Genomic DNA, 72,089 nt, shown 5'->3' with positions numbered 1-72,089 from the left:
TTTCTGGTGGTCATTAGACCTCATTCACCCACCCTTAAACAGACGTAAATCAAGACTAGGTAAAAAAAAATAAAATCAGTGGCATTATGATTTGAAGAAGAACTAGTCCTGCTGAGTCTGCATTACTGCGTAATTTGGCAGCAGTGACTGCTTTGCCCGCAGATGAAGAAATTTGTTAACAAGGCTGAGCCTGAGCAGAAGTGCTTATTTTTGGCATAACATAAATCAGACAATGAGTCCTTCCAAACACCATTCACACTTTCCAGTTACTCTGTACTACAAGGTGACATGGGAATTTTCACCATTCATGATAAAACATTCCAGGAAGACAGTAAGAGGGCTGGGACTGGGGGGAGCAGGGGAGGAAAATGTCAATTAATAGCTGAATTGCTGTGAAATAAGTACTTTTAGTGGGTTGGCTTTGACGTAGTGAATAGACTCAGGTGCAGAGATATGGATTTAATTGCAATGCATAGATTAAAGTAGACACAGAGAACAGATTTGCTCCATGTAGAGTAACTACTGTTAGTTCATTTCTGGTGCATTTTCATTTTAGCTTACTTTTTGGGTCTTCCACATATATATATACACATATACATATACGTATATGTATATGTATACATATAAATATATACACACACATTATATAGATATTTTTCCTTGATGCTTCTAGAAACTAACTAGTGCAAAATGTTGCTTGGAGAATTTCAGAGCACCTGGGACACAAATTTACAGTCTAAGCCAGCTGAGTTATTGTAAATTAACACATTTCTGGTCATCAGCTCTCTACTGCTGTGACCAAGTAAAAGTCCTAAGATTCCAACTTACTGGGGAGTTAGTTCACTTATTTTTAGATGTCTACATCCCACCTAATCTTCCTGATAGAATCCCCTGATCCCCTGATAGTCAAGATGTATGATTAATACAGCCTATTCTACATGTTTATTTTATGATAAGGTGAACTTTGCCCTAAAAGTGACCGTTTTGCTCCACCAGCCACCAAGAAGATGTCACTCAGATGCAGATGGGTATGCAGATGCAGATGCAGATGTAACTCAGATGCTACTGATGGGTATGCAGAACATAGATACGTTCTCAGTATCTCCCATCTGGTTCCCATTTAGCTGTAACAGCTGAAGCCACACCATGACCAGTTGTCCCTCAGGCCCCTTAGCTGATGATGAGCTCTCTGAGACAGCAGAAGCAAATAAGGATTAGATCTTTGGATGCTACAGCCTGGTAGCCCTATCTGGGAAGTTAAACCACACTGACCTGAGGCTATGAAACAGCAGAACGAACAGGCAACTTGGTTGTCTCTGTGAAAGACATCTGGCAGACAGGTGAAGCAGAGGAGAGGGAGCGATGACAAAGGCAATGTCATTAGTCTTATCGAAATCCAAAAAGACTGTGAGTCATAACCCCATTTAGGAAGTAAAACTGTTCTTGATGTGATCTAGAGTAGTTTTTGTTTTGCTGCAAGCTATACTGGGAAACCACTATCATTTCCAGCTAGCTGAAGAATCAGATAGGTGGAAAGTCATCTTAGACCACCTATCTGATCAGTTGTCATGTTCTGGGCCCAGTATGATGCAACCACTAAAACTCAAGAGAATCAGCCGTGCAAAGTACTTAGTGTAATTATGAATTATGTACTTGAACATGATCTTGAAGAGCAGGATGTGAATTCCAGCTGAGGGAAGAATGGGTGGAGGGAAGAAGCCTGTAGGTATATTTGGTTATGACATTTCGCAAAAGGCACATGCTTCAAAGCTGCTGGCAGTGTTAATTCAGCTTTGATAAGTGCTTAGTGATGCAGTACTGTTGTGGTTTAACCCAGCAGGCAGCTAAACACCATACAGCTCATTCCCCCACAGTGGGATGGGGGAGAGAATCAAAAAAAAAAAAACAGGTAAAACTCATGGGTTGAGATAAAGACAATTTAATAGGACAGAAAAGAAAGGGAAAATAATAATAATGATAAAAGGATATACAAAACAAATTATGCACAATGCAATTGCTCACCACCCGCTGACCCATGTCCAGCCAGCTCCTGAGCAGTGGACCCCCAGCCAGCTGTTCCCCTAGTTTATATACTGAGCATGACGTCATATGGTATGGAATATCCCTTTGGTCAGCTGGGGTCAGCTGTCCCAGCCGTGTCCCCTCCCAGCTTCTTGTGCACCCCCAGCCTACTCGCTGGTGGGGTGGGGTGAGGGGCAGAAAAGGCCTTGACTCTGTGTAAGCACTGCTCAGCAGTAACTAAAACATCCCTGTGTTATCAACATTATTCTCATCCTAAATCCAAACCACAGCACTATATCAGCTACTAGGAAGAAAATTAACTCTATCCCAGCTGAAACCAGGACCTTATTCTGTATCATCTACGTCATGCCCAGGTCCCACACTTTCCAATACATCCCAATTAATCACCACCACCTTTCCTGTATTTTGGTATATACACGCATATATAAGTCCCTTAGTCTATGGGCCATCCCTGTAAAATGTCCTTTGTGTTCATTTAGTCCATGACTTTGGGCTCCATCTGTCATAAGAGTCATTCAGGGCAGGAGAGATGGTGTGTGGTGTTAGATTTTTGCATGCAGAAGCCAGTTCTGGTTCCATCACTGCTGCACTTGTCCTGTTCTGTCATGGCTGCACTTTGCTGAATTTCATCAAAGTTCATTCTTCATTAATCTGGGTGATTCTTACTGTAATACCTCTGATATGGCACATAGCAACCATAGTAGTGATGACATACAGTATTATATAGCAATTAACATCATACAGTTCAAATCATTGGCTATTCTCACGCAAAATCAATTCCCCTTGAGGTACACATCGGACTTCCCCATCCTTCCGCATTACCCACCAAGTGCACCCAAGTCCTTCAGCGAAAGCAATCCCATGGATGGGTTTCCTTTTGCCCAAGGCAGGAATAACCCAGACTGTCTTCCCCAGCATATTTTCTATGTGCACGACAGGGACTTTATTCTCCTCCACAGTACGTAAAAGTTTTGAATGGGCAGGGCCAGCTTGATTGGCAGATCCCCTAGTGTTGACTAACCAGGTGGCCTTTGTTAAATGTGTATCCCAATGTTTGAATGTCCCACCACTCATTGCTCTCAGTGTAGTCTTTAACAGTCCATTGTATCATTCGATTTTCCCAGAGGCTGGTGCATGACAGGGGATGTGACATATCCACTCAATGCCATGCTCTTTGGCCCAGGTGTCTATGAGGTTGTTTCGAAAATGAGTCCCTTTGTCTGACTCAATTCTCTCTGGGGTGCCATGTCACCATAAGACTTGCTTTTCAAGACCCAGGATAGTGTTCCAGGCAGTGGCATGGGGCACAGGATATGTTTCCAGCCATCCAGTGGTTGTTTCCACCGTTGTAAGCACATGGCGCTTGCTTTGGTGAGTTTGTGGGAGTGTGACACAATCAATCTGCCAGGCCTCCCCATATTTATATTTCAGCCATCATTCTCCATACCAGAGAGGCTTTAACTGCTTGGCTTGCTTGATTGCAGCGCATGTTTCACATCCATGGATAACCTGTGCAATAGCATCCATGATCAAGTTCACTCCTCGATCACAAGCCCGTCTATATGTTGCATCTCTTCCTTGATGGCCTGAGGAGTCATCGGCCCACCGAGCTATAAATAATTCACCCTTATGTCGCCAGTCCAGATCCACCTGAGCCACTTCAATCTTAGCAGCCTGATCCACCTGCTGGTTGTTTTGATGTTCTTCAGGCCTGACTCTTGGATATGTGAACATCTACGTGACGTACTTTTACAACCAGGTTCTCTACCCGGGCAGCAATATTTTGCCATAATGCGGCAGCCCAGATAGGTTTGCCTCAGTGCTGCCAGTTGCTCTGCTTTCATTGCTGTAACCACCCCCACAGGGCATTTGCCACCATCCATGAGTCAGTATAGAGATAAAGTACTGGCCATTTTTCTCATTCACCAATATCCAAATCCAGCTGGATGGCTTTCACTTCTGCAGACTGACTCGATTCACCTTCTCCTTCAGCAGTTTCTGCAACCTGTTGTATAGGACTCCATACAGCAGCCTTCCACCTCCAGTGCTTTCCCACAATACAACAGGACCCATCACTGAACGGGGCATATTGCTTCTCATTTTCTGGCAGTTTATTATACAGTGGGGCCTCTTCAGCACGTGTCACCTCCTCCTCTGGCAATATTCTGAAATCTTTGCCTTCTGGCCAGTCCATGATCACTTCCAAGGTTCCTGGGCAACTGGGGTTTCCTATTCGAGCCTGTTGTGTGATCCCTGCAACCCACTTACTCCATGTAGCATCAGTTGCACGATGTGTAGAGGGGACCCTCCCTTTGAACATCCAGCCCAGCACCGGCAGTCACGGTGCCAGGAGGAGCTGTGCTTCAGTACCAACCACTTCCAAAGCAGCTCGAACCCCTTCATATGCTGCCAATATCTATTTTTCAGTTGGAGTATAGCGGGCCTCGGATCCTCTGTATCCCCAACTCTAAAACCCTAAGGGTCGACCTCGAGCCTCCCCTAAGTGCTTTCTGCCAGAGGCTCCAGGTAGGGCCATTCTCCCTGGCTGTGGTGTAGAGCACATTTTTTACATCTTGTCCTGCCCAGACTGGCACAAGAGCTACTGCATGAACTACCTCCTGTTTAATTTGTTCAAAGGCTTGTCGTTGCTCAGGGCCCCACTGGAAATTGTTCTTCTTCCGGGTCACTTGATAGAGAAGGCTTATGATCAGACTGTAATTTGGAATATGCATTCTCCAAAAACCCACAACGCCTAAGAAAGCTTCTGTTTCCTTTTTGTTAGTTGGTGGAGACATGGCTGTTATTTTGTTGATCACATCCATTGGGATATGATGACATCCATCTTGCCATTTTATTCCTAAAAACTGGATCTCCTGTGCAGGTCCCTTGACCTTACTTTGTTTTATGGCAAAACCAGCTTTCAGGAGGATTTGGACTATTTTCTTCCCTTTCTCAAAAACTTCTTCAGCTGTATTGCCCCACATGATGATGTCATCAATGTATCGCAGGTGTTCTGGAGCTTCATCCTGTTCCAATGCAGTCTGGATCAGTCTACGGCAAATGGTGGGGCTGTGTTTCCACCCCCGGGCACTCGATTCCAAGTATACTGAATGCACCTCCAAGTAAAGCAAACTGTGGCCTGCACTCTGCTGCCAAAGGGACTGAGAAAAGCACATTAGCGATATCACTTGTAGCATACCATTTGGCTGCTTTTGACTCCAGTTCGTATTAAAGTTCTAGCATGTCCGGCACGGCAGCACTCAGCGGCGGCTTGACTTCATTCAGGCCATGACAGTCTACTGCCATTCTCCACTCTCCCTTAGACTTTTGCACTGGGCATAGGGACTGTTAAAGGGTAAGTGAGTCTTACTGATCACTCCTTGGATCTCCAGTCAATGAATCAGCTTATGGTTGGGAATCAGGGAGTCTCGGTTAGTGCAATATTGCCGCTGGTGCACTGTTGTGGTAGCAATCGGCAGCTGTTGTTCTTCAACCCCCAGCAACCCCACAACAGAGAGGTCCTCTGAGAGACCGGGCAAGGTGGACAGATGTTTAATTTCCTCCGTCTCCAAGGCAGCTATACCAAAAGCCCACCAGTACCCTTTTGGGTCCTTGAAATACCCTCTCCTGAGGTAGTGTATGCCAAGGATGCACGGAGCCCCTGGGCCAGTCACAATGGGGTGCTTTTGCCACTCATTCCCAGTTAGGCTCACTTCAGCCTCCAATACAGTCAGCTGTTGGGATCCCCCTGTCACTCCAGAAATACAGATGGGTTCTGCCTCTTTATAGCTTGATGGCATTAGGTTACACTGTGCACCAGTGTCTGCTAGAGCCTTATACTCCTGTGGGTCTGATGTGCCAGGCCATCGAATCCACACAGTCCAGTAAACCCAGTTGTCCCTTTCCTCCACCTGGCTGGAGGCAGGGCCCCTCAAGTCCTGGTCATAGTATTCGTTACTCATTTCTTGTAAATATGAATGAGAAGTCCCTTTATTAAGATCAGGAGTAAGATCAGTCCTTCTATCCTGCCTGGGGAATTGTCCACTGGAAACTGGAGTAGGAATTTTCCTGGAAGAACCCCCTTTTGTGATTGTTTTTCCTTGCAACTCACGTAACCATGCCTCTAAGGTCAAGGCAGATTTCCTCTCCATGGTCACGCAGGTAAAACCACAGGGTGGCCCGTGGTGTGTACCCACTATATCGTCTCTCTTGAGCAGAGGAACGCTTACTCCTAATAGCTGAGATACTGGTCAGTACAGGTGAGGAGTAAGACATATCCCCTTTGAGGTCCTGGATCTCCTGGGACAGTTTCTCCACAGCTGAGACACAGGCCCATAGAAAGGAAAAGAGACTTTCTTCATATTGCCGGAATTGGCCAGCCGATTCATCCACCATTGGTCCCTCTTCATCTTTCCAGGTCATTACTGCCAGTGAGTTGGCATATGATGCTGGTGCACTCCATATCAGCTTCTGCCACATGGGTCACATACACTTGATTTCATCTGGCTCTTTTGATAACTGCTTGTTGTCCAGGTCATCATAAATCACCTTCAGCACGGCTAATTCCTTCAGGTACTGGATACCTCTTTCCATGGTAGTCTACTTGCTTGGGTGACATATTACATCTTCCTTGAAGGGATGCCTTTCCTTCACACCTGACTGGAGTTGAGTCCAGAGGCTGAGGACTTGTGCCCCTTTTCCAATTGCTTTGTCAATACCCCCTTCCTGGAAAGGGATCCCAGCTGCTTGGCCTCCCTACCCTCTAATTCCAGGCTACTGGCCCCATTATCCCAGCATCAGACCAGCCAGGTGACAATGTGCTTGCCTGGACAACAGCTGAAATATTTTTGCACATCTTGCAGCTCACTCAAAGATAGGGATCAGGTCGTTACCACCTCGTTTATGAGTTCTGCCTCTTCCTCCTCCTCTTCTCGTGATGGCCCTGCTTCAGAGTAGTCTGCCTCGTCCACTTCTTCCCTTAGTATGGGAAGAGTTTCTTCCCTTATTGAACAAGATGACTTTTGCATCCAATATTTCTTCTTGTGTATAGGGGTGACTGATACCAGCACAGGCTGGTTCTCTGGTTCAGTCTCAGTGCCTGTTGCTGGGGTTGGAGTGGCCTCGACTCTGTGTAAGCACTGCTCAGCAGTAACTAAAACAGCAGTGTGTTATCAACATTATTCTCATCCTAAATCCAAAACACAGCACTATATCAGCTACTAGAAAGAAAATTAACTCTATACCAGCTGAAACCAGGACACGTACATAGGGTACGACCATATGCAACTTCAACTCTGACAACATTTCTTTGTGTGGGAAATTCCCCTGGTTTTGTGTTTTTAAAGGAAAATAAAGGCTAAATTTGTTTCTGGGAAGATTATTGGCCTTTGACAGAATTTATGAAGCCCTCTGAAGCAAAGGTCTTTCCCTGTAGGCCTTTTCACATCTAACTACAGAGTGAGTGGGAGTGAGTTATAGCTGTGTGCTATAGGAAGTAGTTGAAGGAACTTCAGGAGAAGAGGCAGCAACTTGTATCCGCACTAAACTCATACACAAATACAATAGAGTAATCTGGGAAATCTGATTAAGGAGCTGGCTATACTCCTTGCCACCATCACACTTTGCAAGGTCTGCTCCTCTATCATCTTGTTTCTCATTTATAGTCATCTACGTGATTCATTCGGTCCACCACTGCGTGATTGTGACCACCCTGAAGTCATACCAAGAACACAGCTGAATTACATCAAGTCATCACAGTGTCTCACTGGAGCCTCTTGTCTAAGACAAAGCATTAAATGGAGATTAAAATACGTCAAACCCTATTTAAACTTAGGTTTTCATGTATTTTTTGCATATGCACACAATATATGTATTATTTAATAAATATGCATATATAATGTACATATATATTATGTAAATGAAAATATATGTGTGTTGATATATATAAACATAAATATCCATGAGTACATTATCTCATGACAGTCTGGTTATATCTGTATGTATACATAGAGATATGTGTAAATATGTACATACACATATTTATGTTTGGGCAAATATAGCTACAGCATATATGTATCTGTATCCCAAATTATGGCCATACATTCATGCAGTAGTGTCTGCTTGTCCATGGTCATGCCAACTCATAAACACATGAGCACTTTAAAATCTTGACCTGCTAAAGGGCGTGTGAAACACAAACACACATAAAAAAACACACAGGGACAGATTTACATGTTACAGTGTATGATGGTGCCTAAACATTTACATACATGCATGTCTTTGCATGTGTTTTTGAAGCAAAATATTAATGATATTTACATATTTGCTCTTATCACTTCTGTTTGCCAGAAAGCCTTCCTTGAAAGGCAAGATTATTATTTGGGGGGGGGGGGGGTGTTTAGTGAAAAAGCAGCAACAGAAGCTGTGAGATTTAAGCAAACATTAAAAAGTGTCATCTAATAGTCCATCAAACAGCTCTTGTCACACAGATAAACCTTTTATCTCTCTCTCCCAGATTCTAATCGAGGGTACAGTTTGCATGTTTCTTGTGTCACTGCAGCAACCAATTCAGCTGGGATTCCCTATGCCCTGGGAAATAAACTCATTTTGACCCAAATGAGCATTTCAGAGTCTTGTTTTATCTTTTCACATTAACATGTTGGTTACTATTTGTTAGTCAAGACAGCAAGAGTGCATTTTCTCACCAAAGGGATGGGTTGCAAAGGAGACTGTATCTGTTTACTTGGAGAGTTTTGTACGCAGAAGAAAACCAAAACGCTTTCTGGGAAATGTGGTTGTAAGACAAAGTTTTCATTGTGGTTAAAAGAACATGTGAAATACTCAGAAATCTGAAGCCTAAAGAGTAAAACTCCAACATTTTCATTACTTAAAAATTCAGTTTATAGTTTCCAGAATCTTTTACATTATCCAAATGTAGTACTGGACAGTCTAAAAGAAATTTTGAAGTTTCAAATTCTATCATATTCTTACAATATTTGCGTTGTGTATCAAAATTGTGTATTTCAGTTTGGCTGTGCACAATCAGTCATCTTTCCTGGTTTTCCACTCATAATTAATGGCTCACACTGAAGACAGAAAGCAAGTCACAAATATATTGTTGTCTCAAGTTAAGGCTTAACTCTGAAAATATAAAAATGAAACCTTTATGTCTTATTTTTATTGTGAGTCTTATGATTCTTGATGATGGGTTCAATACTCTTGGTTTCTGAAATTGTTTACATCAGCTTTCATTCAGGTGATTCTAATTTCTATCTTGCATGTGGTTGGCAAGTAGTTTAAAAAAAGATGACCTTGGGCTATGTCTGTACTTGTAAACTGAATAAGGCTAGGGAACAAGGCTTGAGATGGTTCCTGGATGATTTTCACCCAGACAACTACCTCTGCCTTGGGCCATTTCACTTGCTTGTCGTAGGCCAATAAATAAAATTCCACATTTATTATTTTTAGCATTTCTCATTTTCTCTTGAGTATTTGAATGCTTGGGCATGCACTATTGAGCAAAACAGGCACAAAGCTGTGGAAGAGAATGAGTGGTTGGGCATCACCTGTTTGGCGATGTCCCCATCGCAGGCATCGAGAGCTCATTTGGTTGCCCTCACCTCTGCTCAAACACATGGGAGAAACAGGAACTTTTTGGCATGTGATTCTTGTGATGTGTTTTCACGTTTACTCTCAGATGAGATGATGCCTGGTGTCACATCTCCCTCCTCCAATGCAGGAAGGTTAAGGCAGCCCAGGCTGGATGTGTTATGGAGCAGGAGCTCATTACCTTTCCTTACCACAAGAGGGGATTTCCCTTCTCTCCTCTCCAACTGATTGAAGAGGTTTTTTAGGAATTTTCTTTTCCTTAAGCATTGTTCTTATTAAAAATAGTTCACCACCTTAGGCCATAAAAGAAATTCTCTTCTGATCAGGCCTCCTGCCTCAAGTGACTAAATAAATAGCATCCGTTTGATGTAGCAAATGTGAAAGCTGCATGTTTACTTCTTCATTTTGAAAAAAATACATAATAGCAGCTTTTTTTTTTTCCCAAGGTTCATGTTGTTGTAAAATAAACAGATGTTTGGGGGGGAGAAATGTATACATTATAAATGTTTAAAATACTCCCAGTCACCCTGATTAACAAGCATACCAAAGGGTGATAAGGAAACAGAAGACATCAGAAGTCACTGGCTTTGTTTTTGTTTTTTATTTTCTACTGTAAAATGTCTGGCATTGCCAAAAAAATAAAACCTGCTTTGAAAACCAGACATCTGTTTTCAGAGCCTTTGAGACTGCAAGCGTGAAATGTAGGAAACGTATAAGACAAGACCCTAGCAAAGAGTCCCGTCCCCCCCTCAGAACATGAAAAGCTATAAGAAAACCAAATCAAAATAAATATGAGAAACCATTTTATGAAGCAAGGTTCCTCTTTAAAGCAAATAGTTTCTGTGGAATACATGTGACCCTCAGTTTTCAAACCTGAGCTTACTCATAGCAGTTCACAAAGACCTTCTCAAGGGACTCCCAGCTCAGCACCTCCTTGTATAGCTGCACAAAGTAGATATTTAAGTCTGCTCAGGTGTAATCATGTTCCTACATCACTGACGTATCTAAGCATCGTGTAGTGGGGGATTAAGTGGAGTGATTAAGATTGCTCATCTTATTTGCCCTCTTGTTCTCTCACACTCTGAGGAAGTAGAAATTAAAAGACAGGGCTGAGCATCCCAGTGCAGACTCCTATTGTTTCTGACCTCATCCAGTGTAACAAATCCATTAGAAATTCATATCTGGGCCCCAGATGGATCTGTAGCTGGTTTGATTGACGTAGCTCCACTGACGACCATAGAAATTGGTTACCTGTTGAAAGGAAAGCCAGTCATGGCCATGCTACCCATTTAATTTCTTTGGGCAGTGTTCATGACTGTTGAGATTACTCTGAGGGATCTTTGAGGACCTGGTGCAAAACCCTACTGGAGTCCACAGGCCTCCACTGACTTTGGATCAAGAGCCAAGGCAGTTTCACACTCCTGTGACCCGTTATTGGCATTCTTGTCACACATGCATTCACTCAGTCTTTTCCTAAGTTACTGTTTTAATATATACAGACTTGCATTGTTAGATTTCTTTCCTTGGAATTATTTTTTTGCTTAATTTTCCTTCCTTGAGTAGACCCAACTCCTGCGTGCATTTGCTAACATGCAACTTTGCAGACATTGAACACATGGACAATCCCTTTTTATTCTACAGAACACGTATACAGGTAAGGATAGCTGTACATATTTTTAGGACAGGGCCACAATTCAGTTTTTCTTGTGGTCCTATTATTTCCTTAAATCATTACACTGCTTAACTGTACCATAAATGTTTTACCAGCTTCTATATTTTACATGGCACATCAGTTCAGTGATATGGCCAGTTTTAGTTTTAATATTTAATTTATAATTATGTCATTATTATTATTGAGCAGTTTTACTGCTCTTGAAGATTCAGGCTTGACTGAACAAAAGTGGAATTTGCAGCACTGCAAGACCATGCTATTACAAAGCAGCAGAATTAGCTTTTCCAAGAAAGATTGGCTCTAAAGCTTTAGGTGGAAAAGTTGACTACACTCTGGTCTGTACATTTGATACATTTAACAAGCAGATGCTATGCATTTAATGAGCAAGTTCTTCCTGAGTTTGAAGACCACCACCTCAGTTTGCTGTTGTTCCTGTCCTTTCAGACCTCAGTGGGCTGCTATATTTTTCCACTTCATTTGACAAAAACAAGTGAAAAAAATTAGATATCTAAAATTATGTTACGTGAACTTCCCCTTAATTAAGTTGCCTGTGCAGGCAATGGAGATAGATAGGTGGTTTTGAGGCCAGCAGAGGAATGCTTTATCCACCTAAGACCCTAAACTTAGGTGCTAACATCAAGTTAGGGAGCACTTCCCTCTGGTTTCCTCCAAAGGTGCTTCTCTCCACTGAGTAGTCATCTTGGGCATTATCTGAGGAAGTTTAGTTTGTTACACACCTAATGCACAGACACAAGTTAGTAGTAGCATTTAGACTGGATCCTACACATTGTGTATCAAAGAAGCTTCCTGACACCAAAATCACCCCTATCTACTAAAGCATGGAGCCTTTTTCCTTCAAGCAGCAAACTTTCCAGGTGTGTTGCATGTTTTATTGATGTTTATTTGTTTAATGTGGAAATTTACAGCAATTATAAGTACCAGGCTCATTTCACATAGGTCAGTAAATAGATCTCCACTAATCAAAAGGTAAAAACATCCAACAGATTAGATCTGAATTGCAGAAAAATTCCTAAATAATTCTTCATTTATTAGCAAAGTGTGAACAAGTCCTGCTGCAGCTGTAAATATTTCCCTTGTAAACCATGATTTTTAGCAATTTTTGACATATTTGGTAAGTGAGACATCTCAGAAGGAACATGGTATCCTACTTTCTCCTGCTGTTGTATTCACCATTTATCAACAACCACAGATTCTGAATGCTCTGCGCTTCCCATCCACTGACGAGAAGACAGGAGCATGCACAGAGAATTTATACTTTATAACACAAGACCAGAATAATTAAAGGAAAAATAGAAGTTGCTGGAGAGAAGGTCAGTGAGGATGAGGGGACAGAAAATCCTTAAGGTTAGACTTATCCTGTTTCCTTGTACAAACAGAAGGAACATAAAACTGGCAGCCGCCTTACAAATGAGCTTGGAGGAAGCATGACACAGACTGTGGGTCAACCAGGAGCATAGATGATACCTCTGCTGAACTGTATAGGTTTTGTGACATTAAAATGCAGAGCTCATGGAAAAGCTACTGCTTCACCCTTACAGAAACTAGTGAGACCTGGGGTTCAGATTCTTAATCTATGTAAATTATGCACATAGTCTGATGATTTGCACAGTTAAAATCTGACACAATTTTGTCTTCATTGTTCTGATGCCCAGTAATAGGCTACGCTGTACAGAAAGTTTTGCTCTTGGGCTTACCCTCTCTTACCTTAATTGAGAGAAAGTTTATATTACCTGTCCATATAAAAACATAAGCTATATTTATAAAATAAAAACTGTGATTTTTTTACTTTAAGAATGCCTGTCTTTACAAACTGAAAATACACATATGCATGTGTAATACTGCATATTTAAAATTTGCTAAAAATGTAATTTCCACACGCATGATTAATTGTTTTCAAGTGGAAATCTACCTCTAGTAAGTAGTTTAGGGTTAGAAAACTGGGCTTCAAAGGAATTTGGTATGCCTTCTTCACCTTTGAGATTCAAACACTGGAGCCAGGATTGAAAATCAAGGTATTTCAGGTGTCTGCATTTAAAAGACTTTGTTTATGTTAAGGCTTAGGTCACCTTAGCAGGTATGTTTTAATGAAAACATTACCTCTCTGTGACCTTTGGGATTTGAAGGTGAAAAAGCAGTCACTGGAAAAAGGAATCCTAATTGTCATGGATGAAATCTTCAGCATTAAAGACATTGTTTCTCATCCTTGTGAGTGACTTAGTGCAACAATAAAGTTTGCTCACTTTACAGAAGAGGGAACAGGGTGGCTTCTGATGAGTTGTCTTCCCTAGAAAACACAATTCAAAAACATTAACAAAATTAAGGAATAGCTTAAAAATATTTCAAGACAGACCTTTAAAATGGGCACGCTAAATTTTTCGCTATACAACTGAACCTCGACCTGCGCTGCTCAAATATGAATAGAATTTGTGCTGATATCTGTGTTTTACAGGACATTACCTAGTTATTGATTTATTTTATTCCCTGTTGATCAAGGAATAATATCCAGTCATTACAATAAAATAAGGTAAAGTCGCGTAGCAATAACACACTTTCTGTAAGCATAGTAATTTATAAATTATGTCAGACATCTGGGACAGAGGTTCTTTATGTCAAATATTAAATCTATTTAGCAGTTTATTTGTAACATATTTGCAACTTCAAAAAGAAAGGAAGAAAGGAAAGAGAGCAGGGTTTTCCCTACATTTTTTGCGTTAATGAAACTGACAGCCCTTGTGCATTTTCAATAAGTCAATTGAAGTAAATGACTTTTTACAACCCTTATTAACTTCAGTTGTCACTGGGATGTCATCAACAAGATATTCATTGCATTTCCAACTGGATCTTTTAAGTACAATAACATCAAAATTGCTGAAATCCAAAACTTTATTTTTTCTTGCAGGGGACAGGAAGGGTGGAAAGAATCTGTCGGTTCCCTAAATTCAGGTCAAGGCAAAGTGGGAGGAAAAAAAAGCTAGTGTTTCAAAATCATCATTTTACACTAGTTTAAAAGCCTGAGTGATGAGCAAAATTTATCATATTTCCACTCATGTCTTGTGCCGTTTGAACAGAAAGATGGATTTGTGAGCCCTTCTCCTGTTATTTATCAAAAACAAAATCCAAAACAAAACAGTATTCAGCAACACATATCTCCTGGTGTTTGAGGGAGCTCTGTTGTGGGAGGTGAGCAAACAGAGACTGTGTTTCTCTCTGAATCCAAACTCACTCTGTCCAGGCACTTCCCAACTTGGAGAGGAGCCAGCCTTAAGCTGGAAGTGACACAGACCCATTAGTGTTGAAAAGCATACCATGGACACTAGGGATATGTCTGCATTGTTAAACATGCAGCTCCCCTGAGCAAAGCTCTGGGATAGTTCACTGGAAGGACTGGTCTCTATAAACAGCATGGGTAAGATCACACCAGCTTTGGATGCCTCCTCTCCAATATAATTCCAACAGGTCTTCAATCTCCTGGCATCACCACATGTCCTCATGCTCTGACACCATGGCAATATCCTTCGGTGGCTACAACACCCTGTCCACCTCTTTGGTAGGCTGTATCCTCACATTATTTTGAGGAGTGCGAGTCCAAAATCTCCACACACGCAAAAATAGTATCTGTGGGTTACCAAGGTTCCTGATGGGACTCAAAGAGACATGGCCCATGTGCAGTCTAGCATGGATGTGTGTAGTCCATCTGGGAGAAGACTAGTCTGAGCAGTGTGGACAAAGCCCTCACTGTACCCAACAGGCTGGGACAGGGATGGCTCTGTGGAGCGGGTGACCTTCACGTTGTGGATGCTGCCAGTGACAGGGTCAATGGCTGTGTTGCTCCTACACCAGCCCCATGTTCCTGCTCCAATGTGTAAGGCTGCCTTTCTCTGAGGATGTGGTCTTGAGGAAGACACATGCTTTTTTGGCATAGGGGTGCTGTTCAAGTGAAGGATTAAGCCATTTGCCACAACTTCCTAGTCCCCCTTTCTTCCCTATTTCAAATAGATCTCTTTATAATTCCACCAGAAGACAGGAACGGTAAAAAGTGCTTGCTACAGGGCTAGTTTGAAGGAAAGACTGGGATAGGAGGAGGGATCGAGTCAGGCAATGAGACCTGGCCCTAATGGGTACAGAGGGTGAAAGGACAAGGCCAGGCTAGAAAAGCAAAGGATCCCCCAAAACAGGGCATGCAACAGGTTGGGCTGCAAATAATTGTGCACTTGCAGCCATGGCTGTGTCCCACTCCCAAGTCCCTGGGCATGTGAAGGTCATTTTGCCTGCCTGCAGACCCTCTACGCAGCTCCTGTTCTGCTCCCACTGAGACCAGCTTTTGGGTAAGAACATCTGTCTGCTTCAGTTTCTTGATCTGGAAAATGAACTCATTTTCTAAACTATTTCTGGGTCCTGAATGAATGACTGCTTCTGCCATTATAGTTTTGACACCAGGAATAGGCAAGGTTCTTGCGTGGTTTGAGTCAGGGAAAGTAAGAATCAGAGACTAGACCTAGAAGGTGAGCTGAAAGGAGGTGAAAGGGTAAGAGAACAGATCAGACAAGGTTAAGATGTGACTGCAACACGTTCAGCTTGAAAGTAGCTTCCTCAGGCATTGCTGACAACAGGGAGTTTAGCAGAGTTATAACTTTGCTCCTCTGGTAGGCTTTGCATTTTGGGCTCTTCTCTGCACTCTTCTGCATGCACTACCCAAACAAGTTAGCTGGAACTAGCTCAGAGGTATCCACACACGGTGCAGTCACACTTTGTCCTGCCCTAAGTCACAAGAATGGAAAATATCTACAGCTTCTTCCTGGAATGAGAAAAATAGCCTTTCCCAGTTCATTAAGGTCAGGACACCGCTGGAAGCTCGAAGAAGCAGGAAGTTTTAACTTTGAAACTTCTTTATACAAGGGAAAAGAGTTCTTTGTGTTTGGCTGGAGAACAACACAAGTCTGTGCTTTAATAACATTCTAATAATATGTAATATTATATACATTTGGCTAGTAAAATGCACCACAAATTGCTTTTGTGTAGCACTTGAGACAAACATTATAAGGATGGAAGTCCAGTGCTTGGCCAAATATGCAATTAACTGCCACCCTGAAGCAGGATTTGAGATTAGTGTATTATCTTTTCAGGATTAAAGAGGTGGCAGTAAAAAATAGGAATCCACAATTAAAAAGAAAAAGACCTAAATATTTAAGAGTATTTGTGGTGAAACTCGTCACACATGACACAAATTAGTGTGCTGCCCAGAAATAAAGAAGTGGGGAGGTGAAAAGAGCAAAGAATCTGATGTTGTCTTAAATCCAGCTGGATCCTACAGGCAAAATTGTGTGACCGCATGAAGTCATATGGTGGTAGTCCAGGCACAACTGCCTCCTTCAAGTAATTTCCGTGACAGTGAATTCATAAGTGCACCCATTCTCTTGGTTGCCTTTCAAGTCAATTGTAATACTCCTGGAGGCTTCAGTGGCATTTGACTTTGGTTTTCATTTGAATCCACCTGCAATTTTGCCATCAACCTCGGTGTAAACAAGATCAGGATCTAAATCACTGGCGTAGGTTTTCAGCCAATATAAATTACCTTCATTACCGGATAGGACTGTAACAATTCCACTTTCAGGCTGCAACAATTTGCACCATGGAGTTATGACAATTCTGCCTTAGGGGCAGGATAAATTGCCCCATATAGCAATGGCATTTTTTAATCTATATAAGATCTGCCCCTTGGTTTAGAAACTACCTACTCAGGTGGAGCTTGCCATCATATGCATTAAACACTTCATTACATTAGATTGAAGCCAGCAGGGCTTTTGTCACTCACATCAGCAAGGATAAAATTCAGCTTTTAATCAAATAACGGGAGAAAAACACCTATATGAAACCGCATGTTTCAAAAGAGACAAAAATATCAAGCCTATAGCATCAGCTTTGAAAAATATTTTGCCCTTTATTTAGTGGTGGTGTGGTTACAGATAGCAAGAGGGCAAGATTTAAAGTTATTATAAACATTAAATTCTTATCTCTGGCCTGTCCCTTTTCTTAACTCTATTAAAAAGTTGATAAAATAATAATAATTAAAAAAAACACCTTCCGAGAAATAGATTCTGCAAAAAAAATAAAAGAAAACCCCAAACACTCATCTACCAAAGAAGACTTATGCTTACATGATCTGAAGGTTGATGTCAGTCAAATTTCACTGAAGAGGATATTTATAGACATGATGTAACTCTGACAAGCTGGGCTTTGTATCTTGGCAAAGGAAAGTTTAGACAATACCCATGTACACAGGCGCACACACAAACACGCATATATATATTGTATGTTGGGTTTAAATGTTTATTGCTCCAGAAAACTTATTGAAAGAGATTATGTGTCTCATCTTGTGTCTGTTTAAAAATAGAGCACTTATATGTGCTTTTTATTAGCTTGTTTTAGGATTACCTTAATCCTGCCCAAAAATTTTTACCACTTCCCCAAAGTGCAATTTGCAATGGTAATCTGTTTATGAAGGGTAATGTTAGAATAACTGTAAATATATTTCCAACAGAACCCAAACAATAAAAACAAAAACTACAGCTTAGGGGAGCTTTGGTGTGCCGAAAACCAAGTTCAGTTAAGCAAATCCAGCAATGGATAACACTCCACATCATGTCGCTGAACCATGAGAAGTTGCAAAGTGTGGGATAAACCCAAAGAAACTTCTGTTTGCTGGGAAAATCCTGCCCTTATTTCATTTTCATGTGGTCTCATGGGTATACCGAGCATGATTTGGATCCTTATGTGGTTTTCCACATATATGTAGTCGTTTATCTTAAAGATGGAAATAACCTACATTATTTCTGTTTTATTTGGAGTATATTTAGCAGACCTTTTTTGAAATTATTTTAATATGGTCCTTATTTCAGAAGCTTGATGAAGTCCCCTGAGTCTGTGTGTAGATCAGGCAATGGATTCAGATATGGATACGGACACTCTGTGTTGTACCAAGGTGTCCAAGTCCCCTCCCATCCTGATCAGAGATAGATAGGGATGTGTTGAACCCCCCTATTTAATCCATGCACACAGATTTCCTTCACATGGAAACTGTGGAGAATTAAGAGATCTGTGTCTACTTGGGATTTGTGTCTGTTTATCATCTCGTCACAGCTAAAGCATCTCCAGGCCTTCCAGATTAAACATAGCTTGGATGTCTTACAGAGACATACTACCACTTAAAATATGGTTAAAATCAATCCATTTAGTAAAAAAATAAAAGAGTAACCTCACCTATTTGGAAGTGAAAGTCTGATAGTGAGAAGTGAGTTAACTCTAAATTGTCCAGTTCAAGAGTGAGCAAATTCAATTTACTTGGCTGTATGCTGAATTCAAGGAAAGGTGTTTTACCATTGAATCCAGTAGCTGTTGGACCACGACCTCTTGACAGTAAGCATTAAGCCATGAACAAGTAAAAGCATGGGCACGCTTGTTTAATTTAAGTGCATGACTGATTTTTCATTATGAATTGCCTTGTCGTGCCTATTGCCCAGCTACCAGCCACTTGGTAAAACAATGGGGAGAGCAATGGTAGGCTGGGTAGAATAGCAAGAGGAAAATGCATCTTCCCTTATGGATTCTTCTGTTTGCTTTTCATTTGAGATCAGTATTTAGTTTCTAACTTAGATTTTCATCTTAAGAAAATGCTAATCTTACACTCTTTGGATCTCAGTATCTCCATCTGCAAAATGAGAAGCAGATATACACACAGTGATGTCAGTGAGCATAACGGATGCTTACAAAGTGGTCAAGGTATCTCAGAGTGGAAGGCAACCTCCATGGAAAAGATGTAAGACCCAAACCTCCCCATCTGAGGGTGAATTGAAGGATGTACATCTTGACAAAAATCCACTTCCTAATTCTGGAGCCACTACCTTACTTGGCTTGGAAGCTTCCATGGGGACTAGATGTGGGAGTGAGGTTACATCTAAAAACACCTCTGTTTCAATTGCAGCCTAGACTCAAGGAGAAGACTGGCCTGTGGAACTGAGAGGCCTCACAGCAAAGGCAGTGGAAAGCTGAGCAGAGTGCTGAGACTTGAGCCAAAGGTCTTTTAAAGGCAATAGGATATTCTGGTTTAATATTGTGGACCTTTGAGACAACTGATTTGCATTAGAATAAATACACCACTCTACCTCTCTCCCTCCCTTCTTCACATATCCCTTCTTCATCTACGCTTTATAAATCAGTTGTTACTGTTTTACTACAGACCTGAGCCTCCACAAATACCGCACTGTCAGAACACAGCATAAATGGTTTGGCCTTCGAGGTGCTACCATACAGCCAACACAAAATTATGCATCACAATTTTCTCCACAGTAGAATAAAATCTTCCTGAAATGGAAGAATTAAAAATGCACTTGGCCAGGGAAGAGAATGAGAGAGGAAGGGGGGGGGGGGGGGGGGAGGTGGGCTCATTAATCTGTTCTAATAATAAATCCTTATCACTTATGCATTTCAGTTACTCCTTCAGCCTCCACGTTCTATATTTAAATACATCTGCTTCACACGTGCTTTGCCAATTAGCTGGTGATATTAACTGTTCAGCACTATCTATTAACACATGGCACTGCCGAACAGCATGAGAGACAAGCTTGACCAGAAGAGATAGTCATTCATGAGGCACACATTTCTCTCTATAACTCAGAAGTAGGAAGATAGGAAAGTGGCACAGCAATTGACCTAGGTTGTACATCAAGGCTAAATAGACACAGAGTAAATTACAGACAAGTGAGACAAGCTACTAACTGTTCCTTTAGCAGCCCATAATGTCAGTAATTCTATTACAATGATTGCTAGTTATGCAATGCAGTTGCCATGTAAATTTTTCTTTTTTTTCTTCCGCCTCTCTCTGTCTTTCTGCATTAGAAAATTTGTAGCCCAGTGATGGAACAGATACATATAGGGGCCAGAAAGGGTCATTGTGGTCATCTTGCAAGAGACACTTGCAGACCACCTAAGCATGGATCTTCCCTGAACAGATTCCTGCTTTAACTAGACAGCAACTTCAAAACAGTTTATCTGGTCTATCATGCCATAGAAAAAGGTATTGTAACATCGTAATGGTTTTAATCTCTTGCAATGTGATAATGTAAAGGTTTTTCAAACTGAGCTGGATAGCATTGAATTAGTACTAGGATAACAGCTATGCTTAGACATCTGAATTGAGCATTAGATCTCCATTAACTATAATGGGACCTTGGACACCTAGATCGTCTAAATCACCTACATGAAGACGTCTTAAACTGTGAGCTGTAGCACACCCTTTCTATTGCCTAATCACATCTATTCCCAACTGAAATGCTTTGGGATGTCCTGCCTGTCTTTTCATTGCTTCCTCAGAAACGTGTGGGTCTCCTCTGGATTTTGTATCATTTCTACCAGTCTTGTGTAGAAGTTTCAGATGCCCTATAGCATTTCGACTGGAAAGCAACTAAACTGAGCCCCACAATTACAACGGAAGAAGACTACCCTGCATATTTCCCAGATAAAACTAAGCTGAGCTATGGAGAAACAAGTTGTGGCAATGGACAGAAGCATGGAACAAGAAGGAGAAAAGAAATTAGATTTCTTGCCAGCCCGTCACTTATTCCCTGCATGCTAATAGTTAGGTGGATTCACCATCTACCTCAGTTTACTCATCTAACAACTCTGACTTCATCTGGAGGACAGTGGTGATAGGATGGATGTGGAATTTAATTTTTAAAATATGCTTGGGAAGGAGGTTTTGCTGTCTCTGCTTAGAGAGCATGGGAGAGGTGCCTTTTGAATCAGGCTCTGGATTAGGACTCTGCAGATCATAGTTGTGTTCCTGCCCTGCTGACAGTTTCCTGAATGACCTTGGCAAGTCACTAAGGGCGGGATTCATCTTCCTTATTTTATAGCCATCCATAGGTAGTCATCTCAGCCACGCAGGTCACTGAATAGATGCCTACAAGAGGGCAGAATCAGTCTCTGGAAGTGCCTCTCTCTCTCAAGGATCTCTAGAAGAAGTCTGACTTAGCATAGGTGAGATTGAATGACTATTTAGACAATTAAAAGAAATGAAGTTATGATATGCCCTTTCCCCTTTCTTCATCTTTCATTTTGTGACACATTGGGAAGTAGAGACCTAGATGCCATGTGCAAAGTCAGAGCTTAAGGGCATTCCCATCATAGCAAATATACAATATGGCCATACTCTGTTCATTCTGGCTTCTTTCCTCCTGTTACTCAGGGCATAGCTGAGAACAACTGAGAAAATGCTGAACTACAGCTAGAGACAGGGAAGTAACTCCTATCAGACAAGGTATTTACCCCAAAAGGGGTAGTTCTGTGGGAGTTTTAGCCTTTTGAAAGAAAGATGTCATTGAGATATCCATGGAGATATCCAGTACTGATCGGTGTTAATTTGATCCTAACTCTCTTCAAATCATAAAACATTACACTTGACACAGCTACAATGTGCATACAAACCCATGTTTTCATTTAGTTATTTTTAGGCCCCAAGAAGGCAAAAGCCCAAAACAAGGAAAAAACATTGACAAAAATATTATTCAAAATATCAAATGGAAGGAAAATTGCATTCAATTCCATGGTGAATTTAAAACCAGGAACAAATTTGTGTGATTTTGTAAGTTTTCACAGTGTAATTATTGACAGACCGTAAAGCTACATGAAGTTGCCTGGAGGATTTGGCAAGTGAGAACCAGACTCATTCTAGTTGTTTGAATTACTGGCAGGTGGAAAACTGATGAAGAAATAGAAATATCAAACTTCCAAATAGAATAGTTCATGCCTTCTGATGACATCAAAGAGCTTGTTTACAAATAGATGGATCTAGGTTGCTTAAACACAAGTGCTTGGACTGTTTGAGTACCCTGGAGGAGCTAAGAGATCTCCATGACATGATGCAGGATTTGTGGGATACCTGTACTACCCCTGCAGCTGCAGCAGCTGCTGGTAGTGCAATGTCTCATATATGCCCAAAATGCCAGTGTTTAAGCAAATGAATCCTACTCAGTATGTCAAAAACAAAAGCCAGCAATTATTTGGAATTAAAACCTATTCTACATATGCAGCTGGCATGAGCATTGTGCAATGGGTAAAGTCAAATGGTCACATTTAAGTCATGCAGCATTATAGAAAAGTATTTATACTACCTATCTTTTTATAGCTACACTAGAAAGCTTTGCACTGTGGACTGTCTGCATAGACAAGAAAAAAAGAAAGACATGAATCAAAGGAGAGGCCTGTTGCATGCTTTAAATGATGCTTGGAAGAATCTTTTTTTTCCTTGTTGGCTACAAAGGGGCACAAACAGACTCTTCACATCAAATAGGCTCTAAGCTAGATGGCTATGGTCAGACTGTAAATACTGGCCCTTCTCTGGTCTGGAACACTGACTCTTTACAACGTCAAATTCTTCACAGATGTTACAGACCTATACAAGAAAGGTCCTAGATGTTTTGAAATCCTAATCCTAAATTTGACACTGCTCCTCTTGCACTGTGGGAAACTCACACAAGCACCTCTTGCTGATTTGTAAGAAGAGATGACTGTGCATAGTTACCTTCCCTGTCAAGTTCTGGGAAGGATTAAGGATATGGTAACTTAAAAGCCCTTTGAAGTGTAGCTAAAAAATGTCATAAAAGGGCTAAGGTTTATTGTTAATGAAAGTGGTCATGGAATGTGTTGTAAGAAGAACTACTAAGTCTTAAGTCATACCAACACACTTTATAGAGCACGTCATGTAAGCTGTGCAGCCCTGAATGAAGCAAGCCCCCATGTACAGTTTCTACTTATATGTGTACACAGGAATGGCTGCAGGAAACTAATATGTACAGAAACATCAGCCCACAGTGTCCTGCAGGAGCAAAAGCATACCTTGTTAGAGGAATTTCATGGCACATCTGTCCAGTTGACGTGGCAGACATCTGGCTTAGATCTCTGAATGCAGGGAAAGATGGTTGCAACTCCAAAATGTCAATAGGAGCCTTCAGGATCTAAAGCCTTCTGCAAGCATATGCGATTGAAAAAAAGGGATGGATAGAGCCTGAGAGGTGGTTTTACCTGATTTCCAGATATTCTGGATGTTAGGGGTATACCCCAGGTAGAAGTATGGCTATGTATGTTTGGGGAAAACATGCCTAGACTGCCTCAGGTTAGGTTTGTGAAAGAGATCAGTACAGAAAAAAACATTGTTGTTTGGTACCTTTGGAGATTGCGGAAGCTATAAAAGTGACACGTGTTTGAAAAAAAGTGAGAAATTTATGGCAAAAATGAGATCAGAACCATAGTTTCCTAAAATAGAGAAAAGTGTCTACATCTTTTAACATGCATATTATAACGTTTTGAAATGGCTTTCCTTTATGTATTAAATAAGAGTTATCTGGGCTTTATTTTCAGTCAGTTTGATTTCCTATGCTCTCTAGGAAAGGACTCAGTACTAAACCTAGTCTGAAGCCCATGGAAATGGAAGGATCACATATTATATATGACACACAGTAGGCCTACACCGCCCATTTCCCCCTTGTCAGCACCTCCAGGTTGTGCTTAGGTATAAAGGTAGGAGCTAATTGACTAGATCTGTCATGAAGTACCTCGGACTGAAGACTTGTGGGAACTCATGCTGCTGTGATGGAGATGAGGATAAGTATTCCAATGAAACCTAGACCAGCTGAGACATGCTGTAACCTGTCACCTGTTATGTGACCTGATAAACTGACATGACCTTACCACTCCAGCTAAAGCATGGAGTTTCATGCTCTGGATGAGAAGAAAGGTAAAAGGTCTCCAACAAGCTCTGGATCTGTCTTACTGGGATGTGAGAAGTGCCTTCATCTTCTCCGTTGTTCACTGGGGGAGCTTTGAAGGCAAATTTGAGCATTGTGCAGGATGTAGTTCAAGTCTGTTTGTAATAATCCATTTCTGTTCAGTTTGTTTTGAAATTCTGCCTGAATTAAAAGCTATTCCATCTTAACTCCTTCTTTAACACATTTTATTCAAAAACCTTTGCCATCCTTTTATTCCTAAAAATGATTTAACTCTGTTCTTCATAAAAGTGTAACTCGTCATTACTGGGGATGACTCGATTGTATAATCCTGTTGTGATTCTTCTTAAGGGGACTGTGGGAATGAAAATTAAGTCACTTTGGAGCAAGCACACCTGTGAAGCAGGTAAACATTTATTAGCTCTTTTTAAAAAAATTAATTAAAAAAAAGTTTGTTGTGTTCTGTGCACCCTTCTTTTCCTTGAAGGCACAGAGAGATGAAGCAACCACGACCCATATTATGAAATTAGAATGCAATTATTGCTTTAAGTAAAACAAAGCCCAGCCTCACACAAAAGGTGTGGAAACTCAAATTGCTAAGTGATCCGATCGCAGTCACACTTGGTAATCAGCTCCAGTGTTTTTTTGGCAGGGCCTTGCTATGAATTATTATGGGAAAATTAAAAAGCATGTCTTGTCCCATGCCGTTGCCATGTAAATGTATGCTTCATGTGGAGATATAAACACTGGAAAGATCTTGAGTTATGCTGCCTGTGAGTAATTGCCATGTCTATAAGCAGGCTGTTTGGAGTTGTAAGAAATAGGAAAATTACACCTTTTGTTCAAGATTTGACAATGTGGAAGAGCCCTGCCAGACCTGTCTTGTTTAATCATGTTAGCTCAGCAGCAAAATGAACAGCTTCTTTTAAAGGGAACTCAGAGTTCCTGTAGGAGGAGGTTGTAATTCAGTGCGTGTTCACTTCTAAGCCATTTGCATTGTTATGCTATTAGCATGAAGAGCCTTGAAGGGATTCCAGGCTGCATCATTTTGAGGAGAAAGCAGTCTTCAAGTCCTCATGTTTCTGAGACACCCACATGTGCCTTTTCATAAAGTCAGAATATTAGCCCTGTTACCGTTATCTTTTGTGCCAGGGGTTGTATATGCCTACATGGAAGATCATCCATGGACTAAGGAAATGCAAAGAAACATTGTCATCTCCATGGGACAGTTGGGGGTGTGAGACACAGAGAGATGAGTGCCCTCACGATCATACAGCAGGTCTGTGGCAGAGACTCAAGGCAAGCCAAAGCAGGCTGCAGGGGATGGCTCAGTGGGTATTTACCGTGAACCCTGCCAGGTTGCAGGCAGGTCTCCTCCACCACCTCCAGCCCTCTGCATATCCCTCCCCCAGGTGTGCCAACAAACACCTGTGTGTCAGCACATCCAGGTGATGGGGTTGGTCTACTGTGTGCAATGAGAATGAAAATGGAGCAAATGAGATCCAATCTGGATCTGACAACAAGCACTGGGCAATTAAAATGTAATATATATGTATTTTTGTGTATATAAATTAAAAAAGAGGCCCTGTCTTCTCTAAGTTAGATGCAGACAATTTTGTTCATTCACCTCCATCTGCATAGTCTGGTTTTCGGACCGACCCAGATAGTGGTCAAGATTATGGTTTTCAGGAATAATTGTGTGTGAGAGAGAAGGTACACTGCCTGAAGTTTACTCAAACTTTTCTCCCTGATCCCACCACTTAATTGCAGCCCTTGGCAAAAGGCGTAATCAGGGAGGATGGAGGACAGGATTCAGGCATGCTTGGTACTATTCGCTATCTCTGCTTCCTATAGAAAGAGGGAAAGAGAAAGAAAAACTACGAAAGTTGCTACCTCTTGTACCACTCTAGATTAAGAGACATCCCCTCAGAGAAGAAAGCTGCTGAAGGTTTTTTGAATAGCTAAAGAAGGATGCCTGACTTGCCACATAGCCCAGGCCATAACACATTCTTAATTCCAGTTTGAAGGCAAGCATGCCCTTCAGGGGCAAAATATTCAGGCTTTATTTTTAAGTGTCCAGCAATAGGGAAAAATTTTTTTGAAAGCATCAGTTTGCTGTTCTGATTGTTAACTGGGTTCATGGTTAAAACCTACTTCTTTTCCATCTGAATTTTTCTGTCTCCTATTTTTGTTTATTAGATATTTTTTAGACTGCTGGCCTAAGAAAACTATCATCAAATGTGCCTTTGTCATGTAGGTGTATACAAGCTGAAACCAAATCACTGCTCTGCCTTCTCTTTGATAAAAATACAGATTGAGTTCATTGCATCTTTCATGCCAACGCAAGTCCATGTTTCAATATTTCATCATTCCTCTGACTGACCAAGGTGTGAACAAAGGGCTCATGCCTGAAGGGAAAAATCATACCCATAAAGGATACACACCCATAGATTAAAAACCTCTTAGCCCATGATGCACCCTGGACACTCAAAAGCAACATGGGAGTTATAGCTCCTTTCTTCCCCCATCACGTTTCCCATTAGCACTCCCTATTATACTATATGCTCCGTATTTTGTTGTGAAAGTTGTTCACTTTCTTCCCATCAAAGCAACATCCAGCCTTCAGATTTACATGGATTAATCTTTCCTTTTCCACAGTGATTAACTGCTTTTCACTACGCTCCATTGACTGATTCCTGCAGGTCAGGAGAAGGTGTGGGAAGTCCTGGCCACTCATGGCTGTGCCCTCTGTGGGCAATGTCCTCAGAGCTCTGAAAGGCAAAGGCAAAAGACATCTAGGGGGGTGGTTGTTTCAGTGGTCCCACTTACAATTCCTCCATACCTTTCTTTATGTGCTGGTGTTGCTGGGCTTTGTTTGTTTGTTGCCTCTTTAATATCATGTCTGCATTTGTTTTTTCTTCAACATTGAAATACAGCAGTTCAGACAGAAATGGTCCAAGTCTTTGAGTCCTGGCCCAAGCCTGTGTTATGTTCTGCTTCCTAGAACATGGCTGATCTGTCAAACATTGTTAAGAGAATCCAGATTTCACCAATTTGTCTCTAAAACTAATGAGGAGTAAGGGAGCACCCTACCAGCCCTCTTGTACTATCTGAATAATCCTGTCAGATTTGCCTATGGACTTTCACGTGTCATCAGTCTTGTTGTATCCACTTAGTATTAAATCAGATAGACCAAAACCATCATGAAATGAAGGCTGATTATCCTGGTGGGAGAGACCCACCCAGAACTAATGAGATGCAGAGCCTTGAGTGAGTTATAAACTACACATGCAGCAAAATCAAACATATACACAGTGCTCTCGCTGAGTGTTCTCATTTCATGCTATATCCACCATATATGGCTGACACAGTTGTCTTCACCACAGTTTCTTTCACAAATTCAAAACATGAGGTACCTCCACCTAATCTCTGACCCATGCAACCACAGGGATGTAAAGAACATTTCAGAATAGAAATAGTGGTATGTATAAGATGAAGGCTCCAGTCTGCTAGCAGCTGAACATTTATTAAGATAACTCATGTCCCAAAGCATTCTCTTCCCATGATTAATTACTACAGTGGAAGCAGAAGGTACTGAGAACTCAAGCATTCCTGACAGTGTGATGCTGAGTCTTAGGGAACTATGTGGAACAAAAACTGCACAAGATCACTGTTTGGTGCTCCACATTGGGCACTGACAAACGCATGGAACCTCTGTATTGCCTATCCAAGAGAAATAGGTACAGCCACTAGTTTTAACGGGCAAAGAGAGAACCAGAGAAACTCCAGTTCTGTGGATTTTGCACATCTGAAGAATAGATCAAATTATGTTTTTGATGGATTTGGTCTCATCAGACAGCTTATTCTTTTTAAAGGACACTATTCACTGTGGTGTTTACTTAGGTACCCATTCTTTACTGAAGTCTATGAGGTACCTTCGCAACTGTTGCACAGCAAGAAAATTTGACTTGGGTAGAGCTCTGCCATATTTCGCATACTCAGGATCTTAGCTTACTTTTTTTATTTGCAGATTTTTGTAACAAACCGCTCTCATAACTGTTAGAATGCATATGACTTTCCCATTATTCCGCTATTGACAGCTTAAAATGTGGATTTTAAAAAGCTGAAAGATTCTTATATGGTTTGGTAGACAATTTGCTTACTTATTCACCTCATACCTGTTATGCTGAGTGTCTAATCTTCTCTGGGTTTTTTTTTTCCTAATGCAGCTGTCAGATATAGTATAGGTGGATCTGTTAATGAAACCTGTTATTAACACTTTCCAGCACTTCCTGTTATAAGACTTCTTTTCTACCGCTTGTAATTATCTGTAATTTTCAAATCTCAACTGAGAAGGCCAGAAGGAGTTACTAAGGCGTTATTAACCAGTTACATGCTTTATGTTGGCAGAGAGTGTTTATTTTAATCCAGTACACTCAAAAGAGCAAAAGTCATTGCTATGGCTCGGTTTGAGCTGAACTGAAATGGCAGGGAAGTAGGTGGTTTCAGGCTGCCACTGTGGAGCTCGTAGACTCCCTGTTATCCCTGCAATATCCTCAGTGAGATCAGAAAGAGCAAGGAGCAGGCACCTATTTGTGCCATCGCCCTGTAGGCTCCACCAGTTGTGTAGTCTGGATCTCCACTGCTCAGATACTTAGCTTGCCTGGAGACACCTGCATGCCAAAACCTAAAAATAGATGTCTTAATCTGTGAACTGCCCTCCCAAAAGTAGGTGAGAAGAATCCTACCTCAACTCTCCAAACCCTATAAATGTTGAAAAATCAGCAGATTCTGCAAAAAAAAATAATATTTTGCTGGAATATTTCCAACAACATTTAGCAAGGAGAACCATGGAAAAGCCCAGGAGGAAACCAATCATTCTGTCGTCAGCAGGTAATAAATAATGGTGCAGAGGACCACCCACTGAACAATGAAGATAAAACACAATTTTGAGTAGCTGCTCAGGGAGTGAGAACCAGCCAATCTGCAATCCAAATGAGGGAAAAAGACTTTTTGATTGTAATACACATACAAACCGGGTACGAAAACCAAGAGGAATTTTATGTGGATACACGTAGGTGACCAAAGCTCCACTGGTACCACTCCAGGATAACCAGAACTGGTGTACACAGTAGGATGACTATGCTGTGGTCAGCAGCAAGCTGGTGTAGGTATACAGATTCAGAGCCAGGTCTGGCTTCTTTCTGGCTGGCTTGTATGGACAGAAGCAAGTCTGGGTCTGTGTGTAACCTCTCCTTTATACTACCAGTTTCCTTTTCCATCGCTGAAAGTGTTAGAATTGTTCTTTAATACAGTTTTAGGTGGAATCATAAATAAATTCAGAATATTTAAGTCCTGAAGCCTGGACTACCTCTACCTGCAGTGCAATTATTGAGGGAGTTAAGACACCAGTGACAGCAGAATTAACCTAATGTGAAAGGTTGAGAGAGGGTTGTGTTTTTATGGTAGGCACAGTACCCAACATTTAACCTATCTTCTGGTGATTTTCAAGAGAAATTTTCCAGTGACTTCAGTAACATTCTAACTTTTTAAATAATAGAAGAGTAAATGAAATCTGTGTTAAACTGTAGCTTTACTGATTAAGTGATGTCATTTCACTGCTTGTTAATCCAAATTACACTAATTTCTCGGCGGACAGTATAAAGGAACAGAAATGTCTATCCGAAGTCTTTTGTCATGCAGTTTTGGTTATTATAGTCACTTTGCTTGAGTTTCTATTTTTAGGTTTCCCTAAAGAAAAAATAATATTTCCCCATGCAAATTAAGTATATTTAGCTTGAATGAGTAGTGGGTACAAAGTGAGATTGGTACTGTCAAGTTTTTATAAGTGTAAGAATAATCAATCTGATTATTTAATGCCTATTCAATAGCTCCATTATATGTCTTCCAGTGCAAAAATTAACAGAGGAAAAGATGTCACTCTGTTAAAAGCATTCCTTCTTATTCATTAGTGGTTTAATAGACCAGCTTTAGTTGTTTTGGAAAAATCTGAACATCGGCCAAGGGAAACGTGAGAGACATCATAGCCATTTCTTATCATTGTATATACATTGGCAGTCAAATGCATCACATCTATAAGATCAATACATGCACTAAATTCCATGTAGGATTCAGATATATTGTTCTTATAGAAACTGTAAAAGCTTTGACCAAGATATGGGGGTCCTTTTGCCTTAGGCACAGCAGGACCATGTAACAGAAGATCTCTTTGTCAGAAGACTTCTAACCTAATGAGAAAAGTTGACAAAAAAAGTGGAAGAAAACAGTCTGATATCCAATGGGAAAAGCGAGATGCACAGAAAACAAAAAGTAAAAACTGGACCCAGTGCCTAACTGCCAGTGCCCATGGTTTGGCTCTCCAGAAGCTGTAGTTTGCTGGAGTAGTGTTCATTACACACCATGACTACCTTGGGATATAGTCTGTGTATTCCTAAGGAGTGAAAGACAATCCATTTCAATGTTTGTATGGTTTGGCTTCAATGGCTCTTTCTAAATCTGTATTGTTTTTGTTTCTGTATTCTTTAGTTTCTTTTTTGGTTTTCCTATTTCGTGATACTTTTGGCAAAACATTAAATTATCCACTGTTGGGTTTTTTTTCCTTTTTTTTCTTTTTTTTTTTTTTGCTATGTGTTTTTTTTAATTGTTAAGGTGGCATCTTCAGCATGGTAAATAGCTTTTCCAGTTCTTGGATCTTCTTTCCAAGCATTTTTCCTCACTCAAGTGTGTGTTTCAGGACATTGCCTTAAATTTTTGAAATCCTTCTGAACATACGGACAGAAAACCTTATGTGTACATTCATTTTATTTGCAAATTACATTAATAAAAAATCAAAACTTGGCATTAGGTTTCTATGGGTGCCCAGTTTCATGGACAAGTTTGCATATCTCAGTCTAAGCTTTTACTACCTGATTGCACAAACAAATATATTCTTTATGTCCAGAAAAGTTGATTTGATTAATTTATTGTACCAAAGAGAATAAGTGAAATGTGTCACCTCAAAATATGATTGATCTCCAAATCTGGTCTCTACCCCGAAATAAAATAATGCTTTAGGTGAAGAAAGAGCACCTGAGTGGAATTTCTTTGAGTAGAACCTGCAAAAAATCAAAACACAACATCAGAAGAGATTGAGTCCCCAAAATTACTTTTTTTTCCAACTCTCTGATGTGTTTGATAGGGAAAAGAGATTGTATTCAGTGTGTTTAATGCACCCAAGGGATTCTGATGTCTGACTAGTGCATGAGGCTTTGTACTAGTGGACAAGCACTTGGCTTCTGAGCTGAGCTCAGCATGGGCCTCAACATGTGCATTGGATCCTGATGCATTCTGTTAATACAGGTTACTTGTGCAGCAGACACACACCTGTTTTTTAAAACTTCTGATTCACAAAAGGAAAAAAGGCGTCAGCTGTAGTCATAAATCCATCATTCTAGTAGCCAGCATTCTCTCTAACTTCCTTGGCATTGTGGTATAAGGATGAGAAAAAGAAAAATACTGCAAGCCAACATTTTTTTTAATTGTTATTATTATTATTATCGTGCACTCCCTTTGGCAGGGGAATGGTAGCTATAGGGTCCATGGAGCCATGACGCACTCTCAAAGCAAGCCTGTCCCGTTCCCCAAGTTGATGTCTTGCATGGTAGCCTCCATGCCAGGTAGATCACCAGTTACAGGACATCGGCATCAATGGCACGAAGCTCACAGAGACTCTGTGTGGTTATTAAACTCACCTGATTATAAAATGGAATAAAATATCATTGTAATTTGCCATCCTGCTGGAAATGCATATACGAGAAGTGGTGTAAGATCTCAGTATTTTGGGGGTTGTGGACGTCCATGCAGAATGTAATGGCAAAAGACATGAAATGAGTAGTATGTGGTCTCATTCCCTGTTCCTGTTAACAAGTTCCCATGTGCCCTTGCAAAGACACTTAGCTTCTTGAGGTTCATTCATAAGTGAGCATTAAAAAAGTCAATCTTGTTTCTGATCATGCCACAGACTCCAACTTTGAACATGCGCAAGTCACAGGCAGGATTCTGCCAACCTGTCTTAGTCCTTCCAGATTCAACATCTACAACTGAGCTAGTCACCCCAGAGTCCCTCGATAGGATGGAGAGTAGGAGGTTCCTCCAGGCAGAATTCATCTTAATTCATTTTATTCTTACCCATCCCCCTAAAGGCTGAATCATTTGCCTGCTGCTGTTGCCTACTTCTCTCTAGTGATTAAAGAGAACAGCTAGGGTAAGCACCTCCACCTTCTTACTTTTGGCAATCCCACCCATAACCTACTGGTGTCTCTGTTCTCATTTCTCACATGTATAATGGCAGTTCTGTTCTCTCACGCTTTCCCAGTCATATTCGATTTGTAAAAAAATATATATAAGGAGATTCTAGGCTGATTACCTTGTAGAGAGACACTAAATCTTAGATGCCTAACTAGGGTAAGTGTACATCATTTGTTATATCTTTGTAAAAACGGGCAGAAATTAGTCTCTAACCTCAACTATAAAGAGTAATAACAATTATTATTATTATTGTTACCGTTATTACAAGTAACCATAAGCTTAATTATACACAGGGATATGTATGTTTTACGCTAGCCCTGAAGTCAAAGTGATGATAAGCAACAGTCTTTATCAACACCATCAACACCCTTTCCAAATGTGTAGGTTCTGCCAGCAATAAACAGGGATTTTCAAGCTTTAGAGCTGCAATCCCTCACTCCAGCTTCAATATTTATTATCTATTATTTCTATTATCCTGCATTACCATGCAGATAGAAAAGGGAGGAGGGATGAATTGTTTTTGAAAGTCTGTCTCTTATGTCTAGGCAAGATATTGATGTGTAGACCCAGACAGGAAATTTCATGGAATTCAAAGGAAGGATGAAAGAAAGTCTCTTCCCTGCTGGTATTTGAACTTGCATTTTCTGCAAGTTTGGGTATTTCTAAAGACACATTCAGAGCACTAACACATTACTTGCAGCTGCCACTTAATTGATTAAAGACTATGTTTAATTAAAAACTGTCACAAGAATAGAGCGATGGAAGGATGACTTAAAATTACATTTCAGCCCACCTGAAATAATGAAGCTCAGAATATACAAGCTGAATCACACCAATAATTGGGAAAGCATTTTCAAGGGTAGATCCAGAACCTTCCTGGAAAGATCCAAGAGAACATAATTGCCCATCTGTCAACATTACCTATGGATCCTTACCTATGGGCTGCAAATGCCTTTGGGTATTTTGAGAGGGAGTGGGTTGAGAAGGCAGAGTTAAAAAGCTTGTGGAAAGGCCTGTTTTATTCATTTCACATAAATGAACAGAGATGGCAACATCGTTGTGCATAGCTCAATTAAATGTCCATGTTTAATGTCCACATGACTGCATGCCCTTTAAAACACACGTAACATCCCCCCTTGCCATGTCTTCTGAAACATACAAGTCCTTTGTGATCTTTTTTTTTTTGTTTGGGGTTTTTTTGGCATCAAGTCTTTCATTGCAGCTGCCCATTTCTCTCGTCTCAGAACAGACACTGCTGTCACTAGATCAATTACCAGCATTCATTTCGTCTCGCGCTCTGACCCAATGGACTCCTTGTTCTCCTTCTGTTGACAGCTAGAGAAGGCTCCAGCCAAACTGGCCGCTAGCTACTGACCCCTCCACAGACAACCTTATTAGGGTAATTGCAAAGCTGGAAGCAGCCGAGACTGGGGCCCAATTACACCTGTCCTTGTCCAATTCAGCCAGGGCTTAAATTACTTGGATGGGTCAAGGATGGTAGTGTGCTCAGGTGAATAAAAGCTTTCCCTCTATTCTTATGCCTTTCAGGACAGACATTCTTAATTATGCTTGTCATTGGGACATAATAAGGCTGATTTCTTTAAACGGCACCTTTCTTCAGCAGGGAAACTGATGCGTTGAACACCAGCATCGAGCAGCCCATGTATTTAAAGCAAGGTAGAGGTAGAAGCAGCTTTGGGGGTTTTCCTCTTCAGGTGGTTATAATCTAGTCTGGAATAGAGAGAAGTGAGTGCTTATTGTGCATTATGTACTCTTATGCATGCCAATAGTTAATGACAGCGGTGATAAAAGCATAAAGAAGGGTTTCATATTGTTTTCCCGTAACAATAGTCAGGTTCTGAGTCCATTAGTTTAATTTTGTTTGAAGGAGATGGTCATTCCAAGTGTTGAAATGAGCTATAACACTGATTCATGGAAAAAGAACTTAAAGCCAATGAGACTAAAAGTTGGTCTTACATACTTTAATTGTCTTAATGAGGGATGTTTCCCAAAGTTAGGGGCGAGCACTGTCATACCTGGGAAATGTAATATTCTCAGCACTTTTGAAAAGCACTCCTGTGTTTAAATATTTAAATACACATTTATTAATCTACATTTGAACTTCTCACACTTAGAAAACTTGGGAAATTACTGAGCTGCATATGGATGCATATCTGTATTAATATATTTACCCTTCTAACAAAAAATAAAATTTTCTGTATTTAACGTGACAACAAATGACAGGGTTGTACACACAGCATAAACACACGTGGGTTTTCTACTTACTATGTAATGTTGAGAGATTATTTGTTTGGTTTCATTGTACTTCACAGAGCTGGTTAAATAAATTGTAAAAATAAAATCATGAAAATATGAAGCAAAGTATAATTTTTATTTAAAGATAGCATATATATCCTTTTGCAGAAATAAGAGAGGATCTAACTTCATTTATTGCATTTTACTTGGATACTTTAATCAATATTTTATAGAACTTGTAAAAAATGTGATTCTAAAACATTTATTGATAATTTACTTCTGAAAATCATTTTTCACTTCATACAAAATCATGTTTCAAGAAAACAAGTACAAAACAATAATTAAACAAAAGCTGTTTACCACCCCTGATAAAAATCATGAAAAAATATGCAAATAAAAAGTATGATTACTGATATTTTAACTAATATCTTTCTTCATTTTATAAAATCATTTTTCAATGGAAAAAATGCCAAAAATTTTGCCAACCTTTTTTTTTTCATCCTTTTTTTTTCATTTTCACAAATCTGCCATTGCCTGGTCACGTGATTTTCAAATTTACCTTTGATATTACTTGAAAATTATTATTAGCAAGGAGAATTACTGACAATGGTTAATTGTGATCATTCCCAATTTTCACTGTGTCATTTCTTTACAAAATCAGACTAAGAAGTTTCAGTTATCTGCTAGAGATAAAGAACAGACTAGTAACGCACTTTTAGGAGTTCCTTATGGGAATGGGATAGGATAGGATGGGATAGGATAGGATAGGATAGGATAGGATAGGATAGGATAGAACACAATAGTCCTAATCTGGATTTTGGATAATTAATGTAACTAAAATGGCCATCTGCAGACAGCAAAATTTATAAGTGATTCTACAAGTCTCCATGTATGATTCTGTACGGATACTACTGTCATCAGGACTAAATAGTGCAAACATAAATCTGTGGAATATTGTTTCCCATTGCAACCACCTTTTGATAAAATGAGTGATTCCTTAGGTGGAAAAGTTACACATTTGCTTTCCTTGACCAGACCTGTACTAGTAACCCTTTCTCGCATTGAAATCACTTTGTCTGTAAAGAGAGCATCAGTAGTGAAAGACCTATATTTTAGCACATATAAATAAGACCAAACATATCATTTCAGAAGGAAAAATCCTAGCAGTTGCAAGGAGACAGAGTGAGCCAGTAAGTTTTGTCCCATTTCTAGCAATCTCATTCTGTGCTAGGTTGCATCACAGAGCATTGGGATTGCTTCCAGTTTAGTCACAGCATTCCTCTGCCTTCTGTTTGATCAGATCTGGCCTTTCGTATTAATAAGTGCTATTTTCCATGACATTGTGTGTTTTGCCTTGTGGAAATCAGTTATGAAACCATCTTGCATTACTAATCCAAATAATAACCTCATTTAAAACTCCTAGGTTGGAATTCATTTGCCTTAAAAAAGACACTTTGAAAGGAAAGGATTCCTCATAGTCTAAGATATGGCTTTAAATTAGGTGAAAACAATTTCCAGTTGCTATCAGGAGATAGGTATTTCATCAATTTTGACAAACAGAATAAGATTAAATTAATCCTACCCTATGGAGTTAAAGCAATAAATATAATAAAACCAAACATATATTACTGGAAGCAAGGTATGAACTCTCAGGTTCTTCCTGAGCTCAAGAACTCACCTACTTGGAGTCCTGCTATGTCACTGGCAGTTTTGGCATCAAGTTGCAACAACAGCAGTGTGTACTGCCTGCTGCCTCAGCTGGAAGCTGCTTAGCAAAAAGTACCAGTTCCACAGGGGGGAAAAAAAAAGGATTATTTCTGGAAAAACTATTATAAAAGCACCTATATTTAAGATTTAAAAATATAGCCTCATAAGAAACCACAGGATATTAATGATAATGACTTTTCACTTCAGCCAAGGACTTAAATACACTTTGTAAATACTATATAAATGTCATCGCTGTTTTGGTCAAGCCATTATGAACCACAGCAGACGTTTCCTTATTCTCTCTGGAGACTTTCTAGTTCTCTCTGCCTTTCCTTGATACCCAACACACGTAGTGAGCAACGGGAGCTCTGTACACAAAATGAAAAAAGTACAGGAGTAGAAGGGAAATCCATTTTATGAATGACACCTATGCCAAAGTGGAGAGATGGAAGACAAAGATTTTTCTCATGCTCATTTCTAAGACCAAGAAAGTGAGATTTTGATTGTTTCTTTTTCCTCTTTTAGTTTTAAAATTATCTAGACTTTTTCCTGTATAACTCTGGCATGTGACCCAGACCTTCTAAGTCTTTTTTATGAACAGATGATGACCACCATTGCAAAAATCCTCATTCAAGATGCAGGGCATAACAGTCCGCAACCACCACTTTGCATAACTTGAAAAAGAGTCGTGATTCTGGATCTCCACATTGCTGCTGTGGAGCAATATGGAGTTTATTGTCTAGTTTATGCAATATAGGACATAGGTTAGGAAAAAAAAGTGAGGAAATATCCATCTAAGAATGGCTTACATATTAGGGCATGTGCTAAAAATCTGAGAATTTGTTCCAAAGCAAGCAGAGATGATCCTGAACATGAACCTTTAATACTGCAGGTAAGTGGCCTAGCCCCTCTCTATTGGGGGGCAGGGGGGGGAGGAGGGGAGGCTTTTTGAGATTATAACTCCTAATTCAGTTCATGCTTTTGCCAGTAATGTGATACACATTGTCTCTTGAGACTTTGATGCATCTATCAGTGTAGCGTGGAGCCACCTTACATACAGATGGGAATTACAGTATCTGGGCCAGATCAAGAGCAAATTTTGCCATGTTATAGTGTGTGTTTCAATTTGCACTGGCACAACTGAGATCAGAATCAGTCATGTGAGTATGGAAGTGAACACAACTTTGCTTCCCATTTAAAACAGCTTTCTCAAGTGGGATTAAGGGATTAGATTTTGTGGTTGTCTTCCAGAAGCAATGTCACAGGGTGGTTTTACTACAGAAAGACCTGGTGTTTCGCCAGTGCAAAATAAAGTCTGCTGGCAACGTGAATGCAAAATCATTGAGACAGAGGTTCAGCTCAGCTGCAACAGCATAACCCCAAAGTTACATGAGCTCTGACTCTCCTGCAGCAGTAGATTAAAATTAAATGGTGAACTTGTAAAATTCCCCTCTCTCCGTACTGTCCCTCTTCCAAGATTGCTGCTCCTCAGCAGAAGTGTCTGAAGCAGAGTACGAAAAACTGCAGTTTGCATGTCAATCTTGTGGGACAAAATTTCAGTTTATTTTAATAAACCAGACTGATTAACCAATTTTTATTTCAGTTTCTGTTGGGTCAAAAAGTGTACTAATTCAGGACCTGCTTCACAAACTATTTAGTCATCTTGCTGGTAAATCAATAAAATGGGGGGGTATGAAGACAATGCTGACCTCAGCTATAGAGTTTCAAGCAGCTGCCATGTGTGGGTGAGAGCCATATCTCCGTTACAGTCCATGGAGCCTGACCTCAGTGCAAGTGAGAATAATAAACACAGCAGAGATGTTTGAGCATCCTTCCATTTACCAGACTGACTTCTTCAAGAGCGGGTAGAACAGGAGTTGCTGGTCAATTTATTTAGCATGAGCTGGAGTTCCTGAGGACATTTTTAATTTAGAAGCTCCATCTATCTTTAGCAGTAAATTTCCTATTGCATGGACAGCAATGTGATTAAATTTGGTCTAATATGATGTCCTTTGGCCTGGAAAAGTCCTTCTGTTTCTTTTCATGTCACCATTTGTTGATGAGGATAATTACACTTTCCTGTTTTGCTTTGGAGGGTTGTAGGCTAAAAATCATCAAAATCATAGTAGGAAGTTGATAAAGTCTCATCTTTATCTGAGATCAAGAATACTCTCCAAGAAACACTTCTGCCTCAAAGACTACTTCAAAACCCTCAAAGTAACGTCAGGGATTTGGTCATATTCCACCAAAATTAACCATACTCACAAATCATAGCAACCTTACACAGCTTTGTTCCTTGGTCCACATATGACAATTTCCTCAGTTTGCCAAAAAATTGCCAATATTCTCATGGAATGAGAGAAATGACCTGAGAACCTTTCATTGGAACTCCAAAGGCCAGGAAACTCCACATTACTATCAGAAACTCTGGTTCTCACAAAACAACCCAGGAATTCAGAAGGCCGGATGTGGAGCCAAATGCCAGATAGCAAACAGAGCTGGCTGCAATGTGGGAGGTCTCTCTGTTCCCCTCTTATGTATCTAAACTCTTCAAATCTGAATGCCAAATTTGTTGACTACGGCTCTCTGAGTCCTGGTAATCAGCCAGCTAGATTTCTTAGGAGTCACTGATATCCCAGTTTTGAAGAGTCATTGTCAGCATGATAATGAGGAGAGACATACTGTACCATGCATAAGGAGTTGGCTTATTCAGCATTGCATAGGGCAGACCAGTTTCCTCTAAACATTGCAAGATCCCATATTAAGCTTGCTCCGTTCCCTGCTGCATGCACTCGCATGGTGATAACACTAAGGTCAACATTATGTTGTGTGCAGACGTGCTCTTGTATTGGGTGTCATGTTCCTTGTGGCCAGCTGGAGGTGAAACTCCAGCTTTGCTATGTCCTCTGCTCTTAAATAAGCCACTGCAGCTACCTCTGGAAGTAGATGTGTGTAGACACCTGGTCTGGGTCTCATCTGCTGCCCCAAGAGCCTTTTCTTTTGTCTGCAAGCAATAGATGGCAGCTGACAGGAACAGCCCATCATTCAGATGCACTCCGCAGGTCACCAACAGAACCACAGAGGCCTGAAGGACTCTGCCACCCTCCTAGCAAAACAACACGGTGGCTTCTTGTACAGACATAAGGTTCCCCATTCACATTCCCCATTCCTTGAGAGGGGACTGGTGTCTCCCTGTAGGCTACAGGTGAGAAAGCAAAATTGAGACGACTAATTCCCAATGCCCTATTCTAATAAAAACAAATAAATGAAGTGCCCTGGTGGTGTAATCTGATTTTCAATGTTCCCAGGAGGAATTTGTGGCTCAGTTCAAGGACACCTTGGTCATGTCATAGATGGAGAGAGAGCAGCAATGCAGAGCTGAAGGCAATAATATTTTCGCCTGTGGTGTCCCTCCACAAAGCCCAGGTAGAGACTGTTAATAGGCTGTGGCTTAGAGAGAAACACTGTCTCCCTGGAGCTAAGCATGGCATGATTTTCAGTTATTTCCCCTGGATTTGATCTGAAGGGATATATGAATTAGTCTTAATGCTCTGCTGTGACAACAGGGCATGCAATGACTTTCAGAGGATGAGAATTCTGGGTTTTTTCTGGCATTGCCTTTGCTGCACTAGAAATGCAAGTTAGCAGCACGTGATCTGACCCATCCTGACAATATATCACCAAGTCATGAACCACAGAGAGAGAGAGAGAGTGCGTTTCTGGGTCTTGTCCCTGTATTCAGAAAAAGTCATGTGCCAAGGGGACATGATAACTGTTCATGTCCCAGGTAATACTCTGAAGAACATAAGAAAAGGGAGGTTCTGACTGCTGCATTTCCCCTGCAAAAATACCTAATTATTAGGTATTTGAAGAGGGAATCAAAATAAAATCTAGCCACTTGGTAGTAATATAAAGTTCAGGCTTAATAAAGTTTTCATTTTCTTGCTGAAAAGTCAAGGTTTTTCCTTGAAGACCCACTAGCACAATCTCACTTTTTTTTGAGATCTGTTTTATCACTAAGAGCCTGTTTTAGGTCCTGGAGAGGTCCTAGTGCAGTATTTAGGACTCTGTGACCTTGCAAGGTGGATTGGCCAATGGCATTTCTGTGCTGCTGCTTAATAAGCCATAGAAAGATGTTATTGTCCCTCTTTGGTAAATAAACACGATCTCATCCTCGTACAGTGCCTTTCTCCCTCTACAGCCCTCTCCGTACCCTTGGGGGCGACAGATTTGCAAGCCTATGCCACTGAAAGTGAGACTCCCTGAGGTGTTTCCACTTCATTCCCTGCTGCTACAGGGTTTGCCTTTCACTTGTTTGCATCCTCAGATTGCATCTCCTCTCCTGCTCTACAGCTTTGCACACCTGAGACAGCCGGGTGGCCCTGTTCACAGGCCACCCCAGCTGCACATGCCCAGGGGCTTGTGGGGAAACCATGATGCTAAGCCATGCCTGGAAGAAGATTGGGCTCCCAAAACAAGCTTCGCTGAAAGCTGGACTGCTGAACTGCACATCCCTCCCTTCTTTCACAGCCTGGCAATCTCAGTGCTCTGCATGACCAGGCATTCAAAGTTCAAGAGATCTGTGCTAAATGCACACGGTGATTTTTCACTCTCCTTGAGTGCTATTACATTCCTGACTCTTTGTATGTCTCACTACAGCAAAAAAGTGTTTAACTGTTTTGTATAGGCATGACCCTACACATTGGACAGGGGAACTGTGAAGAATTGTGGGTTCAAGATAGTTTGTAATATGCTTTGGCATTAAAACAAACAAAAAACCCCAAAAACCCAACACCCTCCCTCCCCCAAAAAAACCTTTGTCTACTGCAAATGCTGAGAAAGTGCTGAGACATCACAGCTACCTGACTCTATTTTCATGAAAGAAAGAATGACAATACAACAAGAAGTTTCCAAGAGTCTTTTGAGGAAAAAAAAATAGCAGACGTGATATTAAACACATATAAATCAGAGTTATAATTACTGCCTGGAAATCTGTCAGATAAATTTTATAGTGAAGCTTTATGAGACTTCCCCTTTAGGCAATGTTGAGACCATGATACTCTCTTTATAACCGTTCCCTAGGTTGCTCCATGGTTTTGCTTGTGACAGTCGTATGGGGTTGATACAATTCTCACTGTCTCCTAATTAGCACCATTCCATTGTCTAAAACACTGCACAGAGCAGTTTCGTTTGTTGTAGCATGTAGTATGTGACAGTTACTAGTAATTTATAAAATTATGATAAGTCACCAACAACATATTCTTCTTAGCAGAGTTACTACCCCCAACACTGGTGGAAGAGAGGGGAAAAAAAAACACCTCCGTGTAAAGAGAGATTTCACAACCACAGCAAACCCCCAAATTTTAGGCTCTTTAAGGACCACCCAGTTAATCCACTTGGTGCTGCTCAGTAAATCTTTTTAATAACACAACATGATTAAGTTATTCCCTGATTTTTCATCTCCAAAGATTTACAAAAAGTTACTCAGAGACACCTGTGTGGAAAAAAAATAACCTAATCCATCACGGTTTGATGTTTGCCCATAGGCAATTCTCTTCAGCTGAACTAATGGCACTGTGTCAGGTGAGAGTCGTATCTTCACACCACAGAACTATTTTGCCTTTGGGAACACAAGGATTTTTTTTTTAAGATTATTCCTAGTTGTTACCTTTGTAGCAATGTATTTATGCAACAGGTGGTACTCTGAAGATGAGAAGCGATTCCACTGGAAAACCACATTATGTTTAAGGAATTTCTCCCTGTTGTTGCAGTGGTGTTTTCTTCCAGATGGACAATACTTAGTATTTGCAGATAGGACCTTTCTTCCACTGACCTCCAGAGACATTGTAAGCTCTCACAAATTGAACTTCAGAGTGTTTCATAATATATCAAGGAAGCATGTAGAAACTGTGATCACATTTTTCTCTTGATCGTTAACTGGATGTTCTTCTGTTTCAGGATGCTGAGTTCAAGATAAAGACAAAACCACTGCAAAGGTGTCCTGGACTCTTTTCCAGATGTTTCTCTAATTGTCCTCCACAGCACTTTGTCTCTGGACTTTAATGGCATAGTCATCTTTTACCATCTCTCTTGGGTATGCATTAAACCAATGTTAGGCCAAGCTACCTCACTTGCAAGAGCCTAGCTCTGTGTCTTTCTATAATCCCCAAAGGTCCTGATAAATTTTGCCAGAATGGTAGAGTAGACCAAGGCAACTGCAGAGCAGCCATTTGCATTTTTTCCCCTTGGCTTATTGGTTTTGGCCATTACTAAAGATCTAAAATGCCTGTCTGAGTTGGACTTTACCAACAGCTGCATGTCTTTAGCCCTTTCATTCAGGTAATGGCTGAGTCTTCTTTTATCCATGAAAACATTTAATGGTTAAACCTTTTTTTTCCCCAGCTTATTCTTTCATTTCAACTGTCTTACTCAACCTTTATCAAGAACAGAATTTAAGAAAAAAGGAAGGAAAAGAAGCATATATGAACAAGAAAAACCTTAATATCAAACCTGGTTTAAATATTTTCAGGAACAAAACCAAGTCATGCCAAATAACAGGGGATGGATGGGTGGTGTCTGGCTGCTTGTGGCCTCCATGAGGAGCACAGACTAATGCAAATGCCCAGCTGCATATGGGTGAGAAACAGTTGTGTTTCTTTGCTTACTGGACGAAATGTCCAGCAAAACAGCACCTAAATAAATGCTGGAAATTCATCAGCACTCAAATGCAAAATTGGAACCAGCTAATGGCAAAGCTACAGCTTAAAAAAAAGCTGTCTGCAACTATGGTTACAGTTTAATTGCAAGCATATACATGCATGCATTTTCACACCTGGATTGTTTCCCCACCCTTTCTGGGGACTAGCCCTAAACAACTCACTGACGCACATACAAGAAGAAAACAAGTTGGTTTGCAATCTGTCCTAATGGAGAAAGTCTCTAGGCAAAGCACTGAGATCTGGCAGGCCTACAAGAAGAAAATACACAAGGAGGGATTAGCCACATTGGTTTTGGCCTCCACAATTTACTCTCTTTTATTGAAAGAAATGGCTAAATCATTAAAACTGGTGAGGTAGGAGTGAAAAAGAAAAATGGGTCTGTTTGGGTCTAATATTAAACAACAACCAGAAGGTTATATGAAGAATGAAGAGAGGCTGTTTGATGGTTTTGGTGGTTTAACCAAAACTTAAATTGATATTTTATTTCTTTTTTTTTTTCCCCTTTTTTTCTTGCTATATAAACCTCAGAACTTTATGTTGGGTTTATTAGAGGTTGATTCCCCCAATCCTATCCTGTAGTTTTACTCATCTTGGCAAAAGAGCAAGTGTACCTGGGTTTCTTTAAACCCCAGAGAAAAGGATGTTGCAGTGAAACCTATATCCAAATTCTCCAGAAAAGAAAGCAAATTTGGTATTTTATACCCAGCAGAGACCTCTGTGAACATCTAGGCTGTAATTCAGGAAACTGCAGAACATCACCCCATGCTTCCTGCTTGCATCCAGTGGACCGAATGCCCTGACATTTGTTTTTCACCTCTCACATGGCTATAACTTGTTCTTTGTTTCCTATACACAAGTGTCACTACTAGTTCCCACTGCATATCTACATTGACTCTAATCTTCGACGTCAGTGAGAGCAGTTCTCAAGACTGCAAATGTCAGCTCCTAGAGAGAGCTAGAAATCTGGGGGACTGCCCTGTATTCTGTAAAGGCAAGCTAGAGTGATAAGAGACAACCACACTGCAACATATCCAGTCCTGAAGCCACTGATGGGTTTGGTGCCAGACCTGTTACCCTCTGAAAGCACCTGTGGTTTAGAGGGAAATATCTACAGCTCAATTCTTCTGCACAATAGATGCAGCTGCAGATTATATTATTGCTCTTCTACATTGCCCCTACAATTGCCCAGAACAGAGTAAGAGAGAAAATTAACAAAACTGGAAGATGAGTGCTTTTGTTATATAACATCTTCTTAGTAATACAGCACCCTCTTCCCACTATGGCAGCTCCCTGTACGAGCTCTTTTCTGATCTTGAACATCTGCTCCTCTGTCTGAAAAAAAACCACGGGGAGCAGGGGAATGAGTGGGAAGAAAAAAAATACTGCAAACTCAAAATGTTTTGAGAGCAGCTACCCTATTCTCCTAGGAACCAAATGTCAGTGGGCTGAATAGGTTTCCTAATGGGTATGAGCACATGCCAGTGATCACAGACAATCACACTAAATTTCCCTTAGCAATATCCAACAGACCAAACTGTGATCAGTGATAACTGAGTCCTTAGGGACTTACTTGTAGCCCATTCAAGAATGTATATGCCCTCAAGGGAAGGTTTGCCTTGTTTTCCTGAGGAAATTAAATAGACTCTATAGAATTAGCAAAAATCAGCAGGGGTTCAGATTTCCCATAGTCTTTCATGACTTGTGGTTTAATAGCAGACTTTAAGTTAATGTATATCAGATACATGCATTTTGATTTTCCTTTTGCTTACACTGAAGAAAAGACATAGATTTTAATGAGTTGTTCCCAATTTCCTCTTTAAGTGAGAGAACAGGAAGGGTCACAGTGTCTAAATACCTTTCTGAAGAAGAATCTCAAAAATTTTATATTGGTTGTCTATGGTAGACATGTAGCTCATAGCACCAAGCGTATATCATTTTGCATTTTCAAAGCATTTACAGAAGCATTAGTACAGAGTCAGAGGTAATTATTCAAAAACTTTGAGTTTTTAGCCCAAAAGGTGCTTTGTCTGCTTTCTGGCAAAGTTTTACAATTCTAAAGGAGGGGAAGATCCCTTTTCTCCATAGAAATTAAAAATTGAAAACAAGTACCTAGAGAGGCAACAATTAAAAAATTGTGTAAAAAAAAATAGTCTTATGAAACTGAGAATTCAGTTTGCTACTGCTAAACAGTTTTGGCAGAAATATCTCTACTGGGTCTGGATATGTTTTTCCAGATTCCAGATGTAACCTGGGGGAACTGAGCTTCCCAGTGTTTTGTTTCATACACTGTATTGTGGCAGACTGCAGAGACCAGGGAGATCTGAAGTCTTACCTCTTCTTCTTCCTTCTACCTATCACATCACATTAAAATATACGTATGTGGTTCTGGTAAAGCGCTCTGTATTGTAAAACCCTCTAGGAGGATTTGTTGTGCCTCTTGCACTTTGGACTCCCTTGGATTGATGCCTCCTTTTGTAAGTACAAAAAGGTTTTGCAGGTTGCAGCCCTGCTAGTGAGAACCAAACCCCTTCAGTTCAGTTGCCCCATGACTAGTGTCACTCTCATAAAAATCAAGCCAAGATTTCTCAGCACACCAACCTTTGGAGGCTTCTTGGCTGGGGGGACATGAGATCATCAATAACAACAGCCTTCACAGGAGTGAGTATTAAACAATTGCTCTGCTTCATAAAGCATAATTTATGTAAGTAGGTTGAAAGAAAAGAGCAAGACATCAGACGCACTTTCTTGCCTCAGTTTCCCCAAATACTCTCTTGCAAAACCCGTTGTTGCCCAAGGAAATCCATCTCCACCCGCATCTCTCTAGTCTCTTCCCATGCAGCCCTTAGAGGTCTGGTAGACTTTCAATGGCCAGGTAAGAAATCCTCCTCTATTTTCCAACACTTCACTAACTGATTCACATCCCTAGACAGACTGTTTATTTTGGGGGCTTTCTGAAAATGGAGGCTTTTTTCTGAAAACTTCAGGAGTCAGGCACCCAAGAAAACCTGTTGTTTAAAGAGACTGCTGGTCTTATTCTCAAACAAGAGGTCACCTATGTCTCATGCACACCCCACTCAGGAGGACACCACCTCTCAAACATATGCAGAAAATGTTCCAGATTGTTACTAGTGATAATATTCCTGCCAGCTCTTTTCCTGCTTTCCACATGACTGGGACAATAATTTGCCCTTTTCCTTTCAGTACCTCTCTTAGGAATACACACTGTGGAGCAAATCACGTTCACCTGTAATATAAAGGAGACGGGATGTAGCTAATAAAGAACAAGGCAATTCAAACTTTTTTCCTGAGCCCTCAGGAGGAATACCCAGGTGTGCTGAGGCAGATATGCTTGGAAAAAAAGAAAATAGCCATTCTGCAGTCAATCTAAAAGCACTAGGCCTCCTTTCATGAATTGATTTACCCACTGGGTGACATATTGGCAATTTTCTGTTACCTACCCAGTGATATGACTAAGTAGATGAAGCTTAAAGGCAGGTCAGATAAAAAGACTTTAATCTAACAAAGGCAGCCTGAATTTCGCATGTCAAGGAAGATGATTTAACAGGGAATAGCAGCCTAAACGTGATACTGAATCAAGGTGGAGAATCCATAATTAATGTTACACTGCAGAAATGTTTACTCAAAAACAGAATGACAAAAAGAGCTAGATTCGCCTTTCCTATAAAAGGTCCCAATTCAGCAAAATACGGCACTGTCGTCTTTATGTTAAACATATGCTTCAATCTGGACTGGCAGGAGAAGGAATGCCTTTGCATTCATCTCTTTACAACCAATGCAAAAAGGGTGAAAATCAGTCATGACAAGTTTTATAAGACACAGGCTGAGTGCTGCCATAATTTGATGAATACACTAGGCCAGTTAGACTTGGCAGAAATGTTGTTTGGAGAATTAATTAGAATCGTTTTCTCTAAGGAAGAAAAAGTTGTGTTTTGGAAAAAGCAGTAATATCATATGCAAGTGACATGAGACTTGTTCAAGTGTTTTCAGGCCCAAGGGGTGAAATGCCTAAAGGCGTGGTTGGTCCTTGAATAATGTATTTATCTTGCAGTTATGCTTCACCATTTTCCTACCAGGGTTAGTTGAATTTCCTGAACAGCAGCCCAAAATGTAACCTCAAGTTACTAAACAACACCAGGGGAGGAGGAAGGCCATATTCTGCTCCCCAAAGTGTTTTATTTGTCTTTTCAATTCCGATTACTTCTCCCTTCTCCTTTAAAATTAAAAGTGTGCCGTTGCTGTATGCTTAGACCTTGTATAGTGGTGGAAACAGTCACTATCTGCAGCCCATCAAGTGTACAAGGACCGCTCAGCATTTTGCAGCAGGTACAGGATGAAGCCACTAGTGAAGACTAGTGGCTCAGGCTGAGCTGGATGGCTTTAGGATGGCTTGTTGCTGGATGGCCACAAAAATATTTTTTGCCATTTTTACTAGGAAGCCTTGAGTTTGCTCTAGTTAGGGACTCAAAAGTGTTTGGGTCTAAAAGGCTGTATAACCTTTACTTCTCACCTCCTGCTACTCAGGCTACAGGTCTGTTGAGTCAGGGAGCATCTCCCATTCCTTATTAGCGATACCCTCAGCACAAGGCGACCTTCAGATTACCTCCCAATTAATAACCCTCTTGATCTGAAGCAATCCAGCCTGAAGAGATAGCAGTCTTTGAGGTCAAGTACTTTGACATGAAAACCGGTGAGCACCCACACTGCAGCCAGAGGCCCACTGGAGGTTGCTCCTCGGCTGCTCATTGCCCTGAGACAAAAAAAAAAAAAAAAAAAAAAAAAAAAAGAAAAGGTAGAAATACTGCAGAAGGCCCTTGATTAATTATCCTCATTACTCAATATTTTAACCCACCTTGTCAGCCCTTCCCACTCTGCCTTGCAGGAGGAATAAAATTTCCAAAGTGCCTGGAGCTAATGGCAATGGGGAAACCACACACAGACTGACGTGCTGACAAGAGCAAAAACCTGCTCCTCCATTCAGCACCTCTGACTTCCAGAAATGCACACAAGCTCTGGCCAACCTCCACTACGTGGGTTAAAAAATATACATCAGATCCTTTGCATTTAGCTCCTGATTAAGGATTTCCTCTGCTCTGGAAAGGCTCATCTGGACTGGAGGACTGGTGAACTGGAAAGGCTCATCACTGCCACCTGAACAGAGAGGATTTGTTCGTAGCTTTTTTCCCCCTGCTATTGCACAACTGGCTTCCAGCACGATCAAGCACATTTACATGTACCTTGATATAAGACTGTGAGTCACAGCTGGGATTTAGCTTGAAACAAATCTCTGGGCTCTGAGCACAGGCATCTTGGATGGAGATCATGGATATGAATAAGAAAGACATTGTCATTTGTAGGGGGGAGGTGAAGGGGAAATCCTTCTCTTTTTTTAGGTCTAGATACCTGAATTTCAAACGTGACTGTAGTACTGACACTTAGGGACATGTAGTTTTGTAGCATTGTAGCAGCCCCACTTGGCTGCTCTGGACTAGTGTGTAAGTGCTTGAGCTGATATCCTGGGTGTTTTTGGTATATCCCTCATAATTCTGGTTAGTAGTTCCCAGTTGTTTCCACCCTCATCTTCCCTTCCTCAAAACTTTCCTACTGTCAAAATCAGCCTGAGTTTGCCTTCCAACATGCTGCAGTGCCTGGGCAGTGGCTTCATGAAGAGCTGAACGATCCTCACAGTGAGGCTGGGACCCTCCAGAAAAGACATGGGGCAGACAGTGGGTCTAAGAACTGGTGTATTTGCTCCAAGGTAAGCCGTGGAGACACATCCTCAAGGGTTTCATAGGTAAAATGAATTTTTACTCATTGCCTGTCTTTACAGTAAATCAATACTTACTTTTATATATATATATGTTTCTCATACCACAGGGTAAGTGTTAAAAGATGTTGTGGAGTGATAGGCTGAAGATTGTCTTTCTGCATTGTCCTTGACTACAGATAGGGGTCTTAGCCACTGATTTTTGTGGACAACAGCTCTACCCTTAAAGATAAAACTCATAAGGGAAAACAAAAAAAAATGGAGTCCAAGGCTATTGGCCTACAGCTTAGTTTTGTTTTAACTGCCACCAAGTTTGCCCTAAACCAGGAGGAAATTGAGGTTTTTGGAGCTATAGTAATGACATTAAACTTAAACTCCATCTCACAGAAGAAGAATTTGATACAGCTGGTTGATTGCTGACTGTCCTTTCTAAGCTTATCAACCAATAAAACAATCAAATGTTTATGCTGCAACAAGCACGAGCAAACTTATCTCCTCCCTATATCCTGGGATGGGATAGATTCACATTCTCCTGTATAAGTGTACTTTAATAAATAGAACACTGAATCTTTTATAAAAAACTTTTGGAAGGAAATGTTATTATTCTGTTAGACTTCAGTTTTTGTAATTACTCCCTATTAAAAAAAAAAAAACAACCCACAAAACCTTCAAGATCTAAAATATTTTATCTTTGCCTCCCAAAAGATGAAGCAAAATAAAATAAAATAAAATAAAATGTGTGACTGGATAAGCAGAAAGTGGGAGGGAGAGGAAGAGCTTTGGCTTTGCAGCAAAGCTGCTTGCCTGAAGATGTAAGAACATTTTCCCAGTGAGCTCAGCATTCAAAGCCAGGCAGCCAGAACATGCTTCACAAGAGAGAACCTCCTGTGAACTCCTCACCTTTGTAAGGTAAGTCAATGTTCACAAGGAAATACCCCACCACACCATTCACTTTGATGTTTTCACTCTGCAGAAGGGAAGGGTGGTCTTTTTAAAGAATTCACAATAGAGAGAGAAGGGGAAGAGGAAGCCCTTTGAAGAGAGGAGAGAGCCTCCTCTCATTTTGCTGCTGACTGCAAGCCACCCCTTTTCCTTTGTGCCTTGCACAAAATAAGGTTTGCAAGCCCACTTCCCCCTCAACCATACAGACATTTTCTACAAGTACCATACCGAGGGGAGGTGGCTTTCCAGCACACAGAACACAGAGGGTGGAAGGAACTGTATGGCTTCACACATCAACCATAAATCAAACCTCTTGAAAAACTTCTGTGTAAAGTTTTAAGGTGCATGGGACCCGGTGGGTCTTCCTGTGTCTTCAGGATGAGCAGCAAGAGCACACACGCTGGTCCATATGCAAAGGTCTCAGGAAATCCTATGTCTTCCTATGTTCTTTCTTGAATCAGGATGGAGTTAATACTTCAGAATCTGGGCAATACCAGCTGGAGCTAAAACCACCTAAGGGCATAAAAGGTAACAAGAAGGGATGCCACAAGTATGCAATTGGAAATTCAAATGAAATGTGCAGTCATTGATGAATATGGGAGACAGCCTAGTGGCATGGATGGTATGGAAAGGGCTGAATTACTTCATGACTTTTTGGCCTCAGGCTGAGCCTGGTCCCAGACCTCTGATTCCTACCAGCATGGTTTGGGAAGAAGAGGGATAGTGAGAGTGCAAGAAATGAGGGAAAACTCAGATAAACTGAGGGTCAGATGGGATTCACCTGAAGGTGCTGCAAGAGCTGGCTGATGTGATTGCAAGGTCACTGTCTATCATGGCAATTAGGGACAGTAAATACTTGATAATGGAAAATATTAATATTATGCCTATCTTTAAGAATGGGAAGACCAGGGAACTATAGGTTGGTCAGTCTCACCTCAGGCGCTGGAAAGGTCTGGGACCACATCCTCCTGGTGTCTACTTCCAATCCACTGAAAGACAAGAAGCAAGCAGGATCAGTCTGCACAGTTTTGTCCAGGGCAAATCATGTTTAACCAACTTGATTGATTTATATAATTAAATGACTGGCTGTAATGACGAGGCAACAGCAGTAGATATTACATATCTTTAATACAGTAAGGATTTTGTAACCCACAGCATTATTATTACGAAGTTGAAGAAGGAATAAACTGCTAGGCAAGTTGAAAATGGGCCTGATACTGAGCTCAAATCGTTGTCATAAGTGTCTTGATGTCCATTTAGCAGCTGGTAACAAGCATATTACAACTAGATGATAATCTGAATAGTAGAGCTTCAAGCCAGGCAGGTTTTTAGAAACTTAAAGGACTGGGACAGCAGAGACCTCATGAAGTACAGCAAAGATAGTATAAATCTCTGCACCTGGGGTGGAATAACCCCAATGACCAGTAAAGGCAAGGGACAGGCTGAATAAGAGCCCAGCTTCAAAGTGAATACCAAACTGAATGTGAGAAAACAGTGAATATAACAAACTTTTTGCTGGGTTATTTTCAGAGGAGTGTGACCAGCAGGTTACAGAAATTACTATTCCCACTCTATGCAGCAGTGTCCAGTTTTGGGTCCCACAGTTCAAGAAAGGTGTTGAAAATCTGAATAGGGCTCATCAGAGAGCTAGCAAGATTTTTTGGGCCTGCTATCACATAATCTACAAGGAGAAGTTGAAGGAGATACATTCATCTAGTCTGACAAAAAGGAAGTTAAGAGATTATCTATTTGTTGATCAGCCTGCAAATGCGTGATGGAGAGTTACAATCTCTTCTTGCTAGTGGCAGGTGTTAAAACAGGGAGCCATGGCCGCAGGCTGTGACTTGGAAGGTCCAGGCTGATCATCAAGAAGAGCTTCTTCTCTAGGAAGGCAGCTCTACCCTAAACAAGGTCACCCAGAGACGCTGTGAAATCTCTGTCCTTGGGGGTTTTCAAGACTTGTCTAGATAAATCCATGGTTGACCTGCTTTGATGTTGGAAATGGGCCTTCTTCAGGCTGAAGGTTGGACTGCAGACTTCCAGACATCCCCTCCAACCAGCACTTCTGTCACCACTGAATGGAGGCCATTAGCAGTGAGGAATTCAGGTCACTTTATGTTGCTAGGCAAGAAAACTAGGCAAACTCTACACAGACCAACTTGTTTAAGCCCTTTGCAAATTCTCTCTGAGACAATCTGGGGTTTTACCACAGTCACGATCATTTCTTGTATTTGCTAATCAGTCCAACCATTGACATTTGAAATCACATCCAACGGACTAGACGTGGCCTTTGTGGCTGGAGACTTGGCCAAGAGAGTAGGAGATGAGCCTGCCAACAGCCTCAAGTGTGGTTGCCTTTTTTGCATGGCAAGCCTCGTGCTCACAACACAGCAACAGCTGAGATTCTCTGGGTGTCTAGACAGCACCTCCACTGTGCTTGTAGCACCCATGGTAGCTTGTCACAGCACGAGGAAGAGAAAGGGGGTGGGGGAAAGAAAGAGAGTTTATGCAGATGAAAGTGCTCCCAAGTCAACACTGATTAATTCTGAAAACAGGCAGGTACTCGTGGGCGATTTGCAGCAGAAAGCCTGCTGAATGGTGTGTGCCTCCACATGCAAGGGGAATAAGAAATGTTCAGGTCATCCTCTCAGTCCATTCCCTAGATATATGAGCCAATGGACAAGGCATCCACTATGCACCAAATATATTGCCTGGCCCATGTTTGCCATGCCAAAAATCCACCTATGCCAAGAAGAATGAGCGGCTAAACATCCAGCAGCCAGATAACAACTGGTCTGGAGAAAAAGGCTAGTCAACAGGAGACATTCTCACCTCCCACCCACCATCCAGAGCAGACCAGGTTTATAGACCTCCAGAAATAATTGAAGGGAGAAGCTTTGACAAAGAATGAAGGCCCAAGTGGAGGAAAGATAATGTGCTTTACCCCTGATTGCAGCTATGCTGATTAATGGGCATCAAGCAAATTAGGAGTTGTCTGTTTTATAACTGCCTTCTAAAAACATGCCTAGAGCAACGGATGGGTTCTTTTTCTTTTTTTTTTTTTTTACTTTTTTCTCTATTTTTCCTTTTTACTTTTTTTTCTTTTTTTTGCTGCAACACATATCAAGCTACGCCAATCTTTGTACTAGAGCAAATACGCAGATGGAAGGCATCTCAGCTGTAATACTGCTCACTGTAAAATAAATACAGGTGGTGAACGTCAAGCCTGGTTCTCTCTTTTTCTTCCCCAAACATCTACAGCATCTTGCTTTGCATCAGAAAATAAGTAAGCAACAACATTAAGACTTAGAAAAAGTTCTCTGTTTCTCCTTTTCTCTCTTTTTTTTTGTCTTTAGCTGTGATATTTTAATTTTTCATTAACAATCCCCCCCCAAAAAAATAAAATTGGATAAGCAAACAGCTTCTGGTTCCAAACACTTGACCTTCAGAAATGTAGCTATGTCCCCTTTCATCAACACAAAAAAAATGAAAGAAGAAAAAAATTCTCTCCTACAAGTATTACATTATTTCTCACATATAGTCATTGAAAAGGTTGTCTTCAGAGAATGTAATACCAAGTTATGAGATATTTTTGGCACAAAGACAAGGTAAGATAATGCCAGACAAAGAAAACTCTTACTTATAATTCAGTTAATGGCTGTCAAAGTTATACCCTTCTGCTACTAATTAATTTTCCATATTTCCAGCCAAATAAATGCGGAAGACTATATAATCACCCAGGACAGCAGTCTGCAAAGTGTTAAAACATCATTAAGTTAAACACCAGTCTCACCCTGGTTGCTGCATTTGTCATCAGTGACGGAGGCTGAGTCTGGATCTGGGTAGAAGAAGGGGGAGGATTGCCAGAGATGGAAACTACAAGACCCAGCGCTGGTCTTTAGGATGTGTGTTTGTTTGTTGGAGTACAGCTGGGACTCAGCCAACTCCAGAGGGACCGGAACATGTCAGCAAGCAGGTGATGTGATTTACACGAGCGTGCAGCCACCTGCACGTGCTCTCACACAAAACACACACACATCTAGGAAGCGTCTCTCCAGTGGGAGAAGGGACATGACTGTGCTGGAAGGAAATCACCTGCATCAGGTAATGGTTTAGTGCTATTTACTTGGCCTCCCCAGAGCAACAGGGAGAAGAAAGCAACAGATTTAAGGTCTTTGGGCCACATTGTGTTTCCTGGTCTTTTCCTAGCTCAGGCAGCAGATGAGCACTAAATGGAGGATTAACACTCCAATAAAAGTCATTCTTCTGATAGTTTAGTCCAGATCCTGAGACTACTTATACCCCTTTTACACAAGAGTCACTCCGTTTGGGAGTGGAAAATTACTGGTGATCCAGTCCATTAGACATTTTGCATCAACTCTGTTGGAGAGGCTGATATTCCGTGGCTGGCATGGACTGCATGCACTACCAAAAAGCAAGAGGAGGTATGGCTTAGGACAGCTGACTTGCCTTAAGTCAACCCCAAAACATTTCCTATGAGGTTTTTCATGAAATTAGAACTAAAAATTATCTCACTCTAAAGCAAAGAATATATTTCAGGTCCTTTTCAAGTTTTTTTTCCTAAAATCACAGTGGCAGAAATTTCAAAACAGATGTTTTGGAACCAATTTTTGTTTTCAATTACTTTTTTTTAAGTTTGGATTTGTGGGGGGATAATTTTTGTGTTGGTTGATTTGCTTGTTTGTTTGGTTTCTGTTGATGTGCATCTCTGCCTTCTGCAAGAAAAATGGTTGTTTTTGGTACACAAAAGCTTTTGCCTTCAGAAATAAAAATGTGGATTGCAGAATTTAGTCAGAAAGACCTTCACCTATGTGGACTTAGTAATATACAGAGTAAATTCTCCCTCCTTATCACTGAGAAGTATTTTTGCATTTCCCATAGAGGGATTAACACTTTTTTAACTAAACAGTTAATGGACTTGAACACTAATGGGCATGGCTTATTATCAGCACTAGAACTTTGTAAAGAGGAATCATTCTCTGTAGAGAAGGTTTCAGTATTTTAATGTTAAATTTCTTTTTAATTTAGAATAAACCCCTCATTTTACTTTATCCTGACAAAGCAATTGATCCTGACTTCTTGGACAGCTAGATGGACAGACATGGAAGCTCAGGGAAGAAGTGCACACTGGTGTTCTGGCCTCTTTCTGTCTCCTTTCCCACCCAGCAGGAAACATCAAAACTTTTGACCAAAATGTTTTAACATTTTCAGGTTCCTGATTCCCTGCCAGCAACGATCCCAATGTGCTGATGAGCTTCAGAGGAGCTGGTTCCCATGAGGCCACAGCATCTTGCAAGTCTAGTTTCCAGCGGAAATCTAGTCATTAGAGGTTAATTGTACTCTGCTTGGAGTTTGTCACACCTGAACTAAAACTGATCCATGTCAGAAAAATGTTTGAATTACTCTGAATCAGCTTTTTCAGCTGGGAAAATAAACAAACATTCCACTGTGGAGTTTTCAGCCAGCTTTAGTGAAAACCAACCTTAAAATAGATTGTTGTGTCTTTCTACCTGGAAAATTTGGCAGATTTTAGTGGAATAAGTGACAGATATTAGTTTATATTTCCAAAAGTAGTTGTTAATCTTGGTCTAGATAAAAACTTGGACTAGATGAAAACATTACAAAAACTGGCTGAAAACAGGAAAAGGACTAGGAAATAAAAAGCAGAACAAAATTTCTGAAAACCAGGAGTTACTTGTTAAGAGAGACATTTCTTCTGCATGTAACCTTAACTCTAATCTCTCCAAATCACAAACCAGTTGATCAATAACACAGATTTAGTGCTGATCTTTTACAGGAGCTACTGATCACCTGAAGACTGGTTCACATGAATACAGAGCCTGTCATCCTTAGAGCCACAGAAACTTTCAAGTAATTATTTTCAAATGTTCAACTGCAGATAGCCTAAAGGGACTTGATTTCCTGAGAAGGTGCTCAGCATTTAATAAAATTAGATGCCTTTGAGATGTTGAAGACTTGGCTTTACCCTTTCCACCCTGAACTGCAGCTTTCAAGATGCATGGAAAGGTTTAAACCAGCTAGTGTAAGACGGTGGGTAACTAGACATGACTGAAATGTTGGAAAGGATACCTAAAGCTGCATGAAACTTGCTAAACCTCTTTCTTTTCAACCTCAGGTTCTTCACTTGCTGAATCACATCTGAAGAGTGTTAACCCTTAAGACCAGCTTTAGCAGCTATCTGGATCCCCACTGAGACAGTGCTTGATTTGTGGGTTTGCACAGTCAAGGCATGAGACCTCATGGCTGCTTGGCAGAGTTTTGCTTTGGTGGGGTGGACCAGAAAGTCAGCCTGACAAAGGGTGCAAGATTTCATCCTGTAAAACGTCTGCCTGGCTGTGACTACCAGTATCTCTGGGTTTATTAAACAAAATTGTTCAACAATTCGGTTTATTCCAGTCCTGGACACTCACCATTCCTGCAAAAGAATGTCAGAAATGCTGCTCGGAGCCAACTGGCGCTTGTAACAATACAGGTATTCACGGGGTAGCACACAGCAGCAGAGCCCTGGCACAGGGATGATCGTTTCTGCTCCGCTACTCACCGAGTGCAAACCTATCCAGGCCATGCTGTTTTGAAAATTCTGTCTCGTTCCACATCTCTTACCGAGATTTATGACAATTAGCTGCCGAATCCATAATTAGCAAGTGGTAACAGATCAGCAGATATATCCAGTTCTGGTGACACCTCTGACAGATTGACGTCTACTCCCCAAATCCCTGCAAGGCTTCATGTTTTCCCTGTGACCACTCTCAAACAGAGTTTTGGCAAGGCTGTCTCAGCGGGGAGAAGAGGGAGGGCTGGGGAAGAACAAGTTCTCACAAGCATGACAGGACCCATGCATAACCATTTGGCTTTGCAATTAAAAACATGTTCTGTCTTCTTCTGCATCACCGAGGAGAGCGTGTAAGTAACAGTTGCTCTGCAAAGTGACTTGAATTCAAACAAACTAGGAGGTTTGGGTTTCTGCATGTGGGGTTTTGTTTGCTCAGAGAAATGGGGGTCTTTTTTCCCTTCCCCAAGAAGCATTTCAGGAACCCTTCTGGGGAAGAGAGAGGAGGAGGAGGTGGGAGGAAGAGGAGTTGTAGTTGTATTTGTAGAGGGCCTTCTGTTTAGACACTCTGCAGTGAACACAGGGGTCAAGATGAGAAGGGGGAGCTCCATCTAACCTATCCAAAATCAAAGAATTTCTAATTCCTTAACTGCTGTTCTAAACAGGATCCAAAGTCCTCCTTCCACGTCAGCTTCACATATCCACCTTTGAGATGTGTCAGCCCTGCAAGTGTGTTACGGGGGTCTTTAATCTTTTGCAAACACTCAGTGGCATCTTCACCCTTTCCAGGCAAAGTCTTCCAGATCCCTGACCCAGTTTTTTTTCTAACCTCAACCCTTAATTTTATGTTTCTATATACTTCATATCTCAGCGCATCCCTTATTAGCAGATGCTAACTGCATACATGTTTCTCATTTGCAGCCATAGCTTTAATAAGCACTTTCATTTTTCGAGCCCTGCTGGTTATAACATTTAAGACCATCAAAGCACTGTATTTATGCAGTGCACCACTAGAGGAAAAATAAGATATGAAGGTAGGGGTTAGATTAGGTCTTGTGTACAAGGTTACTCAGGGAGTGTGTGACTGAGCCCATATCACCTGAATTTCAGCCTACCTGGCTCTCATGCCTGACTGACAAGAACCACATTCAGATCATCTTCTGTGAATCTGCAACAAGAAACAACCCAGCCGCTTATTGTATTGATTGTATTGGAAGCCTGATTTGCCCGTAATTGCTCCAACTCAATATACCATTTTTGTCTGGATGACAAAATAAATGGTGTGCAATCTGAATTCAGCCCCGTGTTGCTTCCTTTAATGACACTTTTTTTGTTTTGGTTTGGTTTATTTTTCATTTGCAAACGTACCTGTTGCAGGATGACAGCTATATGCAGGCTGTTCCACAAAAGGCAGCTGTACTTCAGAAATCTCTTGCAGTGGTAAAGAGGCCATATTCGTGCTTCAAGCTACCTGGCAAAATGCATCCATGGCTGCAAGAGAGCCTGAGAAAGGAATATAAAAGTCTGTTGATTTTTTTAGTTGGAGGGGTTATGTTTTATGTTAACGTAGCTGCTGGAGGAAGAGATGTTGGGAAATTGCCAAACAATGATTTTTTTGCCAGAACCAATACAGACAAAAGTTTCTGTCCAATAGTGGTCACAGTTGTGCTGCTTGCCAGGCTGCCTTGGGGGAGCTCAGCAGAGAATCCTAACTCATTTTTACGTTAGCTCTTACCAGAACTGTCCCAGTACATTTTGCCTATGTAGATAAATAAATAAGACAGATAGAAAAATACCACAAGAAAAAGAAGAAAAAAAAAACAACACATAAAGGAAAAAAAAAGAAAATAAAAAGAAAATGCCTACCCTTCCATCAAGTGGAAAACAGAATCGTTTTTCTATTTCTTTTTGTTTCATTTTCTGCTCTCTGGTGCTATTGTAAGCCACATAAGGCCTGGATAGTCTTTCATTATGGCTGTGTCTTGCATCTTAGGTATAACAGGGCCAGGACTGATTCGTAGTCCCAATGCCAAATGGCACAGGCTAGCTCTCTTACCCCTCTCTGTAGAAGATTTTTCTTGAAGAGTACGGTCTAAAACCAAGTCAGGCAATTAGGTGACAATCCAGCAGTGAGGACAATTGGTGTGTGACTGAGTGTGTGACCTTCATTTGTTTAGAAGGACAAAGTTAACATATATGTCTGCCGCAAAAAAAGCCTGCATATGCTTTTTGATCTTACTTTATGCTTCCAGGATGCCGTGAACATGCACAGCGATCACTGTTTACCCAATGCCAATGTGAGTCTAGATGAAGATCCACAGAGGTATTTAGGGGTGAATTTGTTTTCAAAGGAAGCTGGTCTCTTCTTAATGTTTTTGGACCCTTTGGCCACATTGAACCTTCTGAACACTGAAAATTCTGGATCACCGTCACCACTGTCTGTGTAAGGAAAAAAAGGGTACCTAAATACCTTTGCAGATCTGGGACTCGAGAGGCCAACTTGAGCTGTTCCATTTGACAGCCTTGGCCTTGCTTCTAGTTAGAGAATAATCTGGAAAAAAAGAAACTGGTAGAAATGTTTCATGGCTCTTTATAAATAACAAGGAAAAAAATTCACATTTCTGTAGCAGGAAGTCTCTATATTAAAACTAAGACAGCACATAATTCAGGAATAAGCCAGTCAGGAGACCTCTTCATGGTCTGTAGCTGCTTACGACGTGTTATGGTCTGTTGCAAGCTCTATGTTATCTAGTGATGGAGCTTTTCTCATCCATCTTCTTGCTTCTTTGCTTTTATACATATTTATTACCTTAGCATAGTCAAACCTGAACAAAATAACCCTCCCAAAGTATGATTCTTCTATTTTGCAAAGAATTTTATTTTACAGAAACAATCACTGGTTTGTTAAAGGAGTTGTTTGTGAGATCACTAGATTAGATTAATTAGTTAATGTTTGTAAAGTACTTTGAAGATTAAGAACACTATATAAGTGTTAAGTATTATTGTTATTATAATAGATAGAGAAGGTAGATAGCTAGATAGGTAAAGAGATACAGCAGTCAGATAACAATAATTATAATACTTAGCATTTCTATAGGGCTTTACATCTTTTGAGTGTTTTACAAACATTAACTAATTAATAGAGTTAAGCAGACAGATAGTAGATAAAATAGTAGGTAGATTGATAGATAGGAACAAATTTTGCCTTTGGATATATGAATAGTAAAGTCAATGGAAGTTGCATCCCATTGATGAGGGCAAAATTTGGTCCATAGACAAACTTAGAGGTAAATTAGCTAGTTTTTTCATGTTGGTTTTTTTTTTTTTTCCCACAGAAAATTTCAGTCTTTCAACAGTCTTTCCAATGAGTAGATTCACTATGGGAACAGAAAGTATGCTGGAATGTTGAAATAAACGTATCAAACGTGTCAAACTTTACAGTGACATATTATGGAATCAAAGCACATCATTAAGATTAGTCACATCAGAGTGTCAGTGACTCAGCTTTGCAACGTCTGAGATGATACATCATGTCTTTGGGAAGCATGTTCAAGTTGCTGGATGAAACAGCATTATCAGTGTGCTCGTGTACATCCTGATTCTTCATGTCTTTATGAAAATGCAGGAGTATGACCTACTGACTGAGAAAAAAATAGGGATTAGAGCCAGATGTAAATATATTTTATTTTCATTAAATAAATCTGATATTAATTAAAATGGAGAAGAAGAATTATATAAAGATGCAGAGAATGGACAAGACACTTGTTTCCTTTAAATTTGTCTCTTCTTGAACACTCATATGTTTCTGTAACAACTTAGCCCTAAAGCTGTACAAGGATGCAGGAAAATAACTGCTGCTTTTTGAAATTAGGTTCATGTCCTGGGTGTCTTTGAGATCCAACAGCCAATGAGGTCCAGGGGTCCTAAAGCCTCTGGTATCTCTGCAGTATATACAGGAGGGGAGGAAGAGAGACCTCAGCTGAGTGTGAATAGTCTCACTCTGGAATACTCTCACTTTCACAGTTCTATCAGTACCATTCTGCCCTTGAGCTAATTAGCTTTTCTGAGGGCTTCTAATATGACTCCAGCACCCAGCTGATGCATCTGGGGTACTATCACCATACAGCGTTGCTCTCTGCTACCAGGTTGGGACTCTCAGCACTGCTCTGAATTGTGTCCTATGGATGCAACCAGTATTTTCCCTTTGCAAAGCTTTTCTGCCACTGGGTATATGCATAACCAACTCAAGTCTTCAGGGTAATCAGAACCACAGACCACAAATAAATCTTGATGAAATAGTAAAATGCAGGAGAAGGAGCCATCTTACTTAACTCTTGACAGCTATGGTGTAGATACCTACATCTAAGCTAGACACTCTAGGCTTCCTTAACATCCAACAGAGCAAGAAGCACTTAAGAGACAAGTTTCATCTGCTTTGTATTTATGTCTACATTAGGATGAAATGAACTGCCTCCTAGAAAGTCTTGTTTCTCTCCATTGACTGTCAGTGAAGCCCAGATGATTAGCTCAGATGAGGCCAAATCTGTGTAGATATTTAAAGGGAGATGAGAAAAAAAACATTGTGGTGGGTTGACCTTGGCTGGTTGACAGGTGCCCACCAAGCTGCTCTATCACTCTCTCTTCTCAACAGGACAGGGGGAGAAAATACCATGAAAAGCTCATGGGTCAAGATAAGGACAGGGACATCACTTACCAGTTATAGTCATGGGCAAAACAGACTCAACTTAGGGAAATTATTTTAATGTATTGCCAATTAATCAGAGTAGGATAATGAGAATTAAAAACAAAACTAAAAACACCTTCCCCACTTCTTCCCAGGCTCAACTTCATTCCCACAGTTCTTCTACCTCCTCCCCCAAAGTGACGCAGGGGGATTGGGAATGGGAGTTGTCATCAGTTCATAGCTCTTCATCCCTGCTGCTCCTTCCTTCTCACTGCTCCAGTGTGGGGTCCCTCCCATGAGATACTGTCCTTCACGGACTTCTCCAGTGTGGGTCCTTCTCATGGGCTGCAGTTCTTCACAAACTGTTCCAGCATGGGTCCTTTTCACAGAGTACAGTCCTTCAGAAATGGACTGCTCCAGCATGGGTCCCCCAAAGGTTTACAGGTCCTGCCAGCAAACCTTCTCCTCCACGGGCTCCTCTCCATGGACTGCAGTTCCTGCCAGGAGTCTGCTTCAGCATGGGTTCTCCACAGGCTGCAGCTTCCTTCATGGCACATCCACCTGCATGGGGTCCTCCTTCGGCTGCAATGTGGATATGTGCTCCACCATTGTCCTCCATGGGCTGCAGGGGGACAACCTGCGTCACCATGGCCTTCACCACAGGCTGCAGGGGAATTTCTTCCCCGGCACCTGGACCACCTCCTCTCCCTGCTTCTTCACTGACATTGGTGTCTGCAGGCTTGTGTGTCTCACATTTTTCACTTTTTTTCTCCCAGCTGCTGCACAGCAGTTTTTTACCCTTTCTTAAATATGCTATCAGAGAGGTGCTACCAATGTTACTGATTGGCTCAGCCTTGGCCAGTGGTGGGTCCGTCCTGGAGCCAGCTGAAACTGGCTCTGTCCAGCATGGGGGCAGCTTCTGGTGTCCTCACGGAAGTCCCCCCTGCAGGTCCCCTGCTACCAAAACCTTGACACATAAACCCCATAAACCCGTACTAAATGTCCCTCTTCCTACTTCATCTGCCATGTCTAGCTAGCGGATTTTCCCAAGCTCATCTGCCCAATCAGTCTCACTAGGACTGATAAAAAAGAGTTTTATTTGGAAATTGATGGGAAGGTCATTGGCCAAAAAGGGAAGAGGTAAATCCACATGCTGGTCTTTAGTGTTCATACAGTGAGATAACTACACCATTATGTACTTGCTCTCCTCTGGTGGGTGCAAGACACAGCTACATCATGGCTAGAGGCCAGAAAGATGTAAGATCAAGAATACATCTTATCTGCCTCTTCCTCCTTGTCAAAACCCCCATAAAATGAAGTTAACAACATGTTTCCCTTCAGTAGCACAATCTACCAGTGGCAGGAAAGTTACTGTTATGAAGCAAGTGCAGAAGGCAATAAGCCGTCCATCTGACTCAGCCGAAAAAGGCAACATTCAAATATTGTACAGAACAAACATTGTACAGAACAAATACACCATTCATCAACACAACGCTTTGATCACCTAAAGAGGCATAAAAAATTAAGCAGGCAAGCAAGAGCAAGAAATAATGTCAATGCCCTTCTTTTTAACAGGGATGGACAGTACACACCTTGGTAATTAAAACTCATAGCTTTCTTCTCAAGCAACTTGAACCCAAGTCTCAAGTTATGGATGAATATTCACAGTGCAAGGTTTCAAGACAGACCTGTCTGAAGTTCTCTTGTTGGAGCAGTTTTATTTGTATACTGTATTTCACTATTTCCTGGGTCACGGGGAGAATGACTTTCTAGTTTAGTGGTTAGTGTATTCACCTGGAAGGGGAAGTCCTCAGTTCCTGTGCCTGCTTCTATTAATGTTTCTGTATTTTTCATTTAAGTATTCATTGATGTGGATAATGGAAGCCAGGCTTCTGCTCCCAAATGAAAGACTATACCATGAAGATATACAGTCATTTGCATAGGCTTGCCATCTTCCTGTTCCCATGAATATTTAATTAAGTGAAATGCAAAGTGAAATGGTTTCAGTATGAGGAACTGAGAAAGACCTGCCCTAGAATATTCTTTAGCCTAGTGGTTAGGGCAGTCAGGGAAGTGGAGACACAAGTTCAAATCCCCTTAAGCAGAAGAGGGAATTGAACCTGGATCTTCCAGAGCTTGGTGGGTATTCTCAACATAATGTTATTGGTGAGAAAAAAGTAGCATCTCTGCTTCCTTTTTTTGCCTGAGCTAATGGGACGCCCTGCCAAAATGCTTATCATACTGAAAGATCATCACAGAGTGTGACCGATACAATCTTTATTAGAATACAAATGATTTCATGATGAACTTTGAAAGAAATGGAGTAAATGATGTGACAACAAAATGGCTTACCACAAGGGAGCATACTCACACCTGTATTATTTGCAATCTACACAAACGATCTACCACTCTGTAATGACAGAAAAAAATTAAGGTTGTTAAAATTCATCTCTCCAATTCAAGACCTGGCCCAAATGAAAGCCATATTAACATCAGCGCTCACCAGATCTCAGAATATCATATTAAGAATTTGTGAAATATCCCTATAGATGTGAAGCTACCAAGTCTCTTTCTTCTCTAAAGTGCAAGGCCCAATAAACAGAATAGAATAGTCTTGAAAGAGATGTGACTCAGAATCCAGATTGCTTGGAACTGACATTGGACTACTTGTTTTTCCTCAGGGCACAGATAGAAAAGACAAAATGTAAAGTTAACCTATAGTATAAATTACTGAAGGAACATGTGAATTCCGAACTGAAGGTCAGTTCTGCAATGCTGTAAACCATAGCACTTGCATTCTGTTATCCAGTAGATAAATATTTATGTCACACATAAGAAAGCCCTGATATATCAGTACCTATAAAGAGGTTAGATACCCTGTTGAATGAAAGTGGCTGGGTTTTTTATGCATGCCTTAGGCCAGCTGAGGGAAGCAATCTGTATCTCCTAGCTGGGATCACCTGACTGGGGAACAGATGAAAAAAAGAAAGGGGAAAAAAAAACCAACAACAGGAAGAAAAGAGGGGAGGAAGGAAGAAACAAGCTTTGAAGCGTGCCATTAAATGCTCAAAGTGACTGGATTGGTAAGACTCAATCAGTACTACGCCTGTTCCCAAGCTCAGTAAATTTCAGACAGATCTGACTGATAGATTTCCATTTCCTGCTAGTTTCAATTATTAAGAAAAAGTTAGCTGCATCATTTCCCATTCTTTTTCCATTTAAGCTCACTCTGAAAGTGAAAAAGGAAAAAAAACCTTTAATTTTTATAATTTTCTATGAGAAAGTTGTTTATTGACAAAAGTCTCTGTATATATTCAATTCTCTGTATGTACATCATATTTGCTTGATGTCAACCTGGTATCAATGCACAGGGCTCTCAGATGGCTGCAGCATATTCTCTCAGCTCAGGAGATCTTTAGGCAAGAACATCTTCATGTCCAGTCAACCCAGACAGATTAAATGCAGAGCTGGGCAAAAAAACCTGCAGACAGACCAATCTTTGTCAATCCCAGCACAAACTTTACTGAGGTATTTTACAGCAGGCATTCTTGGAGTGCGAGCATGGACTTGCACAAATACGGATCTTGTCTGTTTAGATTATGAGCTCTCTGGGGCAATGACTTTCTCTTCGGATGTATGTATCCACTTCATAGCACCAGTCCTGCTCTAATAATGCTAATAGTACTGGTAACAACAGCAATAATAATAATACAAATAATAATAAATTCATCCAGGATGCTGCATAGAAGAGCTGAAGGGCAGCAGGTGTGTTGGGGAAATAATATAATACATCGAATCCTGTGCAGTGAGCACATAAGCGTGTGATATCAAAGACACTACCTGTGAAATTAATTTGCCAGTGACACTGCCTTGCCTACCATCCCTGGGCGTTGTGAGAATTAATTAATGCTTGCAAATCGCCTTGAGAACTTCAGAGGAAAGACGCTTTATGTATGCAAAGCCCTGCTGCCTTTCCCTGGTGTCTGCTGCACACCTGTGCCCATTGCATCATGTGCCGCCTCTGTCTGGTCACAGAGTGCTTGCTGTGTACGTATGGCCTCAGTATGATTGATGGTTGGATTCTGCTGCCGACACTGGAAGCTCTCCCCTGACAGTGGGGAGCTTGCCCACACACGTCCGTGCACCATCAGCCTCTTTCCTCCGGCACAGTTGTCAGGTTTCCCAAAACAATGATTACCTTTCCCCAGAAACAAACCTCCATCCTGACACCTTTCCTAGCTGGCGTCTTGTAGCATGAGGGCTCCTTTGTAGGGGTCTGTTCCCTACCTCCCAGGGCTCTTGTGAAACTTCATTCCTTCATGTTTGTAAAACATGTCAAGAGGCCAACATGAAAATGCAAGGAGAGAGGGTGTACAGTCTTTTTTTATGACCACTATTAGCAAATAATTATAGCCATGCAAGATGTCCAGCTTGTACCTCAAACTTCACTACATCCCCTCAGGGAAGGACAGCAGAGCTGGAGGCGTTAGCAAGAACAGCAAGGTGAGGCTTCTCCATCTTCAAAGTGGCCAACTCTAATCTCAGGGGACCTGAGCATGCCTGGAGGCCATGGCAGCTGCTCTGAAGGAGCTGCAGGTGCATTATGTCTGCAACCCCAGTGCTGAGGGGACTCTGAGTTACCAAATTCTTCTTACATTGAAAATGAGTCCCACTTACAGCAAATAATTATTTACGGTGAAGCAAAATGCTTATTTAAGTGCTTTTTTCTTCTCTTTATATATTTAATGCATTTTTTTAAAGCATTAACATCACTTGTTTGGGTGAGATTTTTTTAATGTATATATTTAGGCTCAGTTTCCAGGTCATCCTTGACACCCCTATCTCAGTACACCAGCCATGCTTACATCTGCCTCAAAAGAAGGGGTGGAAGACTGTCGTTTCCAAACACTGCTCCTGCCTCATGACTATAGACCTATACCATAGCTCTATAGATGCTGGAAAGCAGTACCCTTCTGTTGCTGGGTGATTTTAAGCAGCAAATATTGGCAGTCTTCTGCCTCGCCCTGTTCCAGCTGCACTCAGCAATGCACATCGGTGTGTGGAGGGAAGGGAAAAAGAAGCAGGAGTGCATGTTGGCAGGAGTCAAGGCTCCTTTTGTCTTCCACCGCCCCCTCTTCTACGCTTGAGTAAGAAATGGTGGACTCATGCCATAAACCTCCAACCTTTCTTAGCACTGTAAAGAGGTGAAACCCAGAACGCATCCTCGCTGAATCTGAAGCACTCAGCATCATAAATTCACAATCAATTATAAGACTTATATGAGACATATTATCTTGCCCTTAGTCTCAGGTTTTGTTCATGGAGCACTGTCTATGAGATCAGACATCAATATAAGGACCATATGAAGAATTCCCTTAGACTATAGTCAGAAATTCTCTCTGAGTGCTGCACACAAACTTTTCTTAGCCTAAAACAAAAGAGATCCATTTAGGAACGCTTTCTTTGACCAAAGCCTTCACACATATGTCATCTTCTCATAAGAATCAACTTATTTTTGGTAATCAAAGATTTTACATGGTCACGCTGATGAGGGAACAGATCAATGCCGGTGATGATGCTTCACAAGATTGTTTCAGAGGGCAACAACTTATCCTTTCTTTTTTTCTTTTTTTTTTCTTCATGGTTGTTTTCAGTCAAGTGCTTTCAAGGTTAGTGTAGAAGCCTGAAGTCAAGTAAGCAGTTTTTGGTTTCTTCTATCTCTGCTGAAGATTAGTCTTTTCTGAGTAGTCTGCCCAAAAATGATTTTGTGTGAAATGAGAAATAATATTATTTTCTTTTTTCAAGAATCAAAATATTTATTTTGGATTGTCTGATTTTCAGATGAAAGGTCTTTTTTTCCCCTCTTAGAAAAGCTAGTGTTTGCAGAAACCTTCAATTTCCATTAAGCAATGATTCTGATGGATAATTAGAATTTAATTTCTCTGACCAGCATCCTCAGAGGTATGCAGATGCCTTCTGCTTCAGCATTCCTGTTTCATACAAACAGGGGTAATAATCTTTTCCTGGTCTATCCACATGCTGGAAAGATGAGTCCTTTTAAAACTGTGCTCAGCTCCTATAGTGGTTAGTCAGGGCCCTAAAGGGAGAACCATCAGCACTCAGTGCTATCTCCCTTTGCCTTTCCCATTCACCCTATCTATCTCCTCCTTTTCCATGCTTTGCATGGGTGCTTGGGTTCTGCCTCCTCTGAAGAGCTTCAGCTCAGCCTATTCCATACCCACAGGCAACTAATAAAGGTCAATCTCAGATATAATGAAAGGGGACAATGAGTTTGCTCTGGCCACTCCTAGTTTTCCCCACTGCTTCTCACGAGCTCTGCAGGTTCTTCTGGTTCCTCCACCAGGCCTGAATGTTAGGGGGAGGCTGTTCCCACCACCATGCCCAGCTGTTCTTCAACAGTCATGTCCTTTGAAGATGCGCATAGTTATCATGTTATTTCAAAATACCAAAGGTCACATTACCTTTCCTTTTCCCTTCGTCCCTTTTGGAAAGTAAGCGCAGGAGCAATTACTGAGTAAACAAGAAGGAACGGGTTTGCATAGTGCTGCAGTGAAAGCTCTGAGGGACTCCACCAGACTGGCCTGCCTGTTGCAGCCAGAACTCCCTTCTCCCCAGCTCATCGTGCAAATCAGAGTTTCATAGGCAGGAAAGTGGCCCTAGCACAAGGCATTTTCCCTACACCTGTGTTGACGCTTTTGTCACAGAGAATCTGGTTAGGTGTCCAGAAAAGGACATTCATGAGGTAACAAAAAGCTCATTTTTCCCTGCATCTTTTACCCAAAATGCTGTGCTGGAGTGATAGAACTGATTTTGAGCAGTCAGCTTAAACCCCAGGAGGCACTGCAAATCACACATTGGAGATTTTGGGAAATAAAGACATCTGTAAGCCATAGACCACCCCAAATTCTTGATGACCCTTTGCCAAAATAGGAATCAGAGCTGTCTGAGATTCTTTCTCTTCCAGACTACTATGCAACAAGGCTTCTACTTACTTTTTCTGTGATTCCTATGAGGTATGTCAGCCCTGAAGGATAAGAACTGCAGTTCTGCCTAGTAATTGTGTCATGTAAGTAGTAGGTCTACCTCGCTCCCTCCAGCTCACTCAGCCACAGGTTGGGTAGAGCTGGGCCCTTAAGAAATACTTTTATGGAACTTCTGAAAAGCAGGTGGTCTGATGCACAGAAAGTAGATTAACACTAATGAAGATAAAGAATTTCACAGAAAGATAATTGTTTGCCTAGCAGGGGAATTTATTTTTGTTCTCAAGTTGTAATTAAGGGAAAAGTTGCAGGTTAAAATGCAATATGTATTTCCCTTCTTTTTTTCTTGCCTAATAGGCAAAGCGAGAATTTGATTCATTTCTATCTGCAAGGTAAAAGTGTATCATTTTACCCACACCTGATTTAAGCACACAAATTTTACTGAAATGAGTAAAAGAAAGATAAACAGCTGGAGAAACCTGAGAAAAAACACTGAGTTCAGTTTTCCAGAATCTTGCATGTTTGGGGGTAAAAAAAAAGAAAAAAAATAAAGAAAAAAAAAAAACTGGGACTTTCCCACTGAAGTGTCAGTGTAAGGTGGACAAGTAAGATTATATCTTGAGATGTTGGGCAGTTAAAGCTTTCTTTCTAACAGCATGGAAGGATGAGCAAGTTCCATGGACCCAGATGTTCATATTGGTGTTATTATTTATTATTGTACATGTGTAATGCTTAGTAGTTGTAAAATTAGAAGTCTAGGAGTCATACCAAACTTAAGTATGTCATAAACCAAAACTGGTCTCAGATTGCTGGGTGCTGCACAAAAGAACAAAGAAACACAGAACAAAAAGGAATTGTCTGCTCCAGAAAGTTTGCAATCAAAGCAGAAGAAAAGAGGTAATGAAAAGAAGTCTTTCCATTTGGATACAGACAGAAAGGGCAGCAAAAGGAAAGAACAGGGCAATCCAGCATAGTGGACAGTTGTCTCACAACAACAGCATATAAGCCATGTCAAGTTCTTGTATATGTTTCTATTACATGAATAAATTTTGCTAAATGAGAAGTAGGGACAGTATGTTGTGTCAAAATTGGAAAGAAAGTTCATTTGATAGGGACAGAATTACAGCCAGATTAACATGTTTCCAAGCATGTAAAATAATGTACATCTCTACAATGACTTGCTATGATGTGAGAAGTTTTGATTTTAGTTTCGGATTTTGGATTATTCGAGTTTAGCTTAAAAAAATTAACAATGTTGTTTTTCCTCTAAAATAATCTAAGATGTCTGAGCACAGATCTCTGAATATATTTAGGTGTACAACCTAAACAGAGACAGAAGTCTGAATACATTTGAGAATCTGGGTCTCACATTCACTCTAAATTGACAATCATTGAGATAAAGGTCAGTCTCCTGCAGGACTGTAAACACTGACCTCCTGGATCAGCCTTCGGGTTTATACAGAATACAGTGTTTTCTATATCAGTGACTGGGTTCAAACATGTCAGAAAAATGATAACCATTTGGAGGAAAGAGAAGAACTACCTACCCATCTTCTTTTTCTTGAATATCTATTCTTAATTTAGCTAAGAAAAGTTTAGATCACTAAGATCCTTTCCTTTCCTTTCCTTTCCTTTCCTTTCCTTTCCTTTCCTTTCCTTTCCTTTCCTTTCCTTTCCTTTCCTTTCCTTTCCTTTCCTTTCCTTTCCTTTCCTTTCCTTTCCTTTCCTTTCCTTTCCTTTCCTTTCCTTTCCTTTCCTTTCCTTTCCTTTCCTTTCCTTTCCTTTCCTTTCCTTTCCTTTCCTTTCCTTTCCTTTCCTTTCCTTTCCTTTCCTTCCCTTCCCTTCCCTTCCCTTCCCTTCCCTTCCCTTCCCTTCCCTTCCCTTCCCTTCCCTTCCCTTTCCCTTTCCCTTTCCCTTTCCCTTTCCCTTTCCCTTTCCCTTTCCCTTTCCCTTTCCCTTTCCCTTTCCCTTTCCCTTTCCCTTTCCCTTTCCCTTTCCCTTCCTTTGCCTTCTTCAGCTACCTGGAAAAATCTCCAACTATTTCTTGAAATCTTGCTGAATTTTCAGGATAGCAGTTAATCAGATTGAGGCAGCCTGTGAGCAAATCACATGAGCCAGGCAGGAATACGCAATCATTTGATGTTGCAAACACAACTGCACAAACACACAGACTAGCAATTAGCTAAACCGCTCACATGACTGGCCCCAAAGCTGAATATTTTATGTGTTCTGTTCTCTATCTAGAGCTCCTCCAAAGACCCCAAAGCCTGAAATTGTTTGGACACAAGTTCAACTTTTGCTGTCAGAAATTCTTTATAGATTATGAACCTCAGAATGAATGAATAGGCTGGTTTTCTGAAAGTGAACCAGTCAGACCTTTATCAAGCAAGGCAATTAAGTACATGTTTAATATAAGCTGATGAGTACTTTTAATGATCAAACTCAAGTTTATGATTAAAACAAGATTCTGATAGTGATTTATTATTTTCCAGAGATATTTTTCTAAGAAAGAACCTCTGCTATAAAGATTACCGTTTCCTCCTTCCTACCAAATACTTCAGGTATTTTCTGTTTCTCTTTCTGTGCTTTCAGTTCATCCATGTAGAGTAGCAATTTTTGGCACATCAGGCACATTAGATAATTATATGTCAGTTGAGAAGCTCTCAGCTTCTTGTCACTAGTCTATAAAGCTCTCTGTAATGTTGTAATACAGTATCACTGATATCTCAATGAGATAACATGTTAAGTGTCTACTGGCTATATAACTTGAACCAAAAGTTAACAAAGAGAACTGATCTTTCGGTAAACATATAGTATATTTTTGTCATCTCTTCCTGATAGTGGTTTTGATAAGCAGATTTAGATGTGGTGTTATCCTCTGATTGCTTTTGCAGCATACTTGCAAGACAGGGAACTCCTTCATAATTCCTCAGACAGATGGTTGAGAGGAATTTCCCAAGTATCCGCAGATCAAAGATTGTTCCCTGTAAATGGTGATGGTTACTGATACTACAAATCCACCCAGACATTTTATTCTTCCCCATTCTAAAAACTCTTTCACTTCTCTCTGCCCAATGTGGATTCCCATTAAGTGGGAAGAACAATTTTAAGCAATCGAGAGTCAGTGTGATGACCTTAGATTGCTCATTAAGGACCAGATTGTGAATGAGGGGTAGATGGCAGAGGTCTATGAAATCAGAGAGGCATGGAAATTGAGAGCAATTGTTCTCTGTCTCTTCCAAAACAAGAGCAAGGGGACATCAAATGAAACACGGAGGAGACGGGTTCAAAACAAACAAAGGGAAATGATTCTTCATACAATGTATAATTAAACCATGGAACTCCTTGCCACAGGATGTTATGGATGCTGTAAATTTACATGGGTTCAAAAAGGACTGCACCAGTTCATGAAAGAAAAACTCTTCAAGAGCTATTAAATACAAAGACATTACCTCTGGCTCCGGAAGACGCTGAAATGCAAATCTCAAGATGTTGGGAGAGTGCTCTGAGGAAGTCTCACTTTGCTATTTTACTTTTCCCCAAGCATGTACTCATTGTTGGCCCCTGTCAGGAAGAGGTAGATGTGTTAGATGGATCCTTGTGTAGCTGGTACAACTCTTTATATGTCCTTATTTCATATAGATGTCTTATTCAGGGAGCAGATCAAGTGATAGCCACTGGTAGACGTACCATTCACTCCTTAATAGTCTTTCTCCGACTTAGAGCAGTAATCTGAAAATGGTTGTATTGCTAACTACTTTTATTTTGAGGCAGTTTTGCTTCCCAATTTTCTGCCTGGAAGGTACAGAAAATTGAAGCTTGCTGGCTGCCTCTGAGAGAGGAGGGTGCAGTGGCCTCTCAGAGGTATCTCCTCCTTGTGCTCCAGTTGGTGATATAGGTAGGCTTGTGTAAAGAAATGGGATGCGTCTCTCAGCTCTTTACCTCTCTGGGCAAATGGGCTGTCCAAATAACCACC

This window comes from Ciconia boyciana, chromosome 1, assembly GCF_034638445.1.
Source record: "Ciconia boyciana chromosome 1, ASM3463844v1, whole genome shotgun sequence".
Taxonomy (NCBI): domain Eukaryota; kingdom Metazoa; phylum Chordata; class Aves; order Ciconiiformes; family Ciconiidae; genus Ciconia; species Ciconia boyciana.
The sequence above is the reverse complement of the archived record's forward strand: the minus strand, read 5'-3'. Positions refer to the sequence as shown.